Here is a 65,209-nt window from a genome sequence, read left to right as displayed (position 1 = left end):
ACACACACACACACACACACACACACACACACACACACACACACACACTGGAATATTATGCACCCATCAAAAAATGAAATCTTGCCATTTGCAACAACGTGGATGGAACTGGAGGTATTATGCTAAGTGAAATAAGTCAATCAGAGAAAGACAAGTATATGCTCTCACTGATAAGTGGAATTTGAGAAACAAGACAGAGGATCATAGGGAAAGAGAAGGAATGGGAAACAAACTGAGGGTTGCTGGAGTGGAGGGGGGTCGGAGGGATGGGGGGCTGGGTGATGGACATTGGGGAGGGTATGTGCTATGGTGAGTGCTGTGAATTGTGTAAGACTGTTGAATCACAGACCTGTACCTCTGAAACAAATAATACATTATATGCTAATTAAAAAAATGTTAGAAAAAAAAGAGAGAGAGCGGTGCCTGGGTGGCTCAGTCATTAAGCATCTGCCTTCGGCTGAGATCATGATCCCGGGTCCTGGGATTGAGCCCCACATCAGGCTCCCTGCTCCGCGGGAAGCCTGCTTCTCCCTCTCCCACTCCCCCTGCTTGTGTTCCCTCTCTTGCTGTCTCTCTCTGTCAAATAAGTAAATAAAATGTTTAAAAAAAATCTTAAAATTTGATTATCATTTATAGTCTACTCATATTTTTGCCTTACTACCTATCATCTCCCTGAGAGCAGAGGCCCCACCTTGTTTATCTCTATAATTTCTCATAACACCTAATATTTCTTGATAAGAGTTCAATACATGTTTGCCATTGAGTATTGTTAAAGTTATACAGATACAGTTAGAGCAAAAAAATTGTCCCCAAACAGGTGACTCAGGTCTAACGAAAGGAAAAAAACTGAGAAAAGTAAAACTATTGAGCATATTTGAGCACTAGATGCAGCCACCAAACTAAGATATCACCTAAATATCTAAACAGCAAAGAGAATGTTGCCAAAAACCAAATTTCTGTTTATGACTTTTAGTAGAAATTCTCTCACATAAAAAAGAATATTAATATTTACCTCACTATGTTTTGATTAGAATGATTTTTTGAAAAGGAAATAACTTGAGGCAATAGTTAAATAAATGATGATACAACCATAAACTAGAATGCAGTGTTGCCAATAAAAATGGTTTCCAAAGGACATTTAATGACATGGACAAATGTCCACATTATAATACTGAGTGGAAAAGAATGTGATACAAAACTGAATCAATTATTTGACTTTAATTTTCCAAATACTGATGGAGTTCTGAACATGCTACCCCAAAATATGGTAACTTGGTATACTGAATATTTTAAGCTGAAGAAGTTTGAGAAACAGCCGGTGCAAGAAGGATTCTCTGACCTCCTTGGTCTCCCCTGACACAGGCAGGAGACTCTCATATAAAAGGTACCCTCCCTTTATCTGGAGGAAAGAAGCTTCCTTTATCTCTGAAAACAGAGGACTGCCAAGAGGAATCTGAATGAACAGGCCTTGGTAAGTTTCCCCCAGTTTACTACCTTTAACTCATCCCTTTCATTCTAACATGTTTGACTGAACATTTTTCATCAAATCTAGTATAAAACACTCAGATTTAATGGTTTCTTCGGGGCTTCATTTCCCTGTGAAGGTTCTCATGTCACATAAAACTTAAATGTGTATGCATTTTTTCTCTTGTTAATCTTTTTTCAGTCCAAGATGCAGGGCCCCAGCAAGCAAACCTAGAGGGTGGTAGGAAAAATAGTTTTTCCTCTCCTACAATATATAGGCCACTAGAAAGAAATATACCTAAATCTTTGTGGTGGTTATTTCTCAAATAAGAGATCATGGATATATTTTTTAAAACTAATTTCAATACTTTCCAATATTTTTATTAACAGGGCTTTTTGAATCTTTACTTTGCTGAGCAAGTTCTCCACAATGTGACTCTGCTCATTTGAGGCTTCTATATGCCTATTTCTGTCAGCTGTGGCTTCCCCATCAAAACAAAACTGTATATGGAAAAAACAAAATTAACAAGAGTATATTATGCCAACACTCACTGAGTTATTTTTGTTACTGATGTTATTTTTATTTTCATTTTCCTTGTAATAAAAAAAATTAAAATCCATTTCAATTTTTTAGAAGCAACTCACAGAAAATCTCAGATTATAAATTTGGCTTAACATTTTTATTCCAGGAATGGGTTAAGTTGATCAGTTAATGAGAAAACTGGCCACTGAGACCAGTATGGAGTAGATGACTCCCAAATGAAAGCCACTCAGGGATTAAACAAAGTGAGAGGGATTCCTCCAAAGACCAAACTTCCGGGATTCACAGAATTCTCTCTTTTCTCAGTTCTCTTCTCATACTTCTTATCTAACTCTATATCTGATACGTGCATATTTAATGTGCAAATAGATGTGCATAATGCATGGATTGAATCTACAGTTGTTTCTATTACAATGCAAGGGAACTGTAAGATATCTCTAGAGGTAGTTCTCACTAGCTCTTCTTCCCTCACTTCCTTTTTTTTTTTTTAAAGATTTTATTTATTTATTTGACACAGAGAGACAAAGCGAGAGAAGGAACACAAGCAGGGGGAATGGGAGAGGGAGAAGCAGGCTTCCCACTGAGCAGGGAGCCCGATGTGGGGCTCAATTCCAGAACCCCAAGATCATGACCTGAGCTGAAGGCAGATGCCTAATGACTGAGCCACCGAGGCGCCCCTCACTACCTATTTTTTTTTTAAGATTTTATTTATTTTTTGTCAGGGAGAGAGAGAGCGAGGGAGCCCAAGTAGGGGAAGTGGTAGGCAGAGGGAGCAGCAGGCTCCCTGCTGAGCAAGGAGCCCGAAGCAGGACTCAATCCCAGGACCCTGGGATCATGACCTGAGCTGAAGGCAGATGCTTAACCGACGGAGCCACCCAGGGATCCCCTCACTACCTATTTCTTTAGGCTGGTACTTCTCACAGCGTGGTCCCCAGACTAGCAGCATCAGTGTCATCTGGAAATTTGTTAGAGCTGCAAACTCTTGGGCCCTACCCAGACTGAATCTGAAACTCTAGAGATAAGACCCTGCAATGAGTTTCAGCCAGGCCTCCAGGTGGTTCTGATGCATGTCGAAAAGTGTGGAAAACTACTATGACCAGGCAATCCAATCCACCACCAAGGCTTCAGTCCTGTCGTCCTGTGACTACAAACCTATACTTGCTGGGGCACCTGCCTGGCTTAGTGAGTAGAGTGTGCGACTCTTGATTCTAGGGTCTTGAGATCAAGCCCCATGTTGGGTGTTGAAAATAAAATCAATCAATCTATACTTGCTGGCTCTGACCTTTCTTATGAGCTCTAGACCTGAGTTCCCATCTGCTTGCTATATCTATCTGAATATCCCCAGTGTATCTCAAACTCAACAAAGCAATAAGCTTCTACCTTCCCCTACCCCTCTCCCTGACCACCTCTACCCTACAACCTACTCCTTTTCTTATTCTCCTGTATCAATTAATATCTAACACTCACCCAGTGTCTTAGCCCAGAAATCATAAAACTCATCTATGTTAGTTGTCTGCTCTCATCTGCACCATTTGATCACCAAGTCCTGATTCTACCTTAGCACCATCTCTTATGTCCTACTCTGCATTCTTACCGTCACTGTCTATGCCGCAGAGCATCATTAACCAGGCTATTCATTGCTGGTTGATCTCTACACAAATCTGTCCCCCACACTCCTAGTGGACAAAACCCATGAGAGGAAGAAGCTGGTAGGAAGACTGTTGTGTATCAATAAAAAACCTATTCTGGGAGCTTCAAAAAATTATTTTCCTGGGGGCCAAGTCTCTTGGTGACCCTCTTTCTCACAAATAATATTGAGTTATTTTTCCAAAACATCTGTCCTATCCTGTTAAATCTTTTCTCAAAAACTTTCAAAACTTCCCATTGTCTGGAATGCCTGGCTGGCTCAGTTGGCAGAGGATGCGACTCTTGATTTCAGGGTTGTGAGTTCCAGCCCAACACTGGGGGTAGAGATTACTTAAATAAAGAAATAAATAAATGTCCACTTTAAAAGGTCAAATTTTAAAGTCCATGCATTCATTCAACAAATATTTCACCTACTCTGTGCTTGTGTATCACATCTTGTCAGTTAACCCAAGAGTAAATTAACTAGGATCGAGCGCTCTTCAACACGGGCTCTATTACTATTATTTTAGGCAAGATAATTCTTAATTGCTCAAGATTATTCCAAGTAGAGAAGGGAACATTTGCAACCCCGGCCTCTGACCAATATCCACCAGTAAGGCCCCAGTCACTGTGACAACCGGAAGTGTCACACATTCCAGAAGTTCTCCTAGAGGGCAGTACTAGTCCTTACTGAGAACCACTGACTCTGGGGAAAGATCCAGACCAGGACATCATAGAACTAAGGATTTTTGAGCAGTCAGGCATGTCCTGTATACAAGACGTGTCAGAAGTCCCAATGAGGAAAAAAAAATAGAAGACGAAAACTTGTTCCAGAAGGCAGAACAGACTGGTATCTAGTATTACAAGGTAAAAGGTAAGTAAGGGTTTCAATGAACAGAAAACATGTTACAAAAAAGCAAATGATTAAGGACCAACACAGAAAAAATGCTTGAGATCATCAGAGAAGCAAGACAAAAGAAGCTAATGATAAAATAGAGCTTCCACCTGACAAATTCAAAGGGGTAACATTCCTCGGACAATTGGTCTTCCCTCTCAACAAAGCAAGGTCATAAAAAGGGTGGGGTTGGGGCAGTGAAGACTATTCTAGATTAAAAGAGACTTAAGAAACAAAACAACCAAATCATCGAATATGTGGAACTTGCTTAGATCCGGATTTGAACAAATAATCTGTAAAAGACATTTTAGGGACAATTGGGAAAATCTGAACATAGTCTGGATCTTAGATGATATTAAGGAATTATCAATTTTGTTTGATATAGTTATGTAGAAAAATCTTCATGCTTTTAGAAATGTATACATAAATATTCCGGGGTGAACAATCATCGTGTCTTTAAGTACTCCAAAATATTTCAGAAAGAAGAAGATGAAGTAAATATGGAAGAATCTTAATTGTTAAAGCTAGAATACTAGGTTAGAGATTCAATTTAGCATCTTAATAAATATTCTCTGTAATTGCTTTTTAATTATTTTGTTAAAATATTGTTGGATATATGAATTTTCATTAGCCTATTCTCTCTACTTTTCTTTATGTTAGAAAAATTTTCGTAATTAAATGTTAATTAAGAAAACTAGAACTTGGGACGCCTGGGTGGCTCAGTCGGTTAAGGGTCTGCCTTTGGCTCAGGTCATGATCCCAGAGTCCTGGGATCCAGTTCCACATCCGGCTCCCTGCTCAGCGGGGAGTCTGCATCTCCCTCTCCCTCTGCTCCCCCTGCTTGTGCTCTTTCTCTCGCTCTCTCTCTCTCTCTCTGTCAAATAAATAAATAAAATCTTAAGGAAGAAAGAAAAAGAAAACTAGAACTTTATCAGGGAATATTGAAAAATATATACATCGTTTCTATAGATGTACAAACTATGTAGAACAAGAAATTAAAAAACTGTAGAAAATCCCACAGGTGATCCTTATTCATGATGATCACCTGTGCCAGACCCACCAGTCAGAACAACGGACTTAGGACAGACAATGGGGTCAAGGAGACCAGTTGGAAACCCAAGGGAAAAAATCAATGAGAAATATAAAGAAATACAGGAGCAACTGGAATATAAGAAGCAACAGATTAGAGAGACACAGCAGAAAAGAGATCAATGGGACCAGGAACTAAGTGAAGTCAAAGATTTTGCCAATTTTTAGTGGCTGACTACTTGGAGGATGGTGGGAGAAAAAATAATTAGGAGACCCAGAAGGAGCAAATGTGGGAGTCATGTTAAAATTTAAGTGTGAGGGGCGCCTGGGTGGTTCAGTCGGGTAAGTGTCTGCCTGCGGCTCAGGTCATGATCTCAGGGTCCTGGGATGGAGCCCCCATCAGGCTCCCTGCTCCGAGGGGAACCCGCTTCCCCCTCTCCCGCTGCTGCTCCCCCTGCTTGTGCTCTCTCTCTCTCTCACTCTCTCTTTTAAATAAATAAATAAAATCTTAAAAAAAATGAAAATACGTGAGACAACTGGTGATTGCTGATCTTAATAAAAAAGGAAACAAGCGTCAATAGAGAGGCAGAATGCAGGGAGTTGAAGAGTAAGCAGTTGATAAGGGAATAGAGATAGCAGATGTATTTTGGTGATAAAGGAAAAGGACGTGTTGGTAGCTTCAGGGAAGGACTGTAAGCAAAACAAAAGGCCAGCTTTGTACCGTGGTTAACAGCAACAACTATAGAGTCACACTTCTTGGGTTCAAATCTTCACACTGCCAAATACTAGGAATGGACTTTGAACATATTACTTCACTTTCATTCCATCCGGTTCCTTATTTGCAGTAGTAATACCTCCCTCTTAAGGTTGTGAGGATTAAATAAGAGACTGTAATAAAATACTGAAATAGTAAACACTCTACATTTTCTAAGTGTTCAGTGCAAAAGACAGGTACCTTCCAGTGGGGGGGAAAAAAGACAAGGTATGCTGAGAGGCTCTACCTCAGAAATGTTGGCAGTTGTCATTGCTTTAAGTTAATGAGACAAATTATTGTAATAATTCGACATAAGCAAGGTTCTTCTGGCATTCTTTTTTTTTTTTTAAGATTTTATTTATTTGACAGAGAGAGAGCATAGCAGGGGGAGTGGGAGAGGCAGAAGCAGGCTCCTGGTTGAGCAAGGAGGCCGAGCCCGATGCGGGGCTCCATCCCAGGACCCTGGGACCATGACCTGAGCTGAAGGCAGACGCTTAACCGACTGAGCCACACAGGTGCCCCTCTTCTGGCATTTTTAATAGTCAAAGATTCCCTGGAACTCCTGAAATTAGCTTCAGCAGTTATGTATGGGCTCTCCATTAATGAGACTATGAGCTACTTACTGAATCAACAGGAATTGAGAGAGGGGTCAAGACCAGATAAAAGATCTTGGGAAAGGGCGCCTGGGTGGCTCAGTCGGTTGAGTGGTCTTCAGCTCAGGTCATGATCCGGGGGTCCGGTGGTCCTGGGGTTGAGCCCTGCATCAGGCTCCCTGCTCAGCAGGAAGCCTGCTTCTCCCTCTCCCACTCCCCCTGCTTCTGTTCCCTCTCTCGCTGTGTCTCTCTCTGTCAAATAAATAAAATCTTTAAAAAAAAAAAAAGATCATGGGAAATACCTCAGTGGAAGAAAAGTTTGTGACTCCCAAGGGAATGACTTCTTTGAGGGTAAATTTCCTGTTTGCCAGATGGTAGATCTAGTCAAAGTACAGAAAAAAACCCTAGTTTAGTGAACCCTCCCCATTCCAGAAACTTCCTTGGATCCTGAGTTACTACAGTGTTAATTCTCCTAGGCAGATTCAAGTAGGGAAAAAGAGAGGATTTTTCACTGGGCTTGGATCTTTTTTTTTAAGATTTTATTTATTTATTTGACATTGAGAGAGACAGACAGACAGGGAACACAAGCAGGGGGAGTGGGGGGAGGGAGAAGCAGACTCCCTGCGGGAACAGGGAGCCCGATGTAGGGCCCGATCCAGGACCCTGGGACCATGACCAGAGCCTAAGGCAGACGCTTAACGACTGAGCCACCCAGGCGCCCCTCACTGGGCTTGGATCTTAATGGCTATTCCCAAATAAAGTGAAAATTGATATAAATTATGTTTTGAAAAAGTTTCAAGGACAATTTATAAAGGAATGAAATCACCCCAGAGTTTCCCATCAAATACTCAAATGAAGACCTAACGGCTCTGTAGTAAAAAGAGGAAAGTGCAAAATAAACACTGTTCACCAATTCAGAGAGAATGTCTATTGTCTTTCCTGTGAAAGACCATTTCTTCATGCCTTTATTTACCTTTCAGGCCTAGCCTCCTTTACACATTACAGTTCTGAATTCAAGAGATTGGCAAAATCTTTTAAATTTTTTAGTACTTGCTAAAAGCCTGGTTGAGGGCGCCTGGTGGCTCAGTCCATTAAGCATCTGCCTCCGGCTCAGGTCATGGTCCCAGGGTCCTGGGATGGAGCCCTGCATCAGGCTCCTTGCTCAGGGGGGAGCCTGCTTCTCCCTCCCCCACTCCCCTCTGCTTGTGTTCCCTCTCTCACTGTCTCTCTCTGTCTGTCAAATAAATAAATAAAATCTTTAAAAAATATAAACATATAAAGCTTAATTTAAAAAAATAAAAAATAAAAGCCTGGGTGAAATGTTACTTCTGAAAGGCCCTCCATTGCTCTGTCTCCTCACTGCCTAGTAACAATACTAAGGATTTCTAGGAACAATAATAACCTAATTTTTAAAGTTCTTTTAAAGTTAGCAAGGATTCTATTTACACATGTCATTCAAGACACAAATAAAGGTAATAAATAGTAACTATTACTATCCCCCTTTACAGATGAGAAACTGAAGCCCAGCAAGGATAATGGCAACAGCCAGTCAGAGCTGGGGAAAGTGCCCAAACTCAGTACCGAAATTCTGGATCTTGAGCCTACCACTAACATGATGGAAACAAGGGCATTTAAAATATTGTGGGCATCTCCCTCCCACGAGTGACTGGCGATCAAAGTCTGATCTTGAACTAGAACCAAGGTCTTTTACTGCCTTTAATTCTGCCTTGAGTTTTCCAAAAGAAACCTGACCGCTTATCTGGTACTTTGTAACTCCACAATCTGATTTCTGGGACAAGGGAAAATTCCACCACACTTACTTATCTTTTGAATGCAACAGACTACCCCTCCCAGGGGCAATATTCCCTAATTATCACAAATCTATAGATGAAAGAATTCATCACTCCATTTTGTATGTTCTCCAAATCCTCTTGACGTGATACACTTACCTTCCTAGAGAAAATTTCCATGGCATTCAGCTCCAAACTATGTGTCTTAATACATTTTGAGAATTGGAGCACATAGATTTTTTTTCCTTAAATCCATTGAATATTCATCATGTGTACAAACAATATTTCCAGGAATTATTACTTTATACTAACCAAATTAGTACTTCCTTCCCATTAGCTGCAAGCTTAATTTTCTCCTAATGAAATGTTGAATATGCATAAAATTAACTATATTAAAGTTGTATTGAGCATTTTCAAAACACTGAATTAAGGATTTAACTGATCATTCCTACCACTGGAGGGCACCAAAAGCCAAGAAGCATAAGCATTAAAAAATTAACCAGTTTTCAGATTTGCTACACAATTAAATTTTGAAGTATTAAAAACAAACAAACAAAAAAGTATAGGTTACAGTGTCAAAATATTTAGAAAACCTAACTTGTGCTTAATTGTATTCTTTTCCCACTAAATATTTTTTAAACTGATTTTTCAACATTGCCACTAAATACTTGAACCTCTTACAAAGGATTCAACAGAATATTATCAATCCTTGTTGCAATTTCAAATTGTGTGTTACTCTGCCTAACCCAATAGATTACCTCACTTTATTAAGAGTGCAGATTTGAACTTAGTAATTTTCCCTTAACTAGCATGTATCTTTGCATCCTTTCATGGTCCAATGACTTAATCAAAAGTTAAGAAAATATTTTTTACTTAAGTAATACATTTTAAAGATAAACTAACCCTTAGGTATCTATGTTTTCAATCTTTCAACACACTGATCAACTGGGACAACTTGGATGAAAATCACACCCAAAACGCTGGAACTCTCCCTACTTTGGTAAGATCATTTCCTTTTCCTTTTTATTTTTTTTAAAGATTTACTTATTTATTCGAGAGAGTGAGAATGAGAAAGAGAGCACATGAGAGGGGGGGAGGGTCAGAGGGAGAAGCAGACTCCCTGCTGAGCCGGGAGCCTGATGTGGGACTCGATCCTGGCACTCCGGGATCATGACCTGAGCTGAAGGCAGTCACTTAACCAACTGAGCCACCCAGGCGCCCTGCTTTTCTCTTCTTAATCTATCTTTTGTTGCAGATGTCCCAATTGAGAACTTAACAGGATAGAAGGAAAAGATACTTTTGCTTCCTTACAATAATAGAGAAGAGAAAAAAAAAATTACATGCAAAAATAGGAGTATAGTAATGAAATAAATAGCAAAAGATCAGTAAACATTAAGAATTCATTATTGAAAGAAATACTTCCAAGCACTGTCTTTACATTTCACCTTGGAAGACAACCTCATTTTTATTAACCGAGTACCAACTCAGAACACTGTTTTAGGCACTGTGAAGAAGCATACAAAAGAAATAAGTGGTACCACTTCTAACAGAAGAAATGTTAAGCCTACTGGATAAATAAAAGATGTATATCCAAAACTTCAAGACATTATAAAAGCAATATACATTCAAATGTAATTAATTTACTATAAAGAAAACACATATGTGTTCAGGGAAAAAAAGAATTGTTTAAAAAGAACACATATTGGGGTGCCTGAGTGGCTCAGTAGGTTAAGCGGCTGCCTTCAACTCAGGTCACAATCCCAGGGTCCTGGGTTTGAGCCCTGCATCAGGCTCCTTGCTCAGCAGGGAGCCTGCTTTTCCCTATCCCTCTCTGCTCCCCCTGCTTGTACACTCTCTCTCTCTCTCTCTCTCTCTCTCTGTATCAAATATATAAATAAATAAAATCTCTTTTATAAAAAAAGAACAAATATTAAATCAACCTAAAGCCCCTCTGATTTAAGACATCAAAAAATAAGAAGTCCCATTAAGTCTAGAGGAGAAAGCCCAGCTTTATAAAAATGGAATTTGAAATAGATTTTCCTCCAAGCTTCACAGTAAAGAATTAGAACTGAGGGAGGGCAGGGGTGGGGAAACTAAGAAGCCAGACCTTAATTTGAGAGCCTGGAAGGTAAGTGGTCAGGGTACCTGGGGGGTAGCTACAATCTTATCGAAGTTATTTAGCCATCATTGTATTTCAATATCTTCATTTAAAAATTGAGTTCATATTCAATGGTCTTTAAGGATAATTCTAGCTCCACCATGCAATGATTTTTATGGTATCAGCTACTGGAATGAAGGGTTGAATTTAAAACACATTGAAGTCAAAAAATCAATAGGAACTTGACAGCAAATAGGATGGGGAAAGAGAGAAACAACATTTAGTACACCATGGATGCAGAAGCACTTGGAAAAGCATAAAGTCCTCTACAACATATGGAGCTATAATAATCACTATTAATCAAATATGGCTCCAGGGGGCACCTGGGTGACTCAGTCATTAATCGTCTGCCTTCAGCTCAGGTCATGATCCCAGCATCTGGGATCGAGCCCCGCATCGGGCTCCCTGCTCCACGGGAAGCCTGTTTCTCCCTCTCCCACTCCCCCTGCTTGTGTTCCTGCTCTCACTGTGTCTCTCTCTGTCAAATAAATAAATAAAATCTTTAAAAAAAACAAAACAACACACACACACACAAATATGGCTCCAGGTCTGGATGACAGGAAAATGCTGGACTGATACTACTGAACTGAATCAAAACTAGAGAAGTTGAGGATCAAAGAGAAAGTGGGCTTTCCTTTCATATGCTAATTTACCCACCACCCCTTTATCTACAGTATTGAGATGGAATTTACCACCAAGGGACAGACCGAAGGGAATCCTCTTATTTTTATGCAACTCCCACCTTTATTCTTATTGTCTGATAACAATTCCTAGAAAGGTAAAGAAAATAGCTATTCAAACTTAGTAATTAGAAAGATTTGTGATATATCTTGTAAAGACTGTTCTGACACTAGATCTGATCTATGGCATTGTTTTCTAAAACTTATAAATAGAAAAATTAATTAGGAAGAAATAACATTTAAAATTGATCAGAGAATACAATATATCTAGGCTTGTATTTCAAATACTAGATAGACTATAAATAGAAAAAAGAAACTTTTTTTTTTCCAACTTACTAGTAAAACTTGTATGTAACTCAGAACCAACCTAAAACAATGCATCTTTTTTTTTTTTTTTTTTTTTGTAATCTCTACACCCAATATGGGGTCAGAACTTACAACCCCGTGATCAAGGGTTTCATGCTCTACCAAATGAGCCAGCCAGGTGCCTCAACTATACATCTTTAAAAGGATTGTTCAGGATTCATAAGAGGACACGCTACCCCCAAAATATGGCACCTTTGCATTTTGCACACTTTAAACTGAAGGAATTTGAAAAACAGCAGGTGCAGGAAGAACTTTCTAACCTTCCCTGAAGCAAGTCCTAAGTCCCTCACATGAGAGATGCCCTCCCTATGGAAAGAAGCATCCCTATCTCTAAAGAGAAAGGGACACAAAAGAAATCTGAGTGAAGAGGTCTTGCTAAATTTTCCCAGTTTCCTAAACCACTTGATACACTTTGTCCTATTACACCTTTCCACAACTTCACTCTTCATCAAACCTAGCATAAAAACACTCAGATTTGGGGCGCCTGGGTGGCTCAGTCAGTTAAGCATCTGCCTTCAGCTCAGGTCATGGTCCCAGGGTCCTGGGATGGAGCCCCGCATCGGGATCCCTGCTCAGCGGGAAGCCTGCTTCTCCCTCTCCCACTCCCCCTGCCTGTGTTCCCTCTCTCGCTGTGTCTCTCTCTGTCAAAAGATAAATAAAATCTTAAAAAAAAAAAAACAAAACTCAGGTTTAACCACTTATTCAGAACTTTTCTTATAAGTGCTCTCATGTTACATAAAACTTAGATTAAATAAATTTGTGTGCTTTATCAGTCTACATTTCAGACGCAGCCAGGAAACCTAAGAAGATCAAGGAAAACTTCCTCTCCTACAATTAACAACCAAAAATTAAGAAACCTTTTACATTTCTTTTTTCTTCACATATACCCCCTTCTCCATCCACAGACTTTACTCCTGTGGTAGGACAGGGTGGCCACAGACACAAAAATAAGATTCAGCCTAAAATCTAGGGGACAGAATGTAGAAAAGTATAAAATATTCATGATGAGAAGCTCCAGACTTCAATTTCTAAGAATTCATATCTGTAAACTGGATTACTGATTAAATAAGTGATTAACTGCCCATAAGTCATCTACCACAAACTCTGTGTACCTCCAATTCCTCATCTATAAAACCAGAGATGATAGTAGCTCACACCTCATTAGACTGATCAAAAAACTTAATACCTGTAAAATGCCTGGACCTGTGCTGGCACATGGTACCCCATCCACGCAGACTCTCATCCACCCTGTTAGACACTTACTGATAAGATGTCACTGCTGTCGTAAGAGACCTCAGTAAAGGGCCGACCTCAGCTGTTAGCAAGGAAACTGTAACATGGGAAATACAGAAGGATATAATCACAAATGCAAAAAGGGAAATCGACGAGAAGTCAGGGATTGGCTTTAAAATACTACAGGAAAAAATAAGTAAATAAAATAAAATAAGATAAAATAAAATAAAATACTACAGCAACAAAAATAAAGAATGGGAGGAAAGATAAAAATAGGGATGGATGAAGCAAGTGTCAATTGTTGATTACTGTTGAATCAGAGTGGTGGCTAAAGAAAGGATTATTAAATTATTATCTACTTCTGTAAAGGCTTTAAAAGTTTCACAGTAAGAAAAGAAATTTTAAAAGTTAGAAAAGCAATAAGAGGGGCCCCTGGGTGGCTCAGTCGGTTGGGTGTCTGCCTTGGGCTCTGGTCATGATCCCAGGGTCCTAGGATCGTGCCCTGTGTCGGGCTCCAGGCTCAGCGGGAAGCCTGCTTCTCCCTCTCTCACTCCCCCTGCTTGTGTTCCCTCACTCGCTGTGTCTCTCTCTGTCAAATAAATAAATAAAATCTTTTTAAAAAAAAAGAAAAGAACTGGCAAGATGGCACTGCCCGCGTTGTTACGCCCATTCTCCAAGCTGCTGGCTCCTGCCAGGCTCCCAAGCGGCTCTTCAGCGCGATCAAAGTTCTACATTCGGGAGCCGCCACATGACAGACCTGACTGACTGAAAGTTGGACTGACCTTGGGCACCTCCGCCTTCTTGTGGATCTATCTCATCAAACAACATAATGAAGATGTTTTAGAGTATAAAAGAAGAAATGGGTTGGAATAAACTATTGAAATACTAATATGGTATGCTCCATATAGTGATTATACTAGTTCCTTTGCATTCACCAATCTGTTGAGTTGTAAACGTGTGAGAAAAAGTTATATGTGCATGTATGTCCAATCGGCATTTGTGTTTTGCATCATTAAATGAAAAAATAAAAATATTTCTGTATTCTTCAAAAAAAAAAAGAAAATAAATAAGGAATACACAGCTCTTAAAATAACAATGTAATTACTATTACTAATTATGTAGTCTCTTGCTAGCTTAAGAAGTTTTAATCAACTCAGCAAAGGAGTTTTATTTTTGCTGGTTTGTTGTGCATTTCTACTGCCCTTAATAATCTTGGCCTTTGCTTTAAATCAAGTTCCCACATAAAACAAAACAACTTCTTCAATGTCAAGGGAAGTCAAGTCACTTCTATGCTTTCGTCTTGTTTGGGGTTCTTCCCACACATTGAAATTTACGTTTTTTTTCAGAAGAACGAGATGGTGACACAATGTGGGATCCCTCACCTAAGATCCAGAGCACTTCTCTTATCACCAGTTGGTGGCCTTTTTTAAAAAAAAAAAAGGATTTTATTTATTTATTTGACAGACACAGTGAGAGAGGGAACATAAGCAGGCGGAGTGGGAGAGGGAGAAGCAAGCTTCCCGCTGAGCAGGGAGCCCGATGCGGGGCTCGATCCCAGGACCCTGGGACCATGACCTGAGCCGAAGGCAGATGCTTAACGACTGAGCCACCCAGGCACCCCACCAGTTGGTGGCCTTACCTTTCACAAGACAATTTACTCACTTCTGCTGCTCCCCAACTCCGCCCCATGCTCTCTCTGTCTCTCTCTCAAATAAATATAATCTTTAAAATAAATGAATAAATAAAATGAGGGATTTGAATTCCATCTTTAAAATTACTTACAGACCTGAAATGTTCTTTTTTTTAAAAAAAAATTTTATTTATTTATTTGAGAGAGAGAGAGAGCACAAGCAGGGTGGGGAGGGTGGGAGGGGCAGAGGCAGAGGCAGAAGCAGGCTCCTGGCTAAGCAGGAAGCCCCACCTGAGGCTCAATGCCAGGACCCTGAGATCATGACCTGAGCTGAAGCCAGACACTTAATGGATTCAGCCACCCAGTGCCCCAGATCTAAAATATTCTGACTTCTAATCGAAAAGAGAGTGGTTTCCTCAACCACTGATACCACTACTTGTCACCTGCACCTGATAGATTGATATCAGGTACTTCCGGTAACTTTACCTTAAAAAGATAAGAAAAACAGGGGGAGGGGGCTAGATTTGTCAATAAGAAATAGCCCATCTTCCTAGAGAATGAGTTGGAAATTGTTGATTTTACTCACACATTTACTGTAAGTAAAAATCAACACAGGGGAACCTGGCTTGCTCAGTTAGTAGAGCATCTGCCTCTGCTCAGGTCATGCTCTCAGGGTCCTGGAAGGGAGCTGCATCCAGCTCCCTGCTCAGTGGGGAGTCTGCTTCTCCCTCTGCCTACTCCTCCCCCCATCCTCCTGCTCTCTCTCTGGCTCTCAAATAAATAAAAATCTTAAATAAATAAATAAATAAATACATAAATAAAATTCGACACATATATGACCTGTTTTTCTTTTTAAAATTCAGATGTGGGCACCTGGGTGGCTCCGTTGGTTAAGCGACTGCCTTCGGCTCAGGTCATGATCCTGGAGTCCCGGGATCGAGTCCCACATTGGTCTCCCTGCTCAGCGGGGAGTCTGCTTCTCCCTCTGACCCTCCCCCCCCATGCTCTCTCTCTCAAATAAATAAATAAAATATTAAAAAAATAATAATAATAAACTCTTTAAAAAAAAGAACACTCTGGGCACCTGGATGGCTCAGTTGGTTAAGTGACTGCCTTCGACTCAGGTCATGATCCTGGAGTCCTGGGATCGAGTCCCGCATCGGGCTCCCTGCTCGGCGGGGAGTCTGCTTCTCCCTCTAACCCTCTTCCCTCTTGTGCTCTCTGTCTCTCATTCTCTCTCTCTCAAATAAATAAATAAAATCTTTAAAAAAAATAAAATAAAATAAAATTCAGATGTATGGGGGGGATAGAAAAGTATGCATCAAAATGTTAGCAATGAGGCAGACAGTCTCTCCCTTGCTGTCCTACCCACTGCCCACTTGCAGTGTATTCAATATACTTTTCTTTTTTTTTTTAAGATTTTATTTATTTATTTGAAAGAGAGAGAGACAGCAAGAGAGAGCACACAAGCAGGGGAAGTGGGAGAGGGAGAAGCAGGCTTCCCAGTGAGCTGGGAGCCCGAAGCGGGGCTCGATCCCAGGACCCTGGGAACATGACCTGAGCCAAAGGCAGACCCTTAATGACTGAGCCACCCAGGCGCCCCTATTCAATATACTTCTATCTCCTTTAAAAACAAAAACAAAAACAAAAACAGAAAATGTTAGCAATGATCATTTAAGGGTTATAAAATCAGGGTATGTTTTATTTTCTTCTTTTTGTTTATTTTTTTAATTTTTATTTTTCTACCATTACAAGATATCACTTATCTTAATGACTACATTCAAACGTTTTAAGAGACAAAATATACCAAAGTATCCTCCCCCTCCCCCAACATCAGCTTCTCTTCCCAGAGGCAACAAATAATATCAGTTTCTCCAGAATCTGACAAGAAATGGTCACTCTGTTTAAAGAAATTACTTGGACATTGTTTTTGTAATACGGAGAAGGAGTGTTTTAAAGAAAATAAATAAATAAAATCACCTACACTCGCTTTCTCTTCTCGGCCCCTTTTGCACTGGCCTGTCACTCCATCCCATTTTAGTTTGGTGAAGGCTCAGTAGCCAGAAGCCAAACCTGCATTCCTGACTCATTCATTCAAGGCTGTTTGAGGGCCCAGCAAGGAAAGCCCTTTGTTAGAAGCACTGAGGGGTCTTTCTATCCTGAATATATTTTCCACTCAGAGTCATTAAGGAGTAGATGACATTTTCTTTTCTTTGTTTAAAACTATCCAGAGACATAGTGACTCATTTTAACAATCATTTCTAGTAAAAAAGATGATGTTAAATAGAAAGATAATGTAGAATATTTATAAACATAATGGTTGGAAAATAATAATAGAACAGTACATCTGCATAAGAGGATTGGTAAAGTTAGACAAAGTTGTAAATCAAATAGGGGGATAAAAGAATGCTAATTAACTCCCTCTGAGTAATTATCATTTTACCTGTTGTGCTCCCAGTCATTTCGAATTGCAACATCTTAATTTTGTTGCTTTAATATGGCTACCCGGTCCCCCTGCCACCCTTTGCACCTTTCCCTTCCTCCTCCCCAATCTGTCAGCAGTTAAGGGCTGGAAGGGTCCTTATATATTTTATACCTTCTCACACACAGGAAGACATTAATGTCATTAACTGAACTATAGAATAAAGACGTTGATAAAAATAGAACATAGAGAGCCTTCTGGAGTCTCAGTTTGTTTTCTATAAACTGTGGGCAAGTTTATTTTCTTACCCTCAACAGTATGATTGTATAAAAGCTAGTATTGTCTTGGTATTTTTCCAAAAAATTTACTACAAGAGCAACAGTAGACCTTAGCTCACAGTTAAAATAGACATTTACTCTAAAACTTGAGCCCAGATTGCCTGATTCCTAAACACAATTGCCTAAAAATGATGTTCAGTTGCCCCCCACATCCTACCAAGCCATGCTGAACTAGGAGTGAAGCTGAAGGACTGCAAGTATGAAGAAAGAGTAATAACCCCAGCGGATTTCCCTGGATGAATTCAATCAAACTTTTTTTAAAGATTTTATTTTATTTAAGACTTTATTTTTATTTTTAAGTAATCTCTACACCGAACGTGCAGCTGGAACTCACAATCCCTGAGATCAAGAGTCGCATGCTCCACGGACTGAGCCAGCCAGATGCCCCCATTGGTCTGTATTTGACATTCAGGTCTGAATGGGAAGTTGAATGCTATTTTATAGAATCCTAGAGACTCAGAATCCCAGAATCATAGAACATTGGAACCACTGACTTTGGCAATTAGAAAAGGAATGGCACTGAGCAGGGGTCAGCAGACGTTAAGGATAGAATAGAAAATATTTGAGGTTTTGCAAGCCATATCGTCTGTCTGAATGATGCCATCTGAACTACTCACCCATCACAATGTACCACAAAAGTGACCGTGGACAGTACGTAAATGAATGAGAATGTCTGTGATGCCAAAAATCTTTATATATGGACATTGAAATGTGAATTTCATTGAATTCGCATGTGTCACAAAATATTATTATTCTTTTGATTTTTTTCAACCATTTAAAAATGTTAAAAAACATTCTTAGTTTTGTTAAAGAACAAATACTCAATTGAGTAAATTTGGATATCTTTTAAAAAATTAGAAAAGGCAGATCTAAAGAATAAACTAGATGACTTTCCTGAAAGAATCATTTTAAATGGTACATTTGAATCTGTTGGCATTTAGAAGGTGTTAGGGAGTATAGATAGACCTGAACAGAGCTTGCATATTTAGATTACTTAAACTTCTTGAAACAGAGTTAAGGCTCTGATTTCCTCCACTGTTCTCAGTAGCAGAAAAGCCCTGAATAAAAATGTTGATAAGAATATTGGAAGGACTAGAGTCATCTATTCAACAAATATTTATCAAGAACTTACCACCTGACCTTAGAAAGTCTAATCTCTTTTTTAAACTGTAGAAACCAGGTTCACAGTTTAAAGGTCAGTAACAAAGTCATATGACACGCTACTTACCTAGAACCCAATGACCTGCCCTGGGACCATTTGAGTGAACATCCTCCAGTGCATGGTGGGACTAGATGCTAGCAAATGCATGGTCAGATATACTGGAACCATCATCCCAACAGATTCAAATCACATCCATAAACCTCAGGCAAAGACTAGACCAAAGGATTCTAGGAATCAACTTTGAGAAATTCTGAAATATATGCATGTTTCAATTATATAAAACAATAACCTTAAGATAAATATTTCTCTTATTTCAATTCAATAAACATTTATTACACGACAATCGTATTCTGCAGGCATATAGGGTAATGAAAAAAATGAAAAAGAGTTGTTCCTACCACAAGGCATATACCTTGGTCAACCATGAGACTTAAAATCTTCACAAAGTAAATATTAGCTGCTTCTAAGTCGTTGATGTGCTTTGAAGTTTTCATCTTGGATTTTTTCCCACTTGTGGACTGTCAGGACACAAGAGTTTAAGGTAAGACATAAAAGATTTCCCTTTCCTTTCTCATCTTCGGCCTCTATTCATAGGGTAACCGCTGTCATTATATTAGAATTTGTCATTTCGGGCGCACCTGGGTGGCTCAGTTGGTTGGGCATCTGCTTTTGGCTCAGCTCATGACCTCTGGGTCCTGGGATCTAGCCCTGAGTTGTGCTCCCTGCTCAGCGGAGAGTCTGTTTCTCCCTCTGCCCTTCCCCTCTCTCATGCTCTCTCTCAAGTAAATAAATAATATCTTAAAAAAAAAAAAAGAATTTGTCATTTGGGATGCCTAGATGGCTCAGTCAGTTAAGCATCTGCCTTTGGCTCGGGTCATGATCCTGGGGTCCTGGAATGGAGCTGCATCCAGCTCTTTGCTCAGCACAGTCTGCTTCTCCCTCTTCCTCTGCCGCTCCCCACTGCTCCTGCTCTCTCTCTCTCACTCTCGCTCTCTCTCTCAAATAAATAAATAAAATCTTAAAAAAAAAAAAGAATTTGTCATTCAATTCAGTATTTCATCCCCCTAAATCTCTGGGTTTTTCTTTACGTGACCCTTCACTCTCTCTTCTACCACTTTCCTTTCTAGCAAGTCTTCTTGGGCAGCTATAGGGCAGAGTCTACAGACACAGTACACAGAATGACTAGGAAATCACATGAAAGGCCGACACAGGGTAAGCGACCTGGGAACTGGTGAACTTCATGGAGTCTGCAGGTGGCAGCCACGAGACAGTGATTCCAGCCATTAGCTCCCTGAAGAAAAGCAAATTATGTGCCATGTTTTTTTGAGAGAAGGTAGAAATCCACACGTCAATATGAAGTCTTTTAATCACTGGAAACTAAATAAAAGTTTGTAATATAAATGCATATTGCAGCCGAACACACACACACGGGCACACACGCACATGTGCACACACACAAACACGCAAACAACAAAAATATGACAAGGACCTAGGCAGGCCCACAAGTTGACTTCTGCTTTCAATTTATAAGAAGCTTCAGACTGGCCATAGGAATTGAGAACTGGAAAGGATTTTAGAAATCATCAGGAGCAAACACACTATTTTATGGCAAAAAGAAACAGGACCAGAGAGCGGCTGTGGCTTCAGTACAGGCGAACCAATGTTAACTGGGGATAAATTACTACACCAGGCAGAGGACATGGATGCCCTCAAGGCCCGGTCTTCAAGCTGTTCACAGCCTCATGGAAGAAACAATCTGGGAATACTTGGAAAGCAGTTTCACCAATGTCCATGCAATAATAAAAGATTCTTCAATGTACAGAAATAGAACAAAAAAGGACGTATCATGTCTCTCATGGCCAGTTAATGCCTGCCATCTCAACCCAAGTCTCTTCTCCAACCTCAAGCTCTTCCTGATCTAGCATACTGCTTCCTTGTTCCCCAAAACAACCCCAACCCCTCCCACCAAGGAAATGGAGCAGTATAAAACTTGACAATGCTTGCAAATATGGAGGAAAGTTGCCAGCATTTAGAATGCCATATACCAGTATCAGGCAACCCGTGAAAGGGAAGAAACACTTGACCTTTAATTTTACAAAAATATGGTGACTCAGCTAACACAGTGCTGGAATCAGAAAACAGAAGGGTAGTCCTGGCTCAGCCATTAACCAGCTAAAAGACTAGGCAAATAAGTAAACTAATGATGTTAGACTGGAAGGCGACTTAAAGAGTTGCCAGTTTGGTGACTCTAAGACTTTTTATGACAGACTTCATTGAAGTTCAAAGAAGAAAGATATCATTGTGGGCAGGAAATGTCAAGGAAAACTTTGCAGAGAAGCCATGGATTAGATTAGGTTCTAAAGGATGAGAAGGATTAAGTAGCAGTGGGGGAGGGATGGAATTAGAAGTAGGGGAGGGGGAAGCTAAAGGAAACAGCTTTAGCAAAAATGTAGGGACAGGAATGCACCCAGAGATATGCTAAGGTGTGGAGTGACTTTAGAGCAAATGGTAGAGATTTTATCTCTAAAGTAGGAAGTGAGGTCCATTTGCATAAAGAATCCCAAGAGAATTGTTAAGGACTTAAGAAGTGGGGCAAATTTGGGGATCTTTCCTTCTGGGGTATGTGCTGAAGTTTCAAGAAGGGATGTTGCACCAGAGGTGGGAAGCCTGCCTAAGGAAGGCTGTGAAATTTTTGTTACTCTCGGTACAAATTTTTGTTCACTCTCAGTACAAAAGAATAGGGGGAATATAGTTTGGGGTGTGCTCTCATGTTTTTGCCACAATTTCTAGGATTTATCACCTGAGAGTGACCACTGAAGCCAAGACTTCTTATAAGTGCCACAACCTGATGCCCACTCCTAGGAACTACCCTTTTTTGAGGATACAGAAATTAAAGGGAAGAGAAAATCAACCCTTTATTCATTCATCAGTCTTCTACTGAATTCTATACCGAGCACTTTGTTAGGAAAGTCACTCTGTGTTTCTTTTCTTCTCCTTATTCTTTTTTTAAGATTTTACTTATTTATTTGAGAGACAGAGAGCACATGAGAGTGGGGAGGGACAGAGGGAAAAGTAGACTTCTCGCCTGAGCAGGGAGCCCAACACGGGACTCCATCCCAGGACCCAGGGACCATGACCCGAGCTGAAGGCAGTTTCTTAACAAGCTGAGCCACCCAAGCACCCCTCCCTGTGTGTTTCTGGTCCTCATTAAATTAACATTACTCTCTGCTCTTTACCATCTGTTTCAACCCCACCAACCCTCCCTGAGAGACACTCATAGGCTGCCCATGATGAGCACTCCACTTACACCTGGGACACAGTTGGGACAAGGATGAAGCAAGAGAGGCACTTTTTCTCTGGGTCATTAAAATTGGGGCCTCCCCTTGCTTGTGTTCCCTCTCTCGCTGTCTCTCTCTGTGTCAAATAAATAAATAAAATCTTAAAAAAAAAAAAAAAACACAGGGGCGCCTGGGTGGCTCAGTCGTTAAGCGTCTGCCTTTGGCTCAGGTCATGATCCCAGGGTCCTGGGATCGAGCCCCGCATTGGGCTCCCTGCTCCGCGGGAAGCCTGCTTCTCCCTCTCCCACTCCCCCTGCTTGTGTTCCCTCTCTCGCTGTGTCTCTCTGTGTCAAATATAAATCAAGAGTCCAGGTTCAACTGACTGAGCCCCCAGGCACCCCCACACACACCATTTCCTTTTTTCTAGCCCTACGGGCCTTTCCTATTTAGGGCTCCTCACTGACTCATCAGATGCTTCTCCTGGGCTCAGAATGCCAGTCTTGCTTCATCTGCTGAAATTTTAAAAACCGTGCAGTCAGGTGGTAGAGAGAGCTTTGGAGAAATCTCCAAATCCACATATATACACAATATATACAATATGTGGCATGTGTGTAGAAATACGATGTAAACAATAAATCTAGTTAAAAGGAAGTGTGCTGAGATTCTTGTCTGCACCTGTAACTCATCCAGATGTAAATAAATACATAAATCTTTGAAAGGTGATTTTTCTAAAAAAACAAGTAGACATTTCCCATTTAGTGAGCTTCTGAAGGGCTTCCATTTCTCTGTCTTTCTTTAATGTGCACAGTGGAGCAGGGAGTCCTAGGGGCTTTCTATAACCAGTGACTCCCCCTATTAATTTCTCTTCAGTTAATCTGAGATTTACTCCTTCAATATCTGCTTCCTTTAACAGAAAGCAAATGTTCTTAGAGATAAAATAAAGCCTAATAATATCTATGCTCTACTGCATGGAAACAAATAGGTCTGTTTGGATTTTTCTCATTCATGATCACTAAGGTAATCAAAAAAGTTGGGCATGGGGCATCTTTCTTGAGATACAAAGTAAAAAATTGTGGAAGTAGGAAAATAATGTGTTAGAAGGTGCCTAGAGGTGAATAATCCTGAAATGAACACCTTTTATATTCTATGATAAATGTCAATACAAAAATGTGCTTCCTATTATCCAGCACCATCCAGGAACAATCCTAGAAATCCAGGACAATCCTAGAAAATACTACTGTGATTGTTTTCAATCTGGTGATTCTATTCAGACAATCTAGCTCGCAGACTCTGCAGGGTTGGGACAGCTGACTTTGGGAAATTTTAGAGTAAACAGCCCATGCTTTTGAATACATTTTCTGAGTGTAACATTTTCTCCCAAATTCCAAAGTTTATTTTGATCCATAAACAAGTGCTTGCCATTAGTATCTATGGATCTATTTTTATACCTAAGCACAGTCACCCAAGGCATTTTCCCAACAGAAACTTAAAATCCTCACATATATGTTACCAATAACATCAGTGGAGACATTACATTTGGTGATAACTACTGAAATGTGCAGCAGTCATAAAGAATCAATTAAAGGTGATCGAGAATCACGAGTCAGCCCTATACCTTTATTTCTGAGAACCTAATCTACTTTCAACTGCTATTTACTAAATTGATTGTGTATACTTCTTGTTTCCAATAATTCCAAGGTATGTTTCAAGTTGTTCTCCAACGAAGTGGTTTTCAATTGCCTTGCTTTAGGGGACTATAAAGCATGTTCACATATAGGTATCTTGCATTCATCCACTTTCAGAAAATATCAAGGACAAAATCATTTTGTGGGAAACTTCAGGCCTAAAGACAGCAGGAATCAGAAGAAAAACAGGAAGGTCAATCAGGAATTTGCTCTCTGTGCATGAAATTAACATAAGCTTATAGGTTAAAGATAAAGCAAACAAGAAAAAAAGCAGATTTAAGGAAGGAAGAATTTATCACTATGGACTGACCCTCTCCTGGGATTAAGGACACCTTGGTCACACACATTCCTAGAAGAAATACATTGCTTTAGGTTGTTTATGAAGGTGTTCTCTACATTTCCACACCAGGCTCAGGTCTAGCAAGTCTGAATTAGATCTACCACCACTTGGGGACCTTGAATCTTGTTTCTGACATGTGCCCCCACATTTACTCTATAAAACCCACAATGACCATTTTAATTTGCCATCTTACAACTATTACATGGTAAACATGTTTGTGTAAAGAGGCAAATCTGATAGTAATCAACTCCAGATTAAAAACTGTTTTTTCCTTGGGGCAGGCCTTATCGAGTGGTATGGAAATTCAAGAACAAGACTGTCTTCCAGAAGAGCTTTTAGTGTCATACATCATACAATAGCAATCACACATTTTCCTGATACACTGAAGATATTGAAAACACTTGGAGTATGCCTTCCCAAAAATGTATGTATGAAAACAGCTTTTACTACCTCTCAGTAGATAATAGAGAACGTATATTCTAGGATAATAGCCAAATCTTCCCATCACTGAAAAAAATTCACAAATATACAGATGATAACGTCATTAGGAACACTAATAGAAGTTAACCAATTGAGCTAGGATTAGACGGATAACATCAGCAGTTATCAGTATTTAAAATCATTAGCAACTTCTATTTTTATCTCACAATTAATATTTCTCTTTTCCAATTCTGAAATAACTGGAGGGTTAAAGTCTATTATTTAACGTCTGTTATTAGTTACTCTGTCCTATCCCTCCTCGTACTTTTCCCACCTTCTTTTCCTTCTCAGCATTAAGAGGGGAGCTGGATTCCCGTAAGTAGAACCAAAATGAGAGAACCACGGTAAAATGTATCACTTCAGAGCAAAATCACTTTGTTTAACCATCAGCACTTGATATTTGGTTTCTAATTTGAAAAATAAATCTACTCTTAAATTCAGTGTTTTCGTGTAAAACAAGGCTCCTTTCCCCACCTCAACAGTTCCTGGGCGAAAACAACCATCTTCCATCTCCCCAACAAAAGGTATTCCCCTAATCAATTTGCACATAAGCCACTCATTTTCACATGCAAATATTCCCGTGTATTACCATTTTGCACATTTGAATGTGATTTTTACATTTAAAGTCGGGTGGCGAGGCTTTAGAGATCCCAGCCTGTGGTCTACGGATTAAGACTTCGTTTCTAATTATCATGTCCTTTTGGTGCTAATGTGTTTGTTCCTTATTAGTGCCACTCACTGACCTGGATGTAAACCAGATTAAAAGAAATTCCTTTGATTTTCTTGTTTTGAAAGATACAAAGAATTTCTCACTTTGAAAAATCCCCACAGTTTGGGTGAAGAATGTATCACCTCAGGATGTTTATACCCTTTATTATAACTTACGTTCTTAGGAATGCCTTAACTTTAAAAGATTTGGTCACTGTTCCTGTCTTCTTTTGGGGGGGGATTGTACTGATACTATTAATTGTACTCAATTCCCGAAATAATGTAACACATGTTGAAATGCTTTTTAGAGATTTTATAAAAATGTGAATACAGTTATAAACCTAGTTACTGCTTAAAATTGGTATTTCAATATATTTGAAGTATTTGCAGAAAAATAGTATCATGTCTTTTGTCATCAAATAATAGGAATAACTTTAATAACCTTCCACCAAGCTATTTACATAATTACATTATTTAAACCTATTTTAAATTATAAAAATGAATAAATTCCTTTAGATTAATATGCGTCAATTATTTGACCCTTTTTTACAAATTTTCATGTGATACTAATATTACTTAACATAAAACATGTACATAATCTAAGGAACACATCATCTGTATCTTTCCAATATAAGAGAAATAATGATGCCTTTCTTCATCCAGAAAATTATGCATGTCAGGAGAGGTAGCTCAAAGGCATTTTCTGGTTCCCAAGTTAACTCTGCTACTCCACAAATCAAATAACATTTTATTTAGACTCTCTATTATTTACATCATACGTGAGAGCTAGAAAAACAGTTTTAACTGAAGTTAAACCCCATGTGCTCTTTAGATATATTTGGAAAACTAATCTAAGACTAATACAATTTTTCAATGTTCTTAATTCTTGTAAATGATGATCAACAAAAGCTGGTTATACAAGCTAACTCGATTGTCATCCCAAATATGTGTGATCTCATCTACGAACTCTCAAAATATCTAGGCCACTGTATAATTGAAAATTCAGGAGATTACCTTAATGGGCTGAAGTTAGAAGGGGTGGGTAAGAGGACAAGATTAATACTATATTGCAAAAAAAAAAAAAGAAAGTTTATTAGAGTTTTTCTGTGTAGATTTACAGTTGATGCATATGTCTTATGACCCATGTGATTGGTGAATACATGTTACTGATTTTTTTTGAAGATTATACTTATTTAATTGACAGAGAAAGACACAGCAAGAGAGGGAACACAAGCAGGGGGAGTGGGAGAGGGAGAAGCAGGCTCTCCACTGAGTAGGGAGCCCGATGTGGGGCTCGATCCCAGGACCCTGGGATCATGCCCTGAGCCGAAGGCAGACGCTTAACGATGGAGCCACCCAGGCGCCCCCATGTTACTGATTTCTAAGAATTAATCACGGAAGAAGTAAATAGTAAAGGAAGAAAAGGACTGATGCATTTGATTACCTACTTATGAATATAATGAAGAAAAGACATAATAAATGGAATCCAAGGATTCCAATCCAACTGAGAAAGAACTATTTGATCGTATATGACACTTATATGAAAAGGCCTCACAAGTCACTTAGAAAGAGACCAAAGCACCAATAGAAAATGACAAAGTCTGTGTATGCTGTGTACAGACATTCACAAATAAGGAAATAAAAATGACTAATAGATTTACAAAAATATATTTAACCTGATAACAAATGATGAAATACATGTTAATCCAATGAAATTTATTTTGGCTATCAGACTAGCATGGATAAAAAATCAATGAAAATATTTTTTTTTTAAGATTTTATTGATTTATTTATTTGAGAGAGAGAATGAGAGAGAGAGAGAGCACACGAGAGGGGGAAGGGTCAGAGGGAGAAGCAGACTCCCTGCTGAGCGGGGAGCCTGATGCGGGACTCGATCCTGAGACTCCAGGATCATGACCTGAGCCGAAAGCAGTCGCTTAACCAACTGAGCCACCCAGGCACCCTCAATGAAAATATTTAATATTGGCAAGCATTTGCTGAAACAGGCACTCTGATATTCTTTAAGTAGAAATGTAAATTTGTGTCATAGCTACAGAGGACAATTGGCAATATACACTAAAATTTAAGATACACACAGTCTGACCCCGAAATTCCTCATTTAGGATCTCATCCTAAGAATATATTATAGATAACATGAAAAACTGCAAACGATGGAAATGTCTCAGAGTAGAATTATCCATTAAATGTAATACTCTGAAACTATTCAATAAATCTATTTGTACTATTTTATCCAAAATGTTTAATGAGAAATATAAAATATACATCTACAAGTGTTGGTTTAAGCAACAGACATATGAAAAAGCTGGAAGACTATATACTAAGGAAGTTATCTTTAGAGAAAAGAACTATGAAAGACTTTCATTTCCCTTTAATATGTTTCTTTCTTTTTTATTTTAAGATTTTATTTATTCATCTGAGAGAGACAGACAGAGAGGGATAGAAAGAGCACAAGCAGGAGGAGAGGCAGAGGGAGAGGGAGGGAGAAGTCGGTTCTGCACTGCGTAGGGAGCCCGATGCGGGGCTAGATTCCAGGACGCTGCGATTATGACCTGAGCCGAAGGCAGGCGCTTATCGACTGAGCCACCCAGGAGCCCCAATATTTGAGCTTTTTACCTGATATGGTAGCCCCCACAGATCTCAAAATGAGATGTGGAATGAGGGCTGAAATCCCCAAAATGTGTTGTGGATTGTTGTTATTGAATTTTGGATCATCTGACATTTGACTCTGGGGAAGTTTTTTTTTTCAATATTACTTTTACTTTGTTCTAAGAATGAAAATATATTTGATCATGTTACTCCTCTACTTGCAAATCTATCATGGGTAACCATTGTTCAAAGGATAATGCCCAAACTCTTTCTTATCAAGACAAACAAGGCCCTTAACATTCTGGCCCCAACCTACCTGATCCAGCCTTATCTAGGATCTCTGTTCATCCACCTCCACACCCCACCTACGCACACACTCTCTTCAGTGAAAAGCTTCATGACGACACAGTGCTAACACCGAGTGGATTTCATCTCCTCTGTGAAGACCTTCCGCAAGTTTGTGTGGTATTTATCACACTTTTATTTGTTTAAGTGCTTATTCTCTGTTCTAAACAGTAAACTATTCAAGTAAAGGGGCCATGCATTTGGCATCTAGTACCTGAAACATTGGCATATCCTATTTATGCCAATTAGGAAGGAAAATGCTTTATGAAGTGTTTTGAGTCCAATGCCAATTATAAAGATTTACAAACCGGCCATTTTATGGGAAGAACAATAAAATCTAAGTGGAATAGAGCACAAACAAATTTAAAATTATAAAATTATATCCAGAACAAAATCCGACTATGAGTGCTTGCCCTAGACAACTCTATGAACCCCCACACTGCAATACTGGCTGTGCTGGGGGACGGCTTAGCTGCTCTGTCACCCACACCTCCCAGGTCCAGCTCTGAGGGAGTGCCTGGACAGGGCAGTCAAGATGACCATGGAAGGAAAAGGAAGCTCTCTGGGTAGGGCCAAGTGTAGGAGTGCCAGACTTTGGGGGAAGCAGATGCCTTATTGGAAAGTGCTTTTGGAAAAGGGGAAGCCTATTGGCTTCATACTGGGAGCAGTTAGATCACTGAAGAAAAGGAAGGTTGGACTAATCTCTTTCTCCTGGGTGTTTATTCCTGGGTGAGAAAGGCAAAGCTGAAATCTCTGGATACGGAAGCACATGATAAATGATTGTTGCTAGGGAGAGAGTGGTTGTCATAGGAGATAATAATCCTTCAGAGAATAATGCCTTTGCCCTTTTGGTAGTAGCCATTTGTTTCTGCTTTTACTCTTTTCTTCCCCCCTCATCAGAACATGCACTAGAAATACTACCAGCTAACCACACTTAAAGGAATCTGGTTGGTGGTTGGTGGTGAGAATTTGGGAAATCAAATAGCCCAGCGAGAAATAAATAAATAATAAATAGCCAAGCTAGAAATATCAGTCTGTAACCAAGATTTTTATTTCTTGAAAAGGTTTTTTTTTTTCCCCCCATGGGGCGGCTGAGTGGCTCAGTCGGTTCAATGCCTGCCTTCAGCTCAGGTCACGGTATCAGGGTCCTGGGATGGAGCCCTGCGTCAGAGCCTGCTTCTCCCTTTCTCTCTGCCTGCCACTCCCCCTGCTTATGCTCTCTCTCTCTCTCTCTGTGTCAAATAAATAAATAAAATCATCTTTTTTAAGAAAAGGGTTTTTTTTTTTTCCCCATGAAAAACATTACCATTCACTTAACGATTCATATAATATGTACCTTGTGCCTTCTCTGCACTTTGCACTGTGCTGGACCCTGGGGATAAGATGAATAAGACATAGTCCATGCCCTCAAGGATGTGACAGATGTCACAAAAAAGAAGTGCATTATGCTGTTGTAGGCTGCAGCAATGAAAGCCTAGAAAGGTGGAGGCAGGGCACAAAGAAGGAGTGACTGATGGATTCAACCTGGGAGACTCAGAAAAGGCTCCCATAGAGGGATGAGTGACTCTTGGGATGATTCTAGAAAGAGAAGTAGACTCCCTGGTTGACAGGGAGGGGGAAGGTTTGGGACCAAAACAAAGGAATTTAAATGAGAAGCAAAAATTGCCTGGCCCATTCATAGACCTGGGGCTCTGCTCAGGAGGGACAAGCCAGATCTTGGAGGATCTTAGAAGCCTTATTAAGAATTTGGACTTCATGTTAAAGGCAATGAGGAATCATTTAATATTTCCAAGCAAAGAAATAAATCTTTATAAAATTTGAGTTTTATTTATTTATTATTTTTATTTTTTTTAAAGATTTTATTTATTTATTTGAGAGAGAGAATGAGATAGAGAGAGCGCATGAGAGGGGAGAGGGTCAGAGGGAGAAGCAGACTCCCCGCTGAGCAGGGAGCCTGATGCGGGACTCAGTCCCAGGACTCCAGGATCATGACCTGAGCCGAAGGCAGTCGCTTAACCAACTGAGCCACCCAGGTGCCCCAAATTTGAGTTTTATAAAGATCTCTTTGGTGGTAAAGGATAAGCTAGACAGTGTGAGATTAGAGACAGGCTAATAAGAGACAAGAGAGGAAAGAAAGCAAATGAGCAGAGGGGATATGTAAGAGACAATACCAGATCATCCTACCAGAGGGAAAAAAGCAATACTGGCAAAGATTAAATTTTAATCTATTATTTTAGTATGTATTGTATGCCTCTTCTCTCAGCCCTAAAACTCTAATCATACTTTTCTGATGAATAAAAAAAAAAAATCCTGGTGTTTTCTGGCGCTGCATGAGCATTAATGCTAATTATGCACGTGCATCTAAAGTAGACCATATTTCTAATTCAGGACAAACTGTTAGCCTCATGGAAATAAGTAAATAGAGAAACCACTAATTAAAAAATTAACCTGACATTTGCCTGGGCTTTCTTAGAGCTAGAAAGAATCCCCTAGGATTAACAGTGATCCAATCAATTTGGAGTATGTTGATGTTCCCACATCCTTCTGAAGAAAATATAGTAACACATGCTGAAGAGATTGAAGATTGTCCTCCTAAAGTATCTATAGTTCAATAAATGTCAAAATTGTTTATTGTAAACAAAATATTTTACATATAAACTTAAAAAATATATATATATTCACTCACCAATATTTATTTAGCTCCAATTAGGTATCAGGGAAAATAAACAGTGAAAAATGAAACACAACCCCTGTCCTTGTGGAATTTATACTTGAACATAAGAAAAGCTTATATATATTTCCATATGTTCTGAATATAAAACACTGTCATAAAAGGTAAATTAGAAAATTTCTTTCATTAGTATAGCTTTTGTTATGATGGTACACAGCATTCAGATATTTCAGAAGTTACTTTCACCCTGTGCCTACCTTTCTTTTTAAATAGCTTACAAAGTTATTCACTATTTTTTTTTATTTTATTTTAGGGGCTCCCGGGTGGCTCAGATGGTTGGGTGTCTGCCTTTGGCTCTGGTCATGATCCCAGGACCCTGGGATCAAGCCCCACATGGGGTTCCCTGATCAATGGGGAGCCTGCTCCTCCCTCTCCCTCTGCTATTCCCTCCACTTGTGCTCTCTGGCTCTCCATCCCACTTGTGCTCTCTGGCTCTCCATCTCTCTGTCAAATAAATAAATAAAATCTTTAGAAAGTGGGGGTGGGGAGAGGGGAAGCAGACTCCCCACTGAGCACAGAGCACCAACATGGGGCTCCATTTCACAACCCTGAGATCCTGACCTGAGCTGAAACCGAGTCAGATGTTTAACTGACCGAGCCACCCAGGCGCCATTTTTCACTATTTTTAATAATGTGAAAGACATTTGTTACTTCTTTCTCATTATTAATGCAAGATGACAATTGAGGAAATATAGAAAGTATTAAGAGGAAAATAAAAAATAATTCAAACTATAATTAATGACAAACCTTGCATCTTCTTGTTCCATTACTCTTTTTTTTTTTTAAAGATTTTATTTATTCATTTGACAGAGAGAGACACAGAGAGAGAGGGAACACAAGCAGGGGGAGAGGGAGAGGGAGAGGCAGGCTTCCCACTGAGCAGGGAGCCCGATGTGGGGCTCGATCCCAGGACCCGGGGACCATGACCTGGGCCGAAGGCAGACGCTTAACGACTGAGCCACCCAGGCGCCCCCCTTCTTGTTCCATTTCTTTCCCTTACCCACCATATTCATCAGAAAGTCTGTCAACTCTGTCTCTTAAATATTCAATACCATCCACTTTTCTCTATCTCTGTTGATGGCACTAATCCAAATCACCATTATCTCTTCCATGGATTACTGTACTATCTTAACTAGTCTTGCTAACGCTCTTGTCCTTACTCCACCTAAGCACCATACAGTAGCAAGTTATTTTTTTTTTTAAGATTTTATTTATTTATTTGACAGAGAGCGACACAGGGAGAGAGGGAACACAAGCAGGGGGAGTGGGAGAGGGAGAAGCAGGCTTCCCTCAGAGCAGAGAGCCTGATGTGGGTCTTGATCCCAGGACCCTGGGATCATGACCTGAGACAAAGGCAGACGCTTAATGACTGAGCCACCCAGGCACCCCACAAGTGATTTTTTTTTTTTAAGATTTTATTTAGGGCAGAGGGAGAGGGAGACGGAGAAGCAGGCTCCCCGATGAGCAGGGAGCCCAATGCGGGACTCAATCCCAGGACCCTAGGATCATGACCTGAGCCAAGGGCAAAGGCTTAACTGACTGAGCCACCCAGGTGCCCCAACGAGCGATTTTTTAAAATTTTTATTAACATATAATGTATTATTTGCTAACGGGGGTACAGGTTTGTGATTTATTAGTCTCACACAATTCACAGCGCTCACCATAGCACACACCCTTCCCAATGTCCATCACGCAGCCACCCCATCCCTCCCACCCCCCACCACACCAGCAACGCTCAGTTTGTTTCCTGAGATTAAGAGTCTCTTACCGTTTGTCTCCCTCTCTGGTTTCGTCTTGTTTCATTTTTCCCTCCCTTCCCCTATGATCTTCTGCCTTGTTTCTCAAATTCCACTTATCAGTGAGATCATATGATACTTGTCTTTCTCTGACTGACTTATTTCACTTAGCATAATACCCTCTAGTTCCATTGCAAATGGCAAGATTTCAATTTTTGATGGCTGCATAATATTCCACTGTGTATATATACCACATCTTCTTTATCCATTCATCTGTTGATGGACATCTAGGCTCTTTCCATAGTTTGGCTATTGTGGACATTGCTGCTATAAACATTGGGGGTGCACCTGCCCCTTCAGATCACTACATTTGTATTTAAAACATAATTCAGATGATGTCACTCACCTACACAGTATCTTTTAATGTGGTGACTGATTAGTTATAAGCAACTCTCTATATAAGTTCTTCCTCATGACAGTGACCTTTTGTCCAACAAAATAACTGTTGCAGTTTTTCTCTACTTAATTTTTCCATGGAAGTGACACCCCTTCTTTCCTTTTTTGAGGATTATTCTGTCTCGTTTCAATTCCTATCTCATTAGTCCACATTACATGAAGTCTAAAAATGATTCAGCTGCAAGGGATCTTAAAGGCCATAAGCTCCAGGGGTTTTTCAATTTTATTTTTTGCAGTATAACTCAAATAGATAAATACATAGCAACCCAATATATATAAAGTGATATCAGTTGTATTTTATTAGGATAAATGTGTTATATAAATTCAAATCTATATTTTTGATAAAGACACTTCATAAGACTTATCTAAGAAAATAACTAGAAATTTATTATGTGCTTGGCTCTACTGGATGGGCACAGCTTACTGGTGCTGATGAGAGTTTGTGGAGTTCTCTCCTGATGGCTTCAGTTTTCTCAGTGAATCCAGGAGCAAGGCCATCAGCTGAGCATGAATGTTGAAGGACGAAATGTTAGAAGTTTAAGAGAATGGAGAGAGGAAATAATGAAATAGAGTGAGAGAGTGAATGGTCTAAGACATGGTTTACAACATGCACTGCCTAGACCAGCAGCACCAGTATGATGTGGGAACTTGTTAGCAATTACAAATTCTCAAGGCCCAATCAGAAACTGGAGGTGTGCACTCCTGCATCTCACTTTAACAAGCCCCCCAGGCGAGAGTGATGCTCACTGAAATCTGTGTGCGTGGGATGAGCGAAGTGAGCAAAGTAACATTTCTGGACAGCATTAATCTCTCTTGAGATTCAGGATTGTTAATCTAAAGGACAACCAGGCACCGTCATTGTGTATTTCTCTTCGACCAAATTTAACTATGGGGTGCAGGCTTGAAGTAAACGGAGATTTTAATTTAATTTTTTAAATTTAATTTTAATTTAACTCAAATTTGTGATTGCCAGTTATTAAATTTTGTATTTAACATATTTTGATGTGTATTTTTTTTTTAAGATTTCACTTATTCACTTGACTGAGAGCACAAGCAAGGGAGTGGCAGAGAGGGAGCGGGAGAAGCAGGCTCCCTGCTGAGCAGAGAGCCTGAGGACATGGGATCATGACCTGAGCCCTAGGCAGACGCTTAACAGACTGAGCCACCCAGGCACCCCTATATGCTTTTTTTTTAAATGTCTATAAATAAAACAAATATATTTGAAAAATAGAACTCAAACTACATGTTTTTCATTCCTAAAGCAGAAACAGAGTATTAAACCTAAACAGATTTTATCCAGCTTCCTTATACAGGTGAGTAGGCCTAAATTAATTAAATGTGCCCCTGTTTTATTCTAATTGATAAAAATTCCTATTTGAAATAGGAAATTGGACAATGGTAATATTCAACAATGACAACGATATTTTTATTAAGAAATATTTTTCTGGAAGCTTCTTAGCACACTTGAATTAAACCAGTCATTCTCTAATATTTTCCTATTAATAAAGGAGAGGGCACAACACAGATTTATCAGAAAAAGTGATTGGAGAGGAGGTGGGAGAAATAGCTCCCCCCTTCCTGGGGGAACATCAGGAATCTGGTAATTTGGCACAAGGGTGGGGGAGGGGAGAGGTAGCTTTTTTGAAAGCTTGCATCCCATGCACATTTGCCTCTCCCTCTCTGGAATCACTTGGGTATTTTGCTGATAACCTCCAGGTCGAAGGGTCAATCCCTAGATTCATGAGTATCAAACACACTCCTCTCTGCTTGCTATTTTGTAAGCACACGCCCTGGCCCCACATTAGAGAGCAGTAAAGTGGTACAACCCAGCACTCCTGCTAGAGAAAGGAACCACTCACTCATTCACACACATGCTCACTTCCAGGCTCAGCACTGGGTTCTTCCATCCTCCCCTACGCCTTACCATTTTAAGTGTTTCACATCATTTAATAGCAGACAAAACAGACTCCTTGCCTACTTTAACTCTGCTTCTCTCCTTTCATCGAACTCCTATAGCATGTATTATTTTTACCTCACAAATCAGAATTTTCCTGAACCCACAGATAAGTTAAGGTCCATGCTAAGATGCTGGCAGTATATGGTTCTTACCATTCTCCGAGCACCCATCAAATTATGAGTTAATGACTGATGTATTGCCTTGTTTAACTGCCTGATGTATGCTCTGTCAAGACAAGGATCTTGTACATTTTGTTCAATTGTACAAGTGGTATCCCTGGTACCTATATTACACACCCTGGCCCAGGATAGATGCTCAGTAAGTAACTGTGGAAATAAGAAATGAATGTTCTCTTATACACCAAAGGTAGCCAAATGTTTATATTAGATGCATGGTATGGTGGTCTGTTACATTAGTGGGCCCCAATGATCCACACCCCCTGCTCTTTACATCCTTGTGCAGTCCCCTCTTCTTGAATCTGACATTCTTTAACCAATCAAATACAGTGGAAGATACTCTGCCGGTAATCAGGCCTAGGCCTCAAGAAAGCTTAGTAACTTCCTCTTTTTGCACACTTGGAAGCTAATCCCCATGTACACAGTCCACCTACACTGAGACCACCAAGCGAGGGGGAAACCCAATTAGCTCTATGCTGAGGCCACATGGAAGACGCCTGAGAACCCAGCTGACAACAAGATCCAAGGAAGTCCAGCTGAGCCAGGACTGAATGTCTGCTGCAAACAAACTCACAGGTAACAAGCAGCACCAGCTTCCCACTCATGTGAATGAGCTGTCTTAGAAATGGATCATCCAAACCCAGTCACAGTGCTCCAGCTGATGCCATGTGCAGCAGAGACAAGCTACTCTGCCCAGTCCTGCACAAATGGCAAAATCATGAACACATAAATGATTACTACAGTTTTAAGCCACTAAATGTTGGAATGGTTAGACGGTTGAGATAGTAATTTAAATTTCACAGAAATAATACTATATATGTACTCAAAGGTTTGTTTCAGTGAGAGGCAGCAAATTTACACAGAGAACCTATAGGTTTTCTGGACATACCATAGTCTTAGGTGTTTTTAATTCAAGCATTACGGGGCACCTGGGTGGCTCCATCAGTTGAGTGTTTGCCTTTGGCTCAGGTCATGATCCCAGGGTCCTGGGATGGAGCCTTGTGTCAGGCTCCCTGCTCCGCGGGGAGTCTGCTTCTCCCTCCCCCTCTGCTCCTCCACCCACTTGTTCTCTCTCTCAAATAAATAAATAAAATCTTTAAAAATAAATAAATAAATCAAGCATTATGACCTGTTAGCACTTTCCTCTTAGCCATGAAAAATAACTAATGTTTCAGGAGTATTTCCTAGGTGCCAGATATTATTATTTAATTCTCTCAACAGCTCTGTGCCACACAGATCATCCCTAATTTACAGATGCGGAAACTGAGGATTTAGGGAGATGACATGGCCAGTCTGAGGTCACACGGCAACCAGATTCAGGGCCAGGATGTGAACCTAGACAGTGAATCTTCAGAGCTCAAGACCTTAAAAATACTAGGGGGCATTCTGGAAAGAGCCACCACCACCACCACCACCACTACCCAGTTGTCATAAGCAAGTTAATTGTGCTCCATAAAGAAAGAATGGCTGTCACAACCCTCCAACCACTTCTCTTTCTCTCCTGCTTCAGCTGAGCTCCCTCAGGGCTACTGAGACAATGGAAAGAATCAAGACAAGTTAGCCCTTCACCAGTGCCTATGAGTCAGATGACACCTCACCCATTTTACCTCTAAAAATGATTTGCACAGGGCTCCTGGGCGGCTCAGTTGGTTAAGCGTCTGCCTTCAGCTCAGGTCATGATCCCAGGGTCCTGGGATGAAGGCTCACATCCGGCTCCCTGCTCAGTGGGGAGTCTGCTTTTCCCTCTGCCTCTGCCCCACCCCATCCCCCCCCCCCCCCCATGTGCTTATGCACTCTCTCTCTCTCTCTCTCCCTCTCACATAAATGATCTTTAAAAAAAAAAAAAAAGGATTTGCAGAAAAAGAGTTAAACCTACCAACATTCAGCACCTATGGAAATGATGTGATTGCAAAAGAAAAGCGTATGTGACCAAAAATTACTTCCCCACCTGGTTAGTGTGCCTGAAAGTTGCCATCATGGAGGGGAAGTGACAATGAACTGCCACGTTCTTCTGTACACCCAGTTCTCTGGACTCAATTTCTTCATGTGTAAAATAGAGAACTTTATTTTATAAATTTTTTGGCTCTGTTTTTTATTTCTTTAAGATATATTTAGCAGCTATGTCATTAAGTTAGGTAAATTAGGTAATTTCTCAGTTTAAGTCATTAAGTTTGGTAAAGAATTTTATATATATATATTAAATATATATATATATATAATATATAATATATAAATATAAAACACTTAATTGAAAGGTACTGGTGATCCCTGGGTTTATTTCTATTCTAAAACCTAAAAGAAAAGGTATAATTTGGGGAAAAACAGTAGAAATGACTCCCAAATTATCTACATTGAATCTGCCAGCAAAGCTAAAACTTGCTGGGAAAAGAAAAAAAAAAAGAACTTAGGAATAAGAAATGTTACATAAATACCCCTAATGGTCTCCAGAAAAAGTATGCAAGGCTTGTAGTTAAAGCAATTCTATGGAAGGGTCAGATTTGAAAGTCTGACTTTACTCATTCAACACAAGCTTATTGAACATATTAATGAAAATTATTCTGTACTGATGAATATGAAGGATCAGAAAATGTACATGACAATATCTTTCTGGTAGCTTAAAATCTGACAGAAAGGAAAAGATTACATATATATATATATAATTACAATCAAGGAAAATAGAATATATGAAATGTCAGTCATAAAAAGACAAATACTATATGATACCACTTATACAAGGTATCAAGAATAGCCAAATTCATAGAAACACAAGTAGAATGGTTGCTACTAGGGGCTGCAGTAAGGGAAAATGGAGAGTTGTTGTTTAATGGGTACAGAGTTCCAGTTTTGCAAGTTGAAAAGGTTCTGGAGATCCGTTGTGCCACAATATGAATATCCCTAACACTATTGTACTGTATACTTAGCAATGGTTAAGACAGTCAATTTTATGTTATGAGTTGCTTACCTCAATAAAAAAGAAGGAAAATAATAGAATATAAATACCACATGAATGGTAGATAGTAGTTTGTGCAGGGGTTTGAGGAAATGAGAGATTCATTGCTGGTTGGTGTGAATGTTAGTGTGACAAGGAAAGCCTCCTTGTAGGAAGTAAAATGGGTGACAGTCCTAGAAGATGACCTGAATCTTGACAGGTAGAAATTGGGAAGATTGAAGACAGAAAATGTGGGAAGGTAGAAAAGCCACTGTGTGTTGGGGGATAGGAAAAGAACCACCCTGCTTTTGCACAAGCAATATGTACAGAGAAGAAACACTTAAGGAACCGCAATCCAGGGAATTTTTAATTCATTGTAGTTAGAGTTATATTTCCACTGTGCATCATTTCTTCATAACTGAGAAAATATATGAGATTGCCCTAGGGAATGAACTTTTATTGCTTCAATTTTAGATTTGGAACATATTAGAATGTATCATTAGTTTTTTTGTTTGTTTGTTTGTTTTAAAGATTTTTTATTTATTTGACAGAGAGAGAGAGACAGCGAGAGAGGGAACACAAGCAGGGGGAGTGGGAGAGGGAGAAGCAGGCTTCCCCGTGGAGCAGGGAGCCCGATGGCAGGGCTCGATCCCAGGACCCCGGGATCATGACCCGAGCCGAAGGCAGACGCTTAATGACTGAGCCACCCAGGCGCCCCATGATGTATCATTAGTAACAGCTAATAACAGTAATGATTTAATAAGTGTAATGCAATCTAAGACACTTCACAAATAAACAAAAATTAAACCAAACTGGGCAAAATGCCCAAATTACATCCTACACACACCAAGAAAGTACTATAAAAAGTGAAAATGGAAATGTCTCACAGCAATGGTGGGTATTTTGAGGTGGTGAAACAATAGAAGACTTTCTCTGTATTACTTTTTATTCCTATGTTTTCAAAATAAGCATGGACATATTTTCCAATGGAAAAACATTTAATGGAACAAATTGCTAATCCAAATGACATTGGAAAATGAGACAAAGTAGTCCTTGAGATCCTGAAAGAAAAATGATGGGGATCACCTTTGATAAAGTGAGGGCACATGTTCTCTTGGTCAGATTCCCTCAAAGTTCTCAGATTATTCTCTACATCTCTGTATCACCAAACAAAGTAGGAATTACAGCTATCTGGTGGCAGGTAGCTTGTCTTTCATTGATTTTACATACCCCTAACAGAGTTCTTCCCAGCATACTGTCTCAGTAAATAACTCTTGACAATGACTTTGAACACATAAGATGAAAAGTCACTAAGCCATCCCTGAGGGGTATTTTGGCCCTGAACTTAACTAGAAAGAGGGAACAGCAGGAATGCTCCTATCACTACACTAAGGATAATGTTTTATATAACTTGACAAGTCCCATCAGTGAGTCAATATGAAGAGTTAGTTTCCTCCCCAAAAGAGTAGAAGATATGGCATCTTCTCTCTTTTTTCAAAAAAAAAAAAGATTAATTTATTTGAGGGCGGGGGGAGGTGGGAGTCTCAAGCAGACTCCACCCTGAGCGCTGAGCACACAGCCCAGTGCAGGGCTGGATCTTACAACCCTGAGATCATGACCTGAGCCAAAACCAAGAGTTGGACATTAAAACCAACCGCTCTTTTTTTTTTTTTTTCTTGTAAGTAACTTTTATGCCCCACATGGGGCTTGAACTCATGACCCTGAGATCTAGAGTCATGCCCTACTGACTGAGCCAGCCAGGCATCCCAACGGCATTTTCTTTTAAGGAGAGTATGTAGGTAGGCTTACAATTAAACTCACACTCTTCATTCCTAAAGGAAAGCAATGTTATCAGTTCCTTCCATGTCCTTCCACAGATAATCTATGCATATATATGGATGTTACACAAACACACATATACATCACATCACATAATGTCTCTATTTGGTCTCTATTTCCAATTTTCTAATTTCTTTCCACCTCCAATATTCAACCTATACCCATAATATTAACCCTGGATGATTTGAATTGAAGTTGAATTGCTGAAATGAACTGAAGAAAATTTCATGTATTCCTTCAACAAATGTCTAATCTAAACTAAATGCTCCATCTATGCCAGTGAACAAAACAGACAGGGTTTCTGCCTTCACAAAGCTTAAAGTCTAATTTTCAAAATCATGATAAGCTATTAGCCTAAAACCTAGTTTCTGTCAAAAATATGTACATGTATAAAACAACTAGAGAAAAATTGCCAATGGACTCAAATGCTTGCTCACCAGTAGAGTTACAGGCTACACCTGTGGAGCAGATGTTGAGTCTCCATTGGAACCAGTGTCGAGAGACAGAATCGGATAGGCTTCGGTTAAGTAAGAGTTTCATACCTGGAAGACATCTTAGATATCATCAAATACAAATTCTTTACTTTTAGATGAGGAATCTGAATCTCAGGAGGAATAATGAGTACTATTTAAAAGTAGAGGGAGACCCAGGCTCTTTCCAATCCAGAGTAGCCCCTAGAGTCTGGTGTTGGTGAAGACGCATGTAGATGACTTCTAAGAGTACAGTCTAACCTTCAGTTGTGAGGCTGCATTCTGTTTTGTAGAAAACCCTGCAGGGCGCCTGGGTGGCTCAGTTGGCTAAGCGACTGCCTTCGGCTCAGGTCATGATCCTGGAGTCCCAGGATCAAGTCCCACATCGGGCTCCCTGCTCAGCAGGGAGTCTGCTTCTCCCTCTGACCCTCTTCCGTCTCGTGCTCTCTATCTCTCATTCTCTCTCTCTCAAATAAATAAATAAAATCTTTAAAAAGAAGAAGAAGAAAACACTGCAAAGAGAGGACATTGCTTTGGGAGCAATCAACAGTAACAATGCAAAGAGTTTAAGGCCATGAACGTCAGAGCCTGATTGATGCAATACAAATCCCTACTGCGCTACTGATTATCTATGTGACCATGGACAAGTGGCCTCAACTTCCCTGGCCTTGGTTTCTTCATCTGTAAAGCAGGAATGATAATGGTATACATTTTATAGAGTCATTGTGAGAGTAAAAGAAGTTGGTGCACACCATGGTGTGATGGTAAATGGTTAAAATTCATCTAGGGGATAAGAGTGCTTGGTAGCAATTGCCAATTTCCTACTGATGTGAGGTCAAACTACCAATGTGAGGTCAATCAGCTCACAGAATTTCTGGTATCTTAACAATAGGCTCTATTGAGCTGGTCCATGGCACACCACAGCATGTAAAGCATTTATAAAAGTGGCACTTGGTAAGCACTATATGAATAAAATGTGTAGATATTAGTTACTATACATACTAATATAAATGACAGCATTTCCTCTGATTTTGGAGTGTTTAAGTACACTGTAATTTTCAGAATAACTAAATTCATAGTGGTGCCTAGGGGGGCCCTTCTTCCCAAGAGGCCCCAAAAGAACATAAAACCTAACTAAAACAGTATGTTTGCTATGCAAATGCAGCTTCAAGACAGATTCCCCCAAAGTTTCTGCCCCTTCTGATCAGATTTCCACCTTTAATCCCCTTCTAGATGGAGGAGAGTAAATACATGGGTAATTCCTACTTGAATGACATTATTAATGATATATTATTTATAATTTCATAACAATTAATTGAGTGTATCCCATGTGCTCTACTTACAATATCTCCATTAGTCCTTACAGCAACCATATTGGGTAGATATTATTTTCAAGTGAAGAAACTGAGTTTCAGAGAGGATTCGTAACTTTCCAAAGGGCTTATATCTAGTAAATAACATACACTTGAACCTCATCTTTTGAGGCTAAATCTTATGGCATAATCACACATATGTCATAATTAGAAACAGTTTTGTTCTCTTTTCAGTTCCATGTAAAAATTTGAGTTAAACAATCTATATAATAGTATTTTAACAATAATTCTCTATACTGAATACTACAGTTATTATATGCTGAACCATATATGTAATATTTAATTTTGTACATAAAGTTCAGGGTAAACTATTGCTGGATATTTATAAACACTAAGAAAACTCATCTTATTATATATTTTCAGTGAATTACCTAATGATTGTAAAATCAAGAAGGCCTGGGGGTGCCTGGCTGGCTCAGTTGTAGGAGCATGCAACTCTTGATCTCGGGGTTGTGAGTTCAAGCCCCAGGTTGGGTGTAGAGATTACTTACAAATCTTTAAAAATAATAGTAATAAAATAAAACAAAATCAAGAAGCCTTATACTTTAATTTCTGTACTTTCATTTTTAAAAATTTTTTTAAGGATCTTATTTATTTATTTGACAGAGAGAGAGAGACAGAGCAAGTAGGTAGAGCGGTAGGCAGAGGGAGAGGGAGAAGCAGGCTCCCCGCTGAGCAGAGAGCCCAATGCAGGGATCGATCCCAGGACCCCAGGATCAGGACCTGAGGCAAAGGCAGACACTTAACCGACTGAGCCACCCAGGCGCCCCTGATTTCTGTACTTTTAAATTTACTATTGTGGGGGTGCCTGGGTGGCTCAGTTGGTTAAGTGTCTGCCTTCAGCTCAGGTCATGGTCCCGGGGTCCTGGGATGGAGCCCCACATCGGGCTCCCTGTTCAGCGGGAGGCCTGCTTCTCCCTCTCCCACTCCCCCTGCTTGCGTTCTCTCTCTCACTGTGTCTCTGTCAAATAAATAAATAAAATCTTTAAATAAATAAATTTACCATTGCAGTAACAGAATTCTTAAAATGATCTTCTGACCCTGAAGACATAAACATAGTATTCAGTCTGTAATTTGAAAATTTTGGGAAAATATTCCTTTAGAAGACTGACAAGATGAAATAGAGTGGGAGGTAGTGAGGGGAGTGGAGAAGAATCTCACTAAATACAGTTTAGGGACGGTGTACACCAGTATGAACATTCCTCTAGGAGTATACAGAGCAAAAACATATATGATTTAGGTCAATATGATCATCTGCTTTCAAACAAACGACATTATGCTTACAAGTATAGAGAAATATAATACCCATATTTTATTCATACCAAGATGCACTTATACATACTCAGTGTCATAACCGGAAACATGATCTGCCTATCCCACCTCCGAGGCCTCATTCTACCTCACCTAGTCTGCTTTTTTTTTTTTAAGATTTTATTTATTTATTTGAGAGAAAGAATGAGAGAGAGAGCACATGAGAGGGGGGGAGGGTCAGAGGGAGAAGCAGACTCCCCGCCGAGCAGGGAGCCCGATGTGGGACTCGATCCGGGGACTCCAGGATCATGACCTGAGCCGAAGGCAGTCGCTCAACCACCTGAGCCACCCAGGCGCCCCTCACCTAGTCTGCTTAAGCTACACTGCCTAACTCCCCATTCCTGGAATGTATTAAACTGGTCCTACCTTTGACCATTGTCCTTTGCTTAACATCTGCCTAAAATGCTCCTCCCCCAGATGGGTGATCCTTCCTTCGTATGCTTCAAAACTCTGCATGACTGCCACTCATCAGGGAGGTCTTCTCTGACCACCAAATGTAAAGTAGTAATCCATACCCCCTCATCTTATGTGCTCCCACACCTGTCTTTGCTTTATCTTTTCCATAGACCTTATCACTACCTGATATTTTCCTTTTTTTTTTAAAGATTTTATTTATTTATTTGAGAGAGAGAGAATGAGAGATAGAGAACACGAGAGGGAAGAGGGTCAGAGGGAGAAGCAGACTCCCCGCCGAGCAGGGAGCCCGATGTGGGACTTGATCCCAGGACTCCAGGATCATGACCTGAGCCGAAGGCAGTCGCTTAACCAACGGAGCCACCCAGGCGCCCACTACCTGATATTTTCTTCCTTCCTTCCTTCTTTTCTTCTTTCCTTCCTTCCCTTTCTTCCTCCCTTCCCTTCTTATTCTATTTTTTTTAATTGTGGTAAAATATGCATAACATAAAATTTACCATCTTAACCATTTTTAAGTGTACAGGTCAATAGTGTAAAGTACATTCACATCATCACACAACCAATCTCCAGAACACTTCATCTTCCCAAACTGAAACTTCATACCCATTAAACAATTTCCCATTCCACCCTCCCCACAGCCCCTAACAACCGCCATTCTACTTCCTGTCTCTTTGAATTTGACTACTATAGGTTTCTCATATAAGTGTAATCATACGGTATTTGTCCTTTTGTGACTGGCTTATTTCATTTAATATAATGTCTTCAAGGTTCATCCATACTGTAGTACATGTCAGAATTGCCTTCCCATTTAAGGCTGAAAAATATTTCATTATATTTATATATATATATATATATATATATATATTATAAACAACATTTTGTTGTTTATCCACTATTCCACTGATGGACACTTTGGTTGCTTTCACATTTTGGCTAGAATGCTACTATGACAATGGATGTACAAATATCTATTCGAGCTCCTGCTTTCAACCCATTTGGTTATATACCTAGAAGTGGAATTACTGGATCTTAGGGCAGTTCTATTTTTATATTTTTGAGGAACTGCCATACTGTTTTCCACAGCAGCGGCATGCATTTTACATTCCTACCAGCAGTGCACAGGAGTTCCAGTTTCTCCACATCCTCACCGACACTTATGTGCTGCCTTTTGATAGTAGCCATACCAATAGGTGTGAAGTGGTATATCTTTCTTTTCTATCTGTCCTACCTGCTACAATATAAGCTTCACAGGACAGGAGCTTCACTTTTGTCATTGTTGCTTCCCGAATTCTATAACACTGCCTGGAAGTGTTATATAGGCATATTAGACATCAAAAAAATATACATAGGGGCGCCTGGGTGGCTCAGGTAAGTGTCTGCCTTCGGCTCAGGTCATGATCCCCGGGTCCTGGGATAGAGTCCCACATCGGGCTCCCTCGGGGAGTCTGCTTCTCCCTCTGCGCCTACCCCCTTCCTGCTCTCTCTCTCATGTGTGCTCTCTCTCTCAAATAAATAAACAAAATCTTTAAAAATATATATTAAAAAAATATTTGTAGAATGAACTAAGTGCTACCACACCGTAAAGATTACTTTTATCTTAGCATAATTTTCTTTTTTTTTTCTTTTTCTTTCTTTCTTAAGTAAGCTCTATGACCAACGTGGTGCTTGAACTCACAACCCCAAGAGCAAGAGTCACATGCTCTACCAACTGAGACAGCCAGGTACCCCTATCCTAGCATAATTTTCAAGTTGAAAGATAAGAGAATAGTTATTGTAGAAATTATTATATAGACCATCTCTACAGATTCGCTCAGAAATCTAAGTGTAAAATTGAGACTCTTATCTCTATTGAAATAGTTTAAAATTTAAACCCAGATGTAATTTCAGTAATGTAACGCATAAATCACATCAACTGAGGAATAAATTATTTCAAAACACATTCTCAACAATTGTCAAGGACCATTTTTGTTTATTCTGTGATCATCATCTAAACTATGTCCTTCGCTGTTAGGTTCTAAAGGAATGCTCTTCGATGACAGTGCTTTTGATCACCATGGAAACATTAACCAAAGTTTATATCAAGCCCTTGTAGAGATAGCTAAACAGAAAAAGAACTTAAAAACTGCTGTCTTTCCACTGAGCAAGATAAATTGAACATAAGATTCAGTCTTTAAGCCTAACAGTAGTAAATATCCAGTAAATTAATTGCAGATTCATAGGATCTAAAATTCAATCAAGTTCTAGCTATTAAATGTACCAGATATTGTTGGTTTGCTACCTAACACCTTTTTCTAATCTTCCCCAACCATTTTGGTTGAATGATAATGTACCCACAGTACATCAAAAACTAATGATGTAATGTATGGTGATTAACATAACCTAATAAAAAAAATGATAATGTACCCAACCCCAATACATGGCATTCGGTTCTTCATTCCTAGACATTTTTCTAGGGATGAGCACATGATCCAGTTCTACCAATGAAATGAAAGGAGGTTTTTGCAGGACAGATTCTAGGAAAGATTTTTCTCCCCGAATAAAAAAAAAAAGAGATGTGACCAGAGAAAGACCTGGCCACCGTGTACCACCCACACCCCCCAATTTGTTTTCTGCTTTGGACAACATTACATAAAGATGTCATGCTTGGGAGAAAGGGGCATCTGGCTGACTCAGTCAGTAAAGCATGTGAGTTCAAGCCCCATGTTGGGTGTAGAGATTACTTAAAAAAAAAAAAAAAAGACATGATGCTTAGAACTGCGGTAGCTATCTTGTGATCAAGAGAAATGGCATAGCTTACACCTGAGGACTGAAAAACAAAGACCAGAGAGGCTTCAATCACTGATAACATCATCAAGCCAATGAAACAACAATCCCGGGACTAATAACTTCTGGCCTCCTTGTTAGGTAAACAGTAGATTCTTTATGGCTTAAGATAAGATGAGCTGAAACATTTTAAATGGTGTGTGTGTATGTGTGTATGTGTGTGTGTGTTTTAGGTAGACTCTCCCATTTAAACAGCTAGGATTCCAGACCACAGCTTCATCATTTGCAGAGAAAGAGAGAGAGGGAGAGGGATGGAGAGAGAAAGAGAGAGACTGTTCGGTTGCCCAAACTTTAAAGCATTGGAAGCCAGAAGTAAGGATAAATTAAAAGAGAGTAGAGAGGCGCCTGGGTGGCTCAGTCGTTAAGCGTCTGCCTTCGGCTCAGGTCATGATCCCAGGGTCCTGGGATCGAGCCCCGCATCGGGCTCCCCGCTCAGCGGGAAGCCTGCTTCTCCCTCTCCCACTCCCCCTGCTTGTGTTCCCTCTCTAGCTGTCTCTTTCTCTGTGTCAAATAAATAAATAAAATCTTAAGAAAAAATAAAAAAGAGAGAGAGTATAAGACCAAACACAAGACAAACTGCAACTACATTATAATGTTTGCTGGAGCTGTTCCTGCTGGCCTTCAAGTAATTTAGGGCATGCCAAATGGTGGTAGGTGATTAGAAATCACTCAAATAACACGTCCACCGGGTCAGGGATCTGTGGATATAAAAGTTAAGAAAGCAAATCTTTTTTTTTTTTTAAGATTTTATTTATTTATTTGACAGAGAGACAGTGAGAGAGGGAACACAAGCAGGGGGAGTGGGAGAGGGAGAAGCATGCTTCCTATGGAGCAGGGAGCCCGATGCGGGGCTCGATCCCAGGACCCCTTGGACCATGACCTGAGCCAAACCAGATGCTTAACCGACTGAGCCACCCAGGCGCCCCTGGAAAACCCACTTCTAAGAAGCACAAAGGACTCTCAATCTTCTGTCCTACCTTTTCTTCAGCAACTGATCTTTCGGTACCCAACTTTTAGAGTGGCCTGGGAGCATGGGATTTGAACTCGAGGATTCGGGGATTCTATTTTCTCTGCAGCAAGAGAATGCTGACAGGGGTGGTGTGGGGTGGGGGAGATTTTCCTAAATACTGAGATAATTCCATAGTACTTTTTAGAAAAACAACAGTAAGTAAAATTTCAAAATCAAGGAGTCATGATATCCTTTATCCTTCTCTAACAGTCACAGACAAATTTAAGTTCTTTTAAAGTACATTATGGATTTTCCATTTGCCAACACAATCTCTAGACAACAAATATTTGAGTTATCCATTACATAGTAAGGTGCTTTGAAATAACATAACTATTCATCATACATTATACAACCAAACTCAATTTTTTTCCTTTTATCCAGTCCACATATATGAAACTTTTTGTGGAGCAGGGAGCAAATAGTGAGATCCTTTTAGACATGTTATGTTTGAAGGACCTGCGGGATAAAGATGAGAAGGCACACAGAAGTCATATGAAAATTTTAAGGCAAAAGAAGGGTTGCCACTAAGATAGTGATGGAAGAAAGGTCTGCATCTAGGTGGGAGTGCAGGCTATGAAAGTGGATCATTTGCCTGGGAAGAAGTTTAAATATATGAGAAGAAGGGCGCCTGGGTGGCTCAGCTGGTTAAGCGACTGCCTTCGGCTCAGGTCATGATCCTGGAGTCCCGGGATCGAGTCCCACATCGGGCTCCCTGCTCAGCGGGGAGTCTGCTTCTCCCTCTGCCCCTCCCCCCTCATGTGCGTGCTCTCTCTCTCTCTCTCTCTGTCATTCTCTCTCGCAAATAAATAAATAAAATTTAAAAAAATAAATAAATATATGAGAAGAAAATCAGAGACAGAAAACAGAACCCTTGGGCACCTGGGTGGCTCAGTCGGTTAAGCGTCTGCCGTAGGCTCGGGTCATGATCCTGGAGTCCAGGGATCGAGCCCGGCATGGGGATCCTTGCTCAGCGGGGAGTCTGCTTCTCCCTCTCCTTCTGCTCCTCCCCAGCTCATGGTCTATCTCTCTCTCTCTCTCTCAAAGAAATAAATAAAATCTTTAAAGAAAAAAAAAAAAGAAAGAGAGCAGAACCCTGAGAGACACTAATAATGAAATGACAAGTGAAAGAAGAGGAAAGGATGGAGAATAATAAAGAACTTCCTGGGAAAGCACTGGGAGGAAAATCATGAATAAGTCATGATCATAAATAAGGCTTTTCATGACCAGGCTCTTGACTGAGTCACCAGTCTCATCTCCTGTGACCTCCTCCAAACACTTTGCTCCAGCTGTTCAGAACTGCTGATAACTCCCTAAAATGCAATATGCTTCCTACTTCTCTGCCTTTGCACCTGCCATGTCCCCTGCCTAGAATTCCCTCCTCATCTTAATCACACTCTTCCTCTTCCTTCAAGCACCAGCTTCTCTTTGAGGCCTTTGCTGAATTCCCCAAGTAAACAAAGGCACCCCCCCCTACCCACTGCCTGGGATCATACCTCCACCATTCAAATCATCACTTTCTATTGGTTTACTTACCACTATACTGTAAGTTCCATGAGTAGTGAGTGTATTCACCTCTGCATTTCTAGGCCTTAACATGGCACCTGGCAGGAGGAGGTGGTGCTATATGCTCTATTTGAGGTTGTGACACCTAAAACATGTGGGTATAAATCCCTTACTCTGCCATTTACTTGGCTGTGTGATCTTAAGTAAACTACTGAGCCTGCTTCTTTGTCTTTAAATTGGGACCTTTAGGGGCACCTGGGTGGCTCAGTCATCAAGCATTTGCTTCGGCTCAGGTCATGGTCCCAGGGTCCTGGAATCGAGCCCCGCATCGGGCTCCCTGTTCCGCGGGAAGCCTGCTTCTCTCTCTCCCACTCCCCCTGCTTGTGTTCTTTCTCTTGCTGTCTCTCTTTCTCTGTCAAATAAATAAATAAAAGTAAAAGTAAAAATAAAAAATAAATTGGAACCGTTATTGCACCTCTCTCATAGAGTGGACGGGAGAATACATGTAAAGAACTCGCCTCACATGCAGGTTCAGTTAAGGATGAGCATCATATTTCAGAGGGAGTTCAATGTCATTGTTGAATATATGAATGGCGCTCTACAGTCCTATCTGGAAGAGTTTCAGGAAGGAAGGAAAGATCAACAGAATCGAAACTGCTGAGTAGTCTAGTAGCATTAGGGCTGTCAGTTTCCTAAATTCTCAACCAAAGCATCCTTCTCTCCCCAGCACTTTGGTTTCTTTAACTTCACCATCAGGCTCAATCCTGCCCCAGTCTCCATAACAATGAAGACAAAAAAATTGGGAGAAAAAAAGGAAACAACTCCTGGACAAAATAACATCCTAGAATAAGCAAAAGGAGGTCAGGATCATTCTTCCTCTGAAACAGGAAGAAAGAAAGCAAGAATATGTGAAAATACTATGTTTAGAGGTGGAGGTATGTTCCTAGTTTTCTTTTATAACTGAAAAAAGTGACTAAAAGAGGCATTTATAAATACCACATTTTTTACTCTGAATGAAAGTATTAAGTCAGTAATATAACGATCCAAGCTTTTATTGAAAATAGAGAGGATTTTCGGGGCATCGGGGTGGCTCAGTTGTCTAACTGTCTGCCTTTGGCTCAGGTCATGATTCCAGAGTCCTGGAATGGAGCCCCTTGTCAGGCTCCCTGCTCAGTGGGAAGCCTGCTTCTCCCTCTCCCTCTGCTGCTCCCCCTGCTTGTGCTCTCTTGCTCTCTCTGTCAAATAAATAAATAAAATCTAAAAAAAAAAAAAGGAAAATATAGAGGATTTTCTAAGTTGGCATACAAGTTTCCTTATCAAATTAGAATTCTGATTTAGTCAACAGCTCTGGTACTCTTGTACAACGTAGCTTCTTATATTTACAAATGTGTGTTTAATTATTCTTAGGTGGGGCTCCTGGGTGCCTCAGTCAGTTCAGCAGCTGCCTTTCATTCAGGCCGTGATCTCCGAGTCCTGGGATTGAGCTCCAAGTTAGGCTCCCTGCTCAGTGGGGAGTCTGCTTCTCCCTCTCCTACTCCCCCTGCTTGCGCTCTCCTGCTCATGCTCTCTCTCTCAAATAAATAAATAAAAAATCTTTAAAAAGATAATTATTATTATTCTTAAGTGTCTAAATACACTGTATGAGCACTCCTAACAAAGCTATACAAATACTTGGTAACTATCATGGATAGGTAATAGTACTAAATATATTGATTTATTTTTAGCTCAATAGTAAATTTAAAAAGCAAATATTTTTTTATAAACTAGCTCATGAAAGTGATTAGTCCATATAACTTATGTTAATATATCTGTTATTCTTAAATTTACAAGCTCACCTAGTTTGAGCAGTATCACAATACTATGCATCATATATCCGTGATTATCAGCCTATTACATGAGGCAGCAAATTGGTTAAACCAAGTTAAATCCAGTTTCAGAAAGGGTTTATTTGACTTGATTTGTCTGATCCCGAAATGAACTAGGGTGAAATGACCTTATGATATGAAAGCAAAGACAGACAACAAAAGAGAAACTCAGTATTCATAAAAGCTGTAGGAAGATTTCTTTTCATTTTATAAACCTATTCTTTAGGTCAGAAAAAGTTCAGACAAACCCAATTTATAAGTAGATCATGCAGTGAAGAAAAATGACATGACCATTCTACATTTATTATCATAAAAGTTGAATAAAGTTAATGGATTTAAAAAACTGCACTTCTAGGAATCTGGTTTTTAATACCAAGTGACTGGCAAGCTACCATCCATTATAAAGGAAAATTGCTGAGATAAATAACTTCTATATAAGACAGTGCAGAAGATTCAAGAAGATTGGTTGCTATGTTAGTCTAAGTGAAATAAAGCATTTAAAAGAAAAAAAGAACAAAATTTAAAAGAACAAAATTGTTGGGTTACCTGGCTCTCTCAAGTGGTAGGGCACGTGACTCTCGATCTCAGAGCCATGAGTTTGAGCCGCATATTGGGAGTAGAGTTTACTTAAAAAAAAAAAAAAAGAACAACATTGTTTTCAGACCTACTCAGGTAAACAAATGAATGTTTCTTTAATTTCACTGAAAAGAAAAGTAAAGTCCAGGAGTGTCTAGGTGGCTCAGTCGGATGAGCATCTGACTCTTGATTTTGGCTCAGGTCGTGATCTCAGGGTCTTAGGACTGAGCCCTGTATTGGGCTCCTCACTCAGCAGGGAGTCTGCTGGAGATTCTCTCTCTCCCTCTCCTTCTGCCCCTCCCCACCTAAAATAAATAAATAAATCTTAAAAAAAGAAAGAAAGAAAGAAAGAAATGACCAAGTAGTGGGGCAGCTGGGTGGCTCAGTTGGTTAAACGTCCGACTCTTGATCTCAGGGTTATGAGTTAAAGCCCTGCCTTGGGCTCCACACTGGGCATGGAGCCTACTTAAAAAAAATAAAAAATGACCTAGTTACTAAGCTATAACTTAAAATATCCCTCCCATTACCTACAGCTCACCAAATAGTGGTCATGACCAAATACACATGTATTTTTTTTAAGATTTTAACTATTTATTTGACAGAGACGCAGCAAGAGAGGGAACACAAGCAGGGGGAGTGGGAGAGGGAGAAGCAGGCTTCCCACCAAGCAGGGAGCCCAATGTGGGGCTCGACCACAGGACCCTGGGATCATGACCTAAGCCAAAGGCAGGCGCTTAACAACTGAGCTACCCAGGCGCCCCCAAATACACATATTTAAGACAGAAGACACTGATTAGATAGATATCATTATCAGGTTAATAGGTATACCATGGTGGAAGTTTTGCAGAGTAAAATGACAGAAGCAAAACACCCCAGAAATCAGATTATAAAACTTAGTACTTTAAATAACATTAACATTTAAGTTAATTTTAATTAAATTAGTTAATTAATTAATAATTTTAAAATTAAATCGCATTAGCATCGAATAAGATTAACATGCGGATAATGACAATGGCCCTAAAACAAGGAAGTTATCAATTGCAGCATAGGCATTTCTGGGAAAGAATATGGAATTCAGAATGTGATCAGGCTCTATCTGAAAAAAACAGGACTGAGACTTCCTAGTGAGAGGCATAGAATTTCATATCAAAACCCTACTGGGTAGTATTAATAACTGCAGATGTGTTTAACTTATTTTATTTTTTTAAGTTTATTTATTTTTTTAGTAATCTTTACCCCCAATGTGGAGCTTGAACTCACAACTCCAAGATCAAGAGTGAGCCAGCCAGGCACCCTTATGGTATCTTTAAAGGAATGTAATTTTCTTTTCTTTCTTTCTTTTTTTTTGTTCAAGATTTTATTTATTTATTTGTCTCAAGAGAGAGCGAGCAAGTAATAGAGAGAGAGAAAGCACAAGCAGGTGGAGCAGCAAGCAGAGGGAGAGACAGGCTCCCTGCTGAGCAAGGTGCCCGATGTGGAACTTGATCCCAGGACCCCAGGATCATGACCTGAACTGAAGGCAGACAAGCAACTGAGCCACCAAGGCATCCCAAATGCACATAATTTTCATTCTATATCGTGAGCTCCATTATTCCCTATGAATTGTTTATTACCTTCATAAATCCTACATTAAAGAACCTGGGGGTGCTTCACTGGCTCAGTTGGTAGAGCACGGGATTCTTGATCTGGGGGTGATGATTCAAGCCCCATGTTGGGTGTAGAGCTTACTTAAAAACAAACAAACAAACAAAACAAATAAAACACTCCTCTTCCAAGCATTGTGATAAAAAGATCTCTGGTCTAATACCTGGATATTAGTCAAGATCCTGGTGCTCAAATAAGCCAAACTAGATAATCAAATCTATTACAATGTTCATTTTCTTCTGAGTGTTCTACAAGTTATATTTGCACAAAAGGATCTTAGTTAGAGCTATGATATTAAATTTATTATTGTTCAGCCTTTGAAATAATTATTCTTTCAACTAAAATCTTTACATGTAATGACAGCTCCAGAATTTCTATTTAGTTGGGACCTATGGGAGGCAATCTGATAGGAAGACAGGGAGATTCTAAGGAAGCACGGCATGAGTTACTTATGCAGAATGTAAAATATTGTTCTTCTTGGATTTTATGTTACACAATTTATGAAAATAGCAATGTTTCCTAAAGTTATTTTATTCACATTTTAGTTCAGACTGAAAATATGGCTTCTCCATGATTAGGTGATGATGATGATGACAATGATGATAGAGCCAAACCCTAGCAGGGGTATTCACTTTCTACAGAGTAAAGACCAAACTCTGGCGAATTAAAGACTCTCTATGATATACCAATTATGTTTCCAATTTTATCTTTCACTAATCACTTCTTGTCTCCTACTCTGTAGCCAGTCATTTTGATTATTAACCATTCTGCCTACTCTTCAATTTTTTCCAATTTCTATGTGTCTCCTCATGCATTCATTCTAAATCTCAAATGCTTTTTATCCAATCTCCACCGTCAAAATTAAATCCACTCTTCAATATACATCTCAAATTTCAACTGCTTCACTAAACCTAGTATGATTTCCTCCAACCAAAATAAATGTCTTTTATCTGTCCTCTTATGGTGTTTTGTATTCTACTATTTTTTTTTTAAAGATTTACTCACTTATTTTAGAGAGAGAGACTATGAGGGGGAGGAGGGGCAAAGGGAGAGGGTGAAAGAGAACCCCAAGCAGATTCCCCACTGAGCTTGAGCCCACACAGGGCTGGATTCCACGATCCTGAGACCACAACCTTAGCCGAAATTAAGAGTCAGACACCTAATCCAGTCGCCCCTGTACTCTATTAATTGTATTTACCATATTTTATCTGAACTATATAGTATGCTATGTACACTGCTTGATTTCATCTTCTACAGGATTGTAACATTCTTGAGAGTAGGGGTAAATCTAAAGTCCTTTTTAGGAAGAATTTTCCAAATGAACCATAACTTCTATAATCATGGCTTATCTTTTGAAAAATCTGAGGAAATTATCTCTTACAATGACCACCTAGGGGTATATTCCAGGCAACACCTAAACTTCTTTTTTTTCTTTAAGATCTTACTTATTTATTTGAGAGAGAGAGAATGAGCAAGGAGAGCAACAGAGGGAGAAGGAGAAGCAGACTCCCCACTGAGCAAGGGGCCTGATGTGAGGCTTGATCCCAGGACCCTGGGATCATGACCCGAGCTGAAGGCAGACACTTAACCGACTGAGCCACTCAGGCGCCCCTGACACCTAAACTTCTAAATTTGGTTTTTCATTTAAGAGCAACCTTTTAAAATTTCCAGTGAAGGGTCCTGGGATGGAGTCCCGCATCAGGATCCCTGCTCAGTGGGGAGCCTGGTCTCCCTCTCCTTCTCCTGCTCCCTCTGCTTGCGCTCTCTCACTCTCTCTGGCAAATAAATAAATAAAATCTTAAAAAATAAATAAAAATACAATTTCCAATGAAAATGTAAAGGAGAGTTACATTGTTATTATATCTTCCATCAAGTGATAGCTAAAACTGAAAATGTGATTGTCAACAGCTCTCTTGTTTGAAAGGCAATAAAGTTCCATTGATTAAAAGCAAATAGTTACTAATCAGGGCCTTGTTCAGCCTGTCATTCATTTGATAGATAATCGTGAGCACATTATATTCTTTGTGCATCCACTTACCTAATCTGAAATCTAAAATATGGATTATCTACTTTCCAAGCTGTTATAAATATTAGTCATTAAATCACTGTCAAGAGGGATGCCTGGGTGGCTCAGCTGATTAAGTGTCTGCCTTTAAGCTCAGGTAATGATCCCAAGGCCCTGGGATCAAGCCCCACATGGAGCCTCACATGGAGCCCCACATCAGGAGTCTGCTTCTCCCTCGGCCCTTTCACCCCTGCCTGCCACTTGTGCTCTCTCTTTCAAATGAATAAAAATCTAATAAATAAATAAACAAATAACTGACTGTTGAGAATTATAATGAAAGACGGAATCTGAAGAGTGAACAGAAATGGTACTTGCAAATAACATTCTGAAGTTTGGGGCACCTGGGTGGCTCAGTCACTTAAGCATCAGACTCTTGATTTCGGCTCAGGTCATGATCTCAGGGTTGTGAGATTAAGCCCCGAGCTGGGCTCGGTGCTCAGCACAGAGTCTGCTTGAGATTCTCTCCTCTGTCTGCCCCTCCCTTCACTGGTGCTTGTGTGTGCTCTCTCTCTGTGATAAATAAATAAAATAATAAAATATTTAAAAAATAACACTCTGGAGCTTAATAATCTAAAGTGACCTAAAGGGGCACCTGGCTGGCTCAGTTGGCAGAGCACAGGACTCTTGATTTCAGGATTGTAAATTCAAACCCCACGCTGGATATAGAGATTACTTAAAATAGATAAATAAATATACATGCATATTATACATAATAAACATATATTATATATATACGTATATAATCCTAAAAATAAATAAAGTGATCTAACAAAAGAATGGAGTTAAATAAACTTTTCAGCCAAAGTATGTATAATCCATTATGACTCATCACAAGATTATGAGATCTCCTTTCCTAATATATTGACATTTAAGCATGTAACAACTAAAGGTGGAGGAAACAAAAACGGATTTGCAAAATATAAAGTTTGGTTGGCAATTGTTTCTACATTGTTGAATATAGTACTCAGAAGTGAGAGGAGGTAAAAAATAGCCATTTATCCAACAATTTTACTTCTGGGAATTTATCTACCAATACATGGGTTCAAAAACACATTATCCTTAAACACGATGTGCAAGATTTCGTTGTTGCATAATGCTGGAAACAACCTAAATGTCCAATCAGAAAGAAAGACTGAAATGAACTATGATATAGTCATTTAATAAAATAATATGTAGCTGAATAAAAAATGAAGTGTATGTACCAAAATGGAGTGATGACTAAAATAAATTTTTATGAAAGAAGCAGAGTACAAAGTAATGTGCATAGTTGGAGCACACTTATGTAAACAAAAGGGGAGAGAGGTATGTACACAGATAAACTTTTCTATAAACACAGAATATTTCTAGAAGGAATACATAAGAAGTGGTTGTTTCAGGGGTAGGGGGTTGCAGACTTTTGGTTTAGAATAAGGTTTACTTAAAGTCATTAGAGTTTAATAATGGGCCTATAAGATAGAATGATGATTTTTTTTTAAGATTTTATTTATTTATTTGACAGAGAGAGACACAGGGAGAGGGAACACAAGCAAGGGGAGTGGGAGAGGGAGAAGCAGGCCTCCTCCAGAGCAGGGAGCCCGATGCGGGGCTCGATCCCAGGACCCTGGGATCATGACCTAAGTCGAAGGCAGACGCTTAACGACTGAGCCACCCAGGCGCCCCTAAGATAGAATGATTATTATTTGCATTTTATAGATTACAAAACTAAGGCTTAGCAAAATTAAATAACTTATTTACTCAGAATTACTCAGAATAATTTATTTACTCAAGAGCAACAGGGCAGCTGTACAAGCCCAACTTTTGACTTTTAATTTCTACTTCTCAGGAAAATGACTTTTATGTCTGCTTCTAGCACTGTCCTGGGGAAAGAGAAAGGCTGATATTAAGTACTTCTTGTATAACAACAAAGATTATTTAGTATTAATATTATTCAGTATTTACTAAGTACTAAGCATTAAGCAACATGCATTGTGCATTATATTCATTACACTATTTAATTCTTAAACTAATTTTATGCAATGAATACTGCTATGATCCTCACTTCATAAGTGAAGAAACTAGGCACAAATAGGTTAAGTAGTTTGCCTAACATCACACGGCCAGTAAGTGAGTAAACCAGACTTTGCACAGGACACGTGGATACTCCAGCCTTCATTGTCAAGCTCTATCTACACCCTCCACACACAATACTTGGGACAGGGGTGCACATACCGACCTCTCAATCTGCTCTCTAGAGAAGAGACTGGAAGAAAAGGCCGGTTCCAGCCCAGGAAGCAGATTTGATTTCACTGGAACAGAAAATTCTGGTTCCTGATTACCCAGAGCATAGTTTCAAAGACAAAGTGCTGATTCAGTGTCAGCAAGTTCCCTGGCCCTACACACGCCTCACTTGGTAGGAAAGGTATCATCAGAGGAGGCCCAGAGTGGGAGCCTCCATACAGAGTGGGAGCCTCCACAGGCCATGGTTTCTGCTCGTGTCTAAGGGCAATACTGTGTAACTCCTTCTAGATTCCAATGGCAGAACCCAAATCCAGGACTACTGAGCAACTGAAAGTCAGGCAAAGTGTACTCAGTGTTTTCATATAGTGATTGATAAAGATTTAAGTGGAAAAATATTGGCTGTGAAATGTTTATTTAACTAATTTAACTCTCTCCCTAATAAATAAATAAATCTTAAAAAAAAAAAAAGCTAGATTTACAGACTACTGAACTCAAGGCTGTAAGTATCACTAGGAACAGATAATTAGCTCCTTTTTTAAAAAAGATTTTATTTACTTATTTATTTAAGAGAGAGAGAGCATGAGTGGGGCGTTGAGGGGGTGAGAGGAGGTGGCAGAGGGAGAGAGGGAGAAGCAGACTCCCAGTGGAGCAAGGAGCTCGACCCCAGGACCCTGGGATCATGACCCGAGCCAAAGGCAGACACCTAACCAACTGAGCCAGCCAGGCTCCCTCTTTTTTTTTTTTTAAGTAAGTTCTACACCCTATGTGGGGCCTGAACTCAGGACCCTGAGATCAAGAGTCTCATGCTTACTGAATGAGCATGCCAGGCACCCCCCAATTAGCTCCTTAATATATCATAATCTCCCCATAAAATAACTCTTTTTTGAAAAAATAACTCTTTAAAAAACATGAAACACTAATGTTCTACAAACTTACAGTGAATGAAGCTTAAAGTCCCAATTTATTTTTCATTTCATTGCCCATATTGAATATATATTGAATATAACTAATTTAGAACATTTTCTTTTTTTTTTTAAGATTATATTTATTTATTTGTCAGAGAGCAAGCACAAGCAGGGGGGAGCGGCAGGCAGAGGGAGAAGCAGGTTCCCCGCTGAGCAGGGAGCCAGATGCAGGACTCGATCCCAGGACCCTAGGATCATGACCTGAGCTGAAGGCAGATGCTTAACAACTGAGCCACCCAGGCGCCCCTAGAAATTTTTTTCTAAAGCCTCTGAAAACTCTCTGTATTCATCAAGTAGGTATACAATATGACATATTATCTTGTCATTTTCCATTTGTTTTCTTGATATACTTTTATTGTATGCATTTCACTTTCATAAACAGTTTCCCTCCCAGACATGAGGACTTTCCTTATACTTTCATATTATGTTTAGATTGAAAATTATGTAAACAACATTTTTAAAAACTAAGCCAAAAGCATATTAATATCATTAAGGTTTCCTTAAAATGTCATGATACATACCTTTTTCTAAGATCTGAAAAACTCAAAATATCTAAAGGGGCACCTGGGTGGCTCAGTCAGTTACATATCTGCTTTCAGCTCAGGTCGTGATCCCAAGGTCCTGAGATCAAGCCCCGCGTCAGGCTCCCTGCTCAGTGGGGAGCCTGCTTCTCCCTCTCCATCTTCCCCTTCCCCTTGCCCATGCTCTCTCTCTCTCTCTCTAATAAAATAAATCTAAATCCAGAAGACAGAGTCCAGAAATAGACTCATGTCAATATGTCAATTGATTTTTTACAATGATGTAAAAGCAATTTAATAGATAAAGCATAGTCTTAACAAATAGAGCTGGAACAACTGGATAGCCATAGGCAAAAAAAAAAAAAAAGATCTTAATCTATAAGTTACAAAAATCAACTGAATATGCGTGATAGACTTAAATGTAGAATGTTAAAACTATAAAACTTTTATTTATTTTTTTTTAAAGATTTTATTTATTTGACAGACAGAGACACAGCGAGAGGGGGAACACAAGCAGGGGGAGTGAGAGAGGGAGAAGCAGGCTTCCCGCTGAGCAAGGAGCCAGCTGTGGGGCTCGATCCCAGGACCCTGGGATCATGACCTGAGCTGAAGGCAGACGCTTAATGACTGAGCCACCCAGACGCCCTAAAACTATAAAACTTTTAAAAGAAAATATGGGAGAAAATCTTTGTGACTTTAGGGAAGGAGCTATTGAATATAATAAAAGCACAACCTATAAAAGAAAAAACCAATAATTGGACCTCATCAAAATTAAAAACTGAGGCGCCTGGGTGGCTCAGTCGTTAGGCATCTGCCTTCGGCTCAGGTCATGATCTTGGGGTCCTGGGATAGAGCCCTGCATCGGGCTCCCTGCTCAGTGGGAGACCTGCCTCTCCCTCTCCACTCCCCCTGTTTGTGTTCCCTCTCTTGCTGTGTCTCTCTCTGTCAAATAAATAAATAAAATCTTAAAAAAAAAAAATTTAAAAACCTCTGCTTGAGAAAGAGAAAAGACAAGAAACTAAGAAAAAATGTTTTCAAATCACATATCTAACAAAGAACTTATATCCAGAACATATAAATAACTCTAAACAATAAGAAAACAATCCAATTTAGAAGATGACCACAGTATTTGGATACTTCAACCAAAAAAATGTAAGGATGGGGGCGCCTGGGTGGCTCAGTCGGTTAAGTGTCTGCCTTCGGCTCAGGTCATGATCCCAGGGTCCTGGGATGGAGCCCTGCATCAGGGTCCCTGCTCAGTGGAGAGCCTGCTTCACCCTCTCCCTCTGCTTGCTGCTCCCCCTGCTTGTGCTTTCTCTGTCAAATAAATAAATAAAATCTTTTTTTTTAAATGTAAGAATGGCAACTAAGTACATGAAAAGTGTTCAACAACATCAGTCATTAGAGAAATACAAGTTAAAATTACAATGTGATATCTCTACACCCCTATTAGAATGACGAAAACAAAAAAAATGATAACACCAAATGTTGACAAGGATGCAGAGCAATAGGAACTCTCATTGTTGGGAGGAATGAGAAAACAGTACAACCACTTTGGAAAACAGTTTGGCAGTTTATATAAAGTTAAATATACACTTACCATATGATCCAGTAATCCTATTTCTAGGTATACACCCGAGAGAAATTAAAACTTTAGGTTCACACAAAGCCTGTACACAAATGTTTAATAGCAACGTTATTCATAATTGCTGCAATCTGGAAACAACCCAAATGTCCTTCATCTGAATGGCTAAACAATGGTACAAGGGAATCCTACTCCATAATAATAAGGAACAAAATATTAATGCACACAGGAAGTTAGATGGATATTTAGAGCATTACACTGAAAGAAAAACGTCACTTTCAAAAGGCTATTATTTAGATAATTCCATTTATATGGCATTCTGATAAAGGCAAAAATATAGGGACAGAGGACAGGCCAGTGGCTGCCAGGGGTTGGAGGAGGGAAGATCTGTTTGACTACAGTGGAATTAGCATAAGGGAATGTTTCAGGGAGATAGAATTATTCTGTACGTAGGCTGTGGTGGTGGATACACAACTTAAGTATTTGCTAAAACTCATAAAACTGTATATAAAAAGTGAACTTTACTGTATGTAAATTTTTAAAAATTAAAACTCTATAATCCAATTATATCAATGTATCGCTATATTATTTTATTGGCTTGTTTTCCCATCCATTCACTGCCTAAAGGAAATTATCCTCTTTTGGAACTCAAATATTTTGCATAACATGAAATTTCAAAATATAAGTTATCTTGACAACCATAAACAAAGAATGGAATTAATATCAGAAGCACTGAAGAACTTGAAAATAGAAGCCTATTGTTTATTTGTTTGTTTATGCCTGCTCAAGAAGACTCTCCATTAACCCATATCATTCACAGAATTATTTTTCTCAGGACCATCGTGGAAACAGCAAGAATAATTGAGGAGTTCTCAGCGGAAAGCAAAAGCTAAATGAGGGCTTTAGTATCTCCTCTCAGCAACCATGACACTAGAGAAATGCTCTCTTAAAGAATATAGAAGCAAACATGGAATTCAAGTTATTCTCATTTGAAGAATAAGAGTAATGAAAATTACTTCAACTCTCCTACAGTTATTGTCAAGGTAAAGGAGACCTAAAGGAGAATTTCATGAGAATGGTTACAGATAGCTCAAAGTAGCAAGAGTGCTAAGATGTGCTCCCTCAACAGTCACAACGTCTAAAAATTAGAAGGGGAAGACAATAAATAATAGTGATTCTAAAACCAGGCATCGTTAATTAAGACCAAGTTTTAAATCCCTGAGTGGCAACTTACTAGCTATGACCTTGAGCATGTAGTTCAGTTTCTCTAAACCCACATTTCTCATCTGGAAAATGTGAATAACAATACCTCCTTCATGGAACTGTTGTGAAAACTGTACCTAGCTTAGCATCATGCCTGACTCATTATAAATATTTCATTATTACCAAACCCGAGTTTTCTAAGTTTCTACAGCAAACAATGAAGGAACACCGGTTTGCTGCCATAAATGCAATGACACCAATACCTACAAATCTTGGAGGATTGATCGTGAAACAAGAAAGACACTAAACGTTATTGGCACCAATTATGAAGGATGTCTTACAGCTTTCCAATTCTCAAAGCAATCATTGCCTTGGAAACTCCCATTAGAGTTCATCAGAAAGGCAGTTATGGCCCAGAAAGATGCTAGCAAAGTATTTTAACTTCAAGGTCTCAATAAACACTCACTTAATTAATTGATTTAAATTATCTGGCAATAACCATAGGAATCATATGGGTCTCTTAATGTACATAATATACATAGACAAACTATTTAAAAACTTAGTTCCAAAACTACAATTTCTTAATCTCTTCTTTTACAAAGTGAGAAAATGAATAAAGAATAAACACCCAATGAGGGTGCCTGGGTGGCTCAGATGGTTAAGCATCTGCCTTCGGCTCAGGTCATGATCCCAGGGTCCTGGGATCGAGTCCCGCATCAGGCTCCCTGCTCTGCGGGGAGCCTGCTTCTCCCTCTGCCTCTCTCTCTCTGTCTCTCATGAATAAATAAATAAAATCTTAAAAAAAAAAAGAGAATAAACACCCAATGAAATTTAAGAAATTTGTCTTTCTATTGGTAACTCATTTGACTTAGATGTTTAAAAAGTAGGTGAAACTTCTGTACCTCAGTTTTGTATATAAAATAAAGATAACCCTCTTCTTAAAGGAGGAAAAAAATTACATATATAGTATCTTAGGAGCCTAAAATAGAGTATATTGATAAATTTTCTCTTCCTCAACATGACAGACTGAAGTTGAAGGTCATTTTTCCTTGACCTTCTCATTTTTGGAACCTAGATTTTAACTATACTATATAAAGGCAGTGGACTGCTTTAGCTATTTCATGCTGCATCACTAACTATTTCCCATAAGATAAAAAAAAATCTTTGTCCAAAAGATCAAGTTGTAAAATAATATATATAGTATCTGATATGTAATTCTAATAACATATTAAATAATTAAAAGAGAACAGAAATATATCAAATGAATGCAAACATGAATCCAGTCATATAGTGACTTTTTAGATATATGCAAACTTAGGTATTATTTAGGCTCATTATTCGGGGAATGATCAAAACAAAAGCTGAGAAATAAACATTTTTTAAAATAATGTGGAAAGGATCCCATACACAATTCAAATTTTAAATATTTTAATGTCAGTCTTCATTAAAAATACATACATACACCTGCTAATGGTAAGATTTTTTTTTCTCCTCTTCCTTCTTTTATCTTTAGGGCATGAAATATTACTTTATGCTGAATAGATGTTTCTTGAATAAATGAGTCTTCACATAGCATATTTCCATTGAGATGAGAAGTTAAAAACACTAATTTACCAGTTATATTTATATTCACCAAAAGCCTTTCTAAAATATTTTTATTTCTAAACATCCATTATATAATTAAAATTTACTCGTTTGAATTCCTATGTTTTCTAAATTACACTTTTTTTCTCAATCATGATTTAAAAAGAAAAAAAAATCAGATTTTAATTCAATTCTGATTCAATCCAGAATTGAGGTGAAAAAGAATTATAAAAGAACAAGGAGAAAGATGTCTGAGAAACAGTGACACACTTAAAATATACTGGGACTGGGGCCTAACATATTTCACCGCTTGCAAGAAAACACTGTTATCCCTTCTGTTTTTTTATTCCTAATTTGTTCAAAGTCCCTTGCAGGCAAATGGTGATACTGCAGTCAGAGGTTGTCAGTATTTTTTTTCCACCTGCCTGGATCAGTCAGGTAGAATGGAATGACCAATAATTTCAGTAACCTATTTCTACATCCTATGCAAATTAATGCACCAATCACTAAAAGAGTGCTTCTATAAGGTCATATAAATGGAAGTCTAAACAGAGGACACCAGTCAATTACTTGAATGTTGCAGCATTATATCATTTATACAGCTTCTAATTATGAGGTCCTTTAAGTAGAGTATCTACTTTACAAAATAACGATGACCTTTCTTGCAAATTTTTTCTAGTAACTCTTTTCATACATACTATTTCTTAGGTCAATATAAGTATTCTAAATATAGAATGAGATTTCATAGAGATTTTATGAGTACATATATTCTATTTAAATTAATATGTTTGTCCTTAATGCTTATATAAATATACATACATACATAGGCAAATAGTTACAAAAATGATTTTTTTGCATAGGATGTGCTTTCTCTTATATTGCAAATTCCAATAATTTCACCTTCATTCTTAGATGCATAAATATCACGTATACAGATTTAATGAAGCATGCCACCACAATTCTTCAGGAAAAAAAAATAGCTCCAAGTGCAATTAAAAATGCATTGTCATAAAACTAGAGTCCTGCATGCCATAAGAATTTAAAACCCTAATAATTTCTTTGGGACACAGAGTGCCATAAAAGAAAGTATAAATTAATTTTTAGTTATTGCATAAAAAATGCACATAAAAAAAGGTTGCCCCTAAAATAACATTACCTATACATAATAAAATGCAAATGTGGCAAAGACTTGTTAAGTGTCAACCAAATTTTAGGGTCAGATTTTCAGAAATTCTGAAGCCCCTGGTGTTCGAAATTTCTACACCACCCTGAGGAAAGACCATTCTGTGGGGTATTCTCTTCCCCCCATACAGTTTCCATCAACCAATTTTACCTATTTCTAAACAGCAATCCTCTTCTCTTTGGTAAAGAGGTTGCCTACTTGGAGTCAGTGGATCCTATTTTCACACCCACGCACTACCCCGAATAGGGCAAGCTTGCGTTACTACTGCGATACCCTCAAGTGGTAATGCTGTAGTTCAGGCAATGACAGCAGGAAACAAAAAAGCAAAACTCTTATTAGATACCAAATCACAGATCACAACCAGATGGAGTACTCCCTTGTTTCAGTATTACCATACAAACAGAAAACAGGACTCATTCAAGCAGCCAAAGCAATGTTCATTCCCCCCTTGCAGTGTTGGGGAAAACTGTCTTTGCACACGAGAGAGCAGGAACACATGTTTTCTAGTACTGCACGTCTAATACAGGGCTGCAGTTGTCGGGTGTAGCTCTGTCTGAAAGTTAAGAACTGGTGAGTAACATCTAGACAAGATTCCTTCTCTCCTAAGGGTGGGAAGTGAATGCTTCCAGCAGTCCCTCTCAGAGTCCTCAGTGGATTTGGGTCTGGGGTGCATTTCCACCCTGAGGGCACGGTGGGCTTCTTCTACTGTGTAGCTCCGCAGTAGATCATGTGACATTTGGGTGTGTGCCTCTGTGCGCGGTGGGGAGGTGGGGGGGAGGATGAGTTTTGGGGGTGTGTGTACAGAAGTTACACGTCTGGTTTTGGAAGACGTGTTTTTCTGGGAGTGTGTGTCTGTGTGTGTGTGTCTGTCTGTGTGTGTGTCTGTGTGTGTGTGAAGTTGGACTAAAAAAAAGATTCAGAGAATGGTCCTGGGCCAGGCGATGCGGCCAAGT

At 39.3% G+C, this 65,209-nt stretch overlaps 1 pseudogene; it reads left to right on the top strand.

Annotated features, from left to right (window-relative positions):
• The first annotated feature begins 13,769 nt into the window (after nt 1–13,769).
• LOC112825916 (NADH dehydrogenase [ubiquinone] 1 subunit C1, mitochondrial-like) lies at nt 13,770–14,180 on the top strand (annotated as a pseudogene).
• Nucleotides 14,181–65,209: the final 51,029 nt, after the last annotated feature.

This window comes from Callorhinus ursinus, unplaced genomic scaffold (assembly GCF_003265705.2).
Source record: "Callorhinus ursinus isolate GAN/ISIS: 27379988/994484 unplaced genomic scaffold, GSC_fseal_2.0 scaffold4, whole genome shotgun sequence".
NCBI classification, from domain to species: domain Eukaryota; kingdom Metazoa; phylum Chordata; class Mammalia; order Carnivora; family Otariidae; genus Callorhinus; species Callorhinus ursinus.
This window is presented reverse-complemented; position numbering and strand designations above follow the sequence as displayed.